The sequence below is a fragment of the Hypomesus transpacificus genome, chromosome 23 (genome assembly GCF_021917145.1).
Source record: "Hypomesus transpacificus isolate Combined female chromosome 23, fHypTra1, whole genome shotgun sequence".
Classification (NCBI taxonomy): Eukaryota; Metazoa; Chordata; class Actinopteri; order Osmeriformes; family Osmeridae; genus Hypomesus; species Hypomesus transpacificus.
In genome coordinates, this window is record NC_061082.1 from 19,361,447 (window position 1) to 19,432,760 (window position 71,314).

At 49.5% G+C, this 71,314-nt stretch overlaps 3 protein-coding genes across 3 annotated transcripts in view; all 3 read right to left on the reverse strand.

The window, feature by feature from the left end:
- Positions 1-419: 419 nt before the first annotated feature.
- Positions 420-38,018, reverse strand: myo3b (myosin IIIB). The gene is made up of 23 exons (XM_047046015.1): positions 38,011-38,018; positions 37,636-37,797; positions 35,201-35,285; positions 34,989-35,105; positions 34,741-34,845; positions 34,390-34,473; positions 34,082-34,284; positions 33,632-33,730; positions 33,415-33,529; positions 33,138-33,264; positions 32,700-32,910; positions 31,740-31,887; positions 30,412-30,565; positions 29,631-29,719; positions 29,304-29,450; positions 19,629-19,706; positions 18,729-18,934; positions 16,842-16,953; positions 16,407-16,569; positions 15,455-15,535; positions 1,418-1,518; positions 994-1,040; positions 420-552 (listed from the first exon to the last, which is right to left on the reverse strand). Exons 1-23 carry the CDS (start codon positions 38,016-38,018, stop codon positions 420-422), a joined length of 2,775 nt encoding a protein of 924 aa, XP_046901971.1.
- A 10,449-nt stretch (positions 38,019-48,467) lies between these two features.
- Positions 48,468-59,862, reverse strand: LOC124485378 (myosin-IIIb-like). The gene is made up of 8 exons (XM_047046961.1): positions 59,777-59,862; positions 59,520-59,556; positions 53,048-53,231; positions 51,419-51,553; positions 50,641-50,745; positions 50,278-50,377; positions 49,437-49,513; positions 48,468-48,617 (listed from the first exon to the last, which is right to left on the reverse strand). Exons 1-8 carry the CDS (start codon positions 59,781-59,783, stop codon positions 48,468-48,470), a joined length of 795 nt encoding a protein of 264 aa, XP_046902917.1. The 5' UTR covers positions 59,784-59,862.
- Positions 59,863-60,739: 877 nt separating this feature from the next.
- Positions 60,740-71,314, reverse strand: part of ubr3 (ubiquitin protein ligase E3 component n-recognin 3) — a 41,562-nt gene continuing 30,987 nt past the window's right edge. The window contains exons 33-40 of the mRNA XM_047046899.1: positions 69,620-69,720; positions 67,808-67,932; positions 66,666-66,773; positions 66,232-66,357; positions 65,618-65,797; positions 64,188-64,394; positions 63,481-63,623; positions 60,740-62,968 (exon numbers count right to left, since the gene is read on the reverse strand). Coding sequence (XP_046902855.1) covers positions 62,851-62,968; positions 63,481-63,623; positions 64,188-64,394; positions 65,618-65,797; positions 66,232-66,357; positions 66,666-66,773; positions 67,808-67,932; positions 69,620-69,720 — 1,108 coding nt within the window. The 3' untranslated portion in view covers positions 60,740-62,850. The remainder of the gene's footprint in view (positions 62,969-63,480; positions 63,624-64,187; positions 64,395-65,617; positions 65,798-66,231; positions 66,358-66,665; positions 66,774-67,807; positions 67,933-69,619; positions 69,721-71,314) is intronic.

Sequence of the window (71,314 nt, forward strand, 5' to 3'; positions counted from 1 at the left end):
AAATTCTAAGTAGGGTTTGGCTTTGAGTCAGTAAGGGTGTCAGAGTGTGTTGGAAGAGATTCAGGTGCTGGGATATCACCAAGCCTAACCAAGTGCAACAACTTCCTGTAAGCAATCTTTTAACAGTCTTGATTTTTGAGCATTTTTCTCTGTTTTGATAACCGTAAGTTTCTCTTGAGAAATATTTTCTGACAGGAAACTTAACCATGACTGAGCCAGTGCAGTGAATAAATGTGGCTATAGTTTTACAAAGAGGTTCAGCACAACCAAAACACACATTTTGGGAGAAATGAAAGATGTGCACCGCTATTCACTTGGGTTACACCACTACTATTTCCTCTGTGGACTGAGGATTTTCTTTGAGTGTCTGTCTAGTCCTGCTGGAGTCTTACCGGTTGACAGGGATGGAGGAGCAAGGCTCAGCTCTGACTGACAAGGGGGCCTCTAGACAGGGAGCGAGGGAGCCCAGGCGAGTAGTCTTCCTCAGGGATCGACTCCACCACCGACAGTAACGTGTAGTACTCGTCTTCCGCGTCCAGCACTTTGACGTGGCTGTGATGTGGAACAGAGGAAGACCGAACGAGTCAGTGGGAAAAGATAACGGTTGAGGTGGGCGGATGATTTTGAAGCCGATGCTAATGTCATGAGAATAACGTGTAATCTCAAAAGAAATACATAATTATAAATGTTTTAAAAGCAGTAATATCCACCATAGATGAGCATAAACAAGTTCAAACTCTTTGTTTGCATGCTGACCCCCTAGACTGAACCAGGAATTCACTTACAAATACAAGCCAGACCTCTGACAATTAACATTAGCATGCTGACAAAGCCTTAATGTGTAGCCTCGTCTTCATGACGCAGAGGAATTGCCTGTTATTTTCAGCGTTCCCATTTACATTATTTGAAAACAAAATCCATTTCTGGATTCTCCAATTCCACAAAGGGCCTGCTCTGTTTAGAGTTGCTGTAAGTAGGAAAGCAGTTATTTACCCAAGTTTCCTCGGCTTCCTCTTGCTCCCATGGTAATCCAGAGTTCTCTGAGGAAAGGGCCAAGAGCACACAGTCAAAAGATGAGCAGAGAGTCATTAATTTTTAATTCAAAGTGATTTTGTGTTGAATGCGAGCAGATGCTGATAATATCAGAAGTCACAGCATAATTTTTTTTGATCAAAGGGCTCAAGTGAGTCTGATGCAGCATGCATGTTGCTCAGCTTTGATAAACCACATCAATTATTCACCGTGAAGGCAGACATCCTGACATGAAAGCAACAGATAAAGAGCATAAGCACATGTTCAAGACAAGAGGCAGAGAAGCATGGGGGTGGGGCTGCAGGCCCTGGCACAGGTAGATTTAATTGTATTATCATCTGGAACCAAAGTCAGACAAAGGCCTTTATCGCCGCTTTGAACTCACATTGAGCTGGTTGTAGTAGAGGCTGTCTTCAGGGCTGTTTAGCAGCTTGGGCTGGTGGGGCCTGCGGCGAGGGGCTCTCTGCTGCAGCTTCAGCACTGGACCTGCAACACAGACACAGACACACAGACACACAAACATAGACAGACAGCACACAGACACACAGGCACACAGACAGACACCATGAGGCACGGCACTCGCCAGGCGGCCCCCGCAACAACAATAAACAACAACAACAACATCAACCGACAAGATCACAGCAGCCGTCCGCAGAACCGTCTCCCCTGCTCGAAGCCCTCAGAGACACCAAGTAAAGGACGGAAAAACGATCGCACACACATCACATGTACGTTTTAATATTAATATATGCCATTAAGTAGACCGTTTAATTCAAAGTTATTTGCTTTTGATGGATTGCATACATGCGAGTGCCGTCCCAGGGGCGGAGGAAGCCCAGTGCCAGTCTTCACTCTGACAGCAACACAGGACGGAGGAACGGCACAAAGACAGGGAGGCAGCGGAGACGTCGTCAATCTAGAGATGTGGAACTACCGCTACTGTTGGCCAGGGAGGAGGTGGTACCATTGAAGGGGTTCCCATGTTCAGACAGGGGCCATGAATATAGCCCAGCCTTCTTAATGTTCAACTCCACACAAATACCCAGGGAGCCTCTCGACTGGTCCATCCAGTTCCTCCAAGATACGTAGATGGGATGTTATAATGCAGTTCTGGGTCCCTTCAACCTTACCAAGCTCACGGTCTTCTACAGCACCAGTGTATCAACACATCCTAGCTCCCTGCTCATGGGGAACATGACTGTAGCACTGCCAATTCAGTGTTGTTTCCGCGTCACGTTCAAAGTAACATGACTGTTACTATTTATTATTCATAATACCACAGTGTGATATATCACAGTCGGTTTTCCTGTTAGGTAATGAGCTGTCTTATACGATCACTTGATTAAACAAACATGAGACCATTACCAAGGCATTGCAGATCTATTCTATAACTGTACATCCAATGTTAAGTTTTTATGAGATTTATGAGTTACAAAAATGCGTTTTAAAACTCAGACACCTTTACAACGAAGTATATATATTTAATGGTAGACGTTTCATCTTCTCCTGTTGGTTTTGGTTGAGACAGGACCTCCCTTCATCATCTCACGCTACCTCGGCATCCCAACCCTGACTAAAGCTGCACTTACTTTTTCCAGCTTAACACTACTTTGTACTCACTTTGAACAGACCTCATCGCATCTCAATCCTATAGATCAAAGCCCAGACATTTCGCCCCTTCTTCTTCACCCTCTGCTTTCTTGATGTTATTCAAACCAGCGTAAGTTTAGTGAATTCGCGCTTTGGAGATGCTCATGAAGATTCCTTTACCACATCTGAATCTGGGATATGAGGTATTATCGCACAGCACCTTTAGGGTCATCTCGTGTCCTTAAAATAAAAATAACGGTTTTTGGGGAGTCAGTTAACTACCTATTTTGTTGTGTATGCACATACTGTATTTAAATACCGCAAATATGTATAGTTATAGTTGTACTCTGCGTTGTCATGTTGTCATTTCAAGTTATAAGTCATGTGTGTGTACAGAAGGGCCGCTTGACAGTGACGTCCGCTGTCGAGCGCCTTGGAGGGGATTGTGTGGAGCCAGTCAAAAACACATGTGCAAACAGAGAAATGTAGTTTATCTGAACAGTCATTATCGACATGGGTGGGAGCCTGCTGCCATGAGCAAGAAGGCTGTGGGTGAAACCACTCCTGCTCTGAATACCAAACACATGTGAAACTACCACAGTGGATGAAATAATCAGATTCTTCCAAAACAAAGCGGGAATCTGTTAGACATGACTGAGTGTTTTTTCTTCTAATTTCGAATAAATCACCTATTTCAACAAAGATTTTGCATCGCAGGTTTTTCGAAAAGTATGTGGGACATTGTTCTGCTAATTATGTCTGAAAAGGGGTTTGATAAGCAAATTCTAAATTCTCCTGAAACCGCATCAAAGCCTCAATCACTTCTAATGAATCCTGACGGCCTTGAACAAAGTTTCATAATGCAATCATAGCGCATACTAATTGTACCAAATAGCAGCATGAACTGTTAATCATTCCAACAAAATATATGTCGTCAAATACATACATGAAATAATTATTTGTTGTGCTCTAGACTAGAAAACGAGTTAACTTAGTAAGCAAATGCGCTTGTTCCAAGTTGATTCACATCCAAACCATAATCACACTGTACTTAGTTAGGTAGACACCCAGGAACAACCTAAATCCAGCGGACTCTTAAGAGCATTACAGCACACAGATATGCAGGGGGCAGTCAGCGGAGCAGGTTCCTGCTGGGGGGAGGCAAGAGGAGACCCTCCATGGTGCCAGACTGAGGGGATCATGACTGCCCCAGCACCCAGCTGTCTGGCTGGGCTCCGTGGCAGCCCTGGGAAAGGAAGACACGGCTCCCACACAGCCAGCATCCCTGGGAGAGGAAGACACAGCTCCCACACAGCCAGCAGCCCGTTTATCCAGGCTCTGACCCGCAGCCATGACAGCGCCAAGCAGATCAGAGGGACGGGGGTCAGGCTTTCCCCATCTCCGCCTCTGTTTGGGAAATCACTGCCATTTGATCCAGGCCAGGCCCAGAGGAATGCTGCTCCTGCAGATAGGTTACAGGGACGGAGGGCTGCCAGACGCTGCTGGCATGGCAGGCTGGGCTCAGGCTGGTCTGGGAGGAGGTCAGACTGGCTCGCTGGGGCTAGGACATGAGGGGGGGGGGGGGGGGGGGGAGTTTGGTGCAGGGAGGAATAATGGCCAAAGGAGAATAGAGAAGGTGGGCGAGTCATACAATATTGATCCACTCCTATCTGAAGAAACCCTGGCAGAGTCGGGTGATCGGAGTTTGTCGTTTGCAGACACTTGCATATTTGTACGCGCTTGCTTCTCTTCTCGAGATAAAAAGGATGTTCTTTTAGAGATAGGTGTTGCTTTCATTTTCAAAGCTGCGCAGACGACTCGCAGCACACATCTCTAAATACCACTCGGTTAAATCCCTTGAAAATCAGAAACTCTCTGTCAGAAACCACATAAAAGAAGCTGCTAAAAGGGATTCTTCTGCGGAATAAATGAACGAGACGTATCGATTTACTTACTGGATCACGTGCCCGGATCACCTGACTTTTCCCAGACCACATTTAACCACTTGGGCTTTGTTTGTTCAGTTGGAGACAACCGAGGCACCAAAAGGCATGGATTATAAGGAAAAATCATCAGCAGAACTCTTTGATGTCGAAATGAGGCATGTGCAGCCCAGACCACTCTTTCCCCTCAGAAACCCCCTCACACACACACACACACGTATGCAAACACACACACACGGGGGTGCACACAAGTAAACTACCGCACACACACACACATGCGCACACACTTATTGCAAACAGAACGTCCCTGAATAGATACTGTAGCTCAAGTTGAATTCTTCAAGAAGAGTTCCAGAACTTTTCAGGACTCCTGTGATTTATTACCAATGTCTTCATTTGGGACATCGTAGTTAAATGGTAACCCATGTGCTTTGAATTATAAACCCCACTAGGAGAATCACAAGGTTCTACAGATTATCCTACAAAGGGCGGTTTCTGCATCTGTTTTCCACTAATGCAACGAGAGGATGTTGTTACTTACAACCAATTTTTCACACTGAAATCAATCATTTCCACTGACGGCGCATTTGGTACTTTGACTCCTGAAGACATCTTTGTGTGGAGGAAAAATCTCTCCAACCTTCTGGAAGTCAATCATTTAGACCAACATCTGTTTGATGTATCTGTCTGACCTACCAGCAGGAAGGCATGTTAGTTGACGGGAAGTTGCAGAGGCCAAGACCTGATCACAAAGTCATTAACAGGGTGACTACGGCCAGGGTTGTGCTACGGTTTGAGGACATCGTTAATGTTCCCTGCATTCAAAAGTTAGCAAACAACACTGGCCATTTCAGTTATGGCATCATCTCACACCGTGATTTTCACGTTTGAGGAGATTATTCAGAGGGAAATGGTGAAGGAGAGCCGTTTGGAAGTACATCCTGTTAGCTGCTCTCGCTGACATTAAGAGGATTACGTAGGTAGGAGCAGACAGAGGTAACCCCTTCCGTTTGCCGGGAGTCGTCCTATCTGCTCCAAATCTGCCGTGATGTGGCGTTGCGCCTGTAATTTGCCTAAAACGGCAGGAATGCGTCCTGGCATGGAGGATGAGAGACTCCGGCACACGCACACAGATCAATCAAGAGGCTGGAAGAGAAAGCGAGAGGGAGGGACAGTGGGACGGAGGGAGGATGTTTGTCTGAAGAACACGGAGAGGGGTGGATCATTTGTCTGGCAGATGTTTGGAGATGTGAGGCAGCTGATGGCGGTGGCTCTGGGGGGGGGGGGGGGGGGGGGGGTGAGCAGGCAGGGGTGGCTTCTGGCCCGGGGGAACGTGTTGCTGCGTCAGGGTGGTTGGGAAACGAGAGAGCTGGAGGAGTAGCGAGATGGATGGGCGAACGTGGGCTCCTCCTCACGCTGAGTAACGTCCTAGCATGGCGCTCGCTCCGGGCTTCTCCCCTCAGTGTCTCTCGCTCGGAGCTTCTCCCCTCTGTGTCTGAGCTTCTCCCCTCAGTGTCTGAGCATGAGCAAAACAGGCCGAGGAGAGAATCAATGGGCATTGATTCTCACAAAAGCACACACTGAAGGTACAGGAGAACCATAACCAATAAGTCAGTATTAGGAAACCTCAAAGGCACCGTTGCCTTTCAGTTTCCTGCTTTCTTCTCCACTATTCAAAGGAGCAGGTTAACCATCTTTGGAGACGTGGAGGTAATTGGTCTCTGTGTTGTGACTCCTCTTTATCACTCGCTCACGACTGACATGTATGTTTACCACAACTATAATCTTCAAAAAAGCCTGTTAACATAAGTAGCTCAGCCTTCATAAACCATAAAGTCAGCTCTGACTGATCCCCGGCCCCATCCTGTTTACCACGCTGAGACGTGTAGAAGCAGCTCTCTGATCATATCTGCCTTTCGCTGGCACAGGCGCTCTCTCTCTCTCTCTCTCTCTCTCTCTCTCTCTCTCTCTCTCTCTCTCTCTCTCTCTCTCTCTCTCTCTCTCTCTCTCTCTCTCTCTCTCTCTCTCTGTGTGACTCATCCTCAGAAATATTCGTTTCGTATTAATATTCAAGCTGCTAAGACAGGTAGAGAGGTATCGTACTGTAAGTGTTCTGTTTACATGACGGCACGGTGTACTGGCAACTTTTTTTTCATCAACATAAAAATCAAAGGTTGACACTTGAGAAACCTGAGTGTGTCTGTGAAGCGCTTTAATGCTGCCTTCCCCCCCCCAACAAAGGGGCTTCACCGCAGGAGAAGGCTAACCCTAGAGAATAGTCCCCTCAGACTTGTGTTCACGTACCCCCCCCCCTCGCACAGATATCTCCCCAGCTAGAGGTAATCTCCTTCAGTCGTGCTTTGTTTCATGGACAAAGGGGGCTGGCCTGATCCACCGCACAGCTGGACTCAGTCAAATTACTTAGAAAGGACTTAATGTCTATCAAATCCTGGCAGTGCTTCCGGGTCAAGCCACAAGGTTTCTGTTGTGAAACCTTGTGGGGGGGTTGTGAACCCCCCCCCGTTTCATCGTCAGGGCAGAGCACAGAGCGGACATCATATCCTGGGCTCATTTTCAGCTTTCTCCGTCGGTGTCCTGAAACACTCCAGGTTCCACCTCCGCCCCTGAGCCGAGGAGATCTCCAGGGGCGACAGCACAGGATGAGACACAGGAGGCAGCCTGCTCTCCAAACATCTGGCAGGGCCCAGGCTCGCACGACTCGCTCAACCCCGGGAGGGAGGAGAAAGAGAGGCCCCTCAGATGTGCAGGGATCAAAGCGTGCCCTGGGTGCCTGGGACAGTGTGGCCTCCCCCCCAACACATTCAAACAGGGTTTCCTGTAAAGGACCGGAGCTACGAGCGGAGCTCGCAACATAAACGGGGGGTTGGGGTGGGGGATGGGTCGGAGTGGATGGGGGAGGGTGGACAGAAGGTGGTGAATACCTGAATGTCTGTGTGTTCTCCACTCTAAACAGCGTAGAGTAGAGAGTAGAGTAGAGAGTAGAGTAGAGAGTAGAGTAGAGTAGAGAGTAGAGACATCAGTAGAGAGGCCTGTGGCTCATGGGGAGGAGCAGGTTCCTTATTCCAACATTCAGCATGTTGCCAAGAAGCTCTGCTCTCCCGAGAGAGAAGGGGATTTCAGACCTCATTAATGGGCCGAGTCATCAGGAGTTTTCCCCCCCATAAACTCTGTTCCATACTCATAACACCAGCACATTCTTAAGTCTAAATGAAGGAGTCTCATTATGCATTTGAAACAGAGGGCAAACTACATGTTATTTTCCATAAACAAAATTAAACCCAAAGCCTTTCATTTACCCCCCATATTCATAGTGACATTATACATTCATCAAACGAACCCCCCCCCCGGCTCCAATGATGGTTGGTAGTGGGGGTCACCTGTATCCAGCATTACAGAATTAGCCGCTATCTAACCCAGACCTGCTGTGACGTGCTGACACTAATCCCAGGCCCGCTGCAGAGCCCTGTCTGTGTTACATTATCACGTCTAATCCCCGTAATCTCCCGGCCGCGCTGCTAAACGCTATTCCACCTCGTTCTCGTACCCCACACTCCTGTAAGAACATTCATGAAGGGCCAGGCCCCTCTACACGGGCTGGGCTGGCGTTGGGCTGGTGTTGGGCTGGCGTTGGGCTGCTGGGGGACGGCAGTGATCAGGAGAGCCTCGCTCTGCCACCCGCTCTGCCCCCCCCCCCAGGCTGCCCGCATTAATGCAATTCATTGCCTGGGGCGGGAAGCAAACCAAACATATGTTGAACAAATCAGGGTTTGTGTATTTTCTTGTCATCGTTACTGCACCAGTCTATTCCAGCCGCTGATGAGATCTTTAGTGAAGGGCTGTGGGAGGAGGAAGAGCTTTGAAGTGCTGGTGCCACTTCTGAAAGGACCAGGGCGGCACAAGACAACGCCTAAGACGAGCTGACCCAGGTTATTAAAATACCACAGGCATGATCGCTCATAATGCTGCCTGCCTTTGTAGTCAACAAAGACAGGCAGGGGAGGATTGGTAGGGATGACAGGTTGAAAAGGGTCCCGTATTCAAAATGGCACTTTATCCATTAGAGCAGGATTCCTCCTGTCTCTCTGTGTAATTACCCGCACCCTCCAGCTCTGTGCCTGAGCTTTACCTTGTTTACCCTGCGTGTCTCTCAGGCTGCACGTCTCCCTGCGCGGCTTCACCAGCCTGTCTCCTGCCCAGCCTTCGCCTCTGCTGTCGTCTCTGCAGTCGCGGCCAACCTTGAAAGAGGAGGCAGGGGGAGACACAGGCAGGAGAGACAGTCAGTGGAGGCAGGGGGAACAGGCAAGAGAGACAGTCAGTGGAGGCAGGGGGAACACAGGCAGCAGAGACAGTCAGTGGAGGCAGGGGGAACACAGACAGGAGAGACAGTCAGAGGAGGCAGGGGGAACACAGACAGAAGAGACAGTCAGTGGAGGCAGGGGGGACAGGCAGGAGAGACAGTCAGAGGAGGCAGGGGGGACACAGGCAGGAGAGACAGTCAGTGGAGGCAGGGGGAACAGGCAGGAGAGACAGTCAGAGGAGGCAGGGGGGACACAGGCAGGAGAGACAGTCAGTGGAGGCAGGGGGAACAGGCAGGAGAGACAGTCAGTGGAGGCAGGGGGAACAGGCAGGAGAGACAGTCAGTGGAGGCAGGGGGAACCGACACAAGCTAAAGCAAGCCCCGCCGTCTCTTGTTTAGTCACGCACCGGTCATATTCATGTGATTTCAAACATGTATTTCTTTTTCAGGCACATAAGCATTAGTTTGCTAATGTTATCACATCGGTCCCCTTATTAGTCCTACCTCCAAACAGACACACACAGGCTTCATTGTGAAAGGGGAGAAAAATAACAGCATACACAGGCTTCCTTCCATATTTAATTTTTATCTTTGAATAAAAGAGCTATAGGAAAGTATTAATCTGCTTAACATTTCTAAGTACATCCTCCAAAGGATTTTGCTTTTTTAATCTTACATATGCTCAGCAGAGTTACTGGCAAAAACTGTACGTTTTCCTCATTTCATCCTTTCAACATCAAATGGTGAGCAGCAAAAATTGGATCAGACTTCAAAGCCTGCGATGTGCTCCAAGTCACGGAGTGGCTCTTCTATTTCACATATTGAATTCGAGCAGGATATCAAAGTGCTACCAAAGAACCTCAGGTCTTTACTAAAAAAGGGGTCTAACATCTGTAGAAAGAGAAGCGCAAAGACAAATCACCTCAGGGAACAGCCAGCATTTATTCTCAGCCGTGAATTTCCAGCCTTTTGATTCTCTCATTCCCGTCCCACCCTGTCTCCCCTCTGAGATGGAGTTTGGAGCGAGACAAGTCTTTTGTCTCAAGGACTCCAAAACCTCCCAGTGAATAATCTATGTTAGAGCAGCCTTGTAGTACTGTACAGTATTATGCATACAGTGCATCTCTGAAGCCTACTGCACATAAAGCAGGTTCATGTGACTGAGAGGAACTTACCTTCTCTCTCTGATCAACGCGAGCCTGGCTGTTGAGTGGGCCATTGGACCTGCGAAGGTTAACGAGAGATTTAAAAGGAACCATCCTGTAACTGCTACATTATACATACACATTCAATCTTTACAGGCTAGTTATTAATAATAATACACACAGTACAAAACACTAGTGCTTTTGTTCGTACTTTAGAGAACCTAGGACCAATGTAGATTTTGATACAGCACAAACCCCGGAAATCTGTTGGAAGCTGTTATGATGCAATGCAAGTCTTTGAAAGCAGACTCAAATAAAGATTGTTATGTACAGTAGGCGTTGAAGGGTTGAGGACAGGAGGTAGCAGGCAGGTGAGAACATCTTACAGGGGCCGAACGGCCCGATCATGTCAAAATAGATCTATATGGACAAATTCCAGCGCTGATTAAACAGAATTGTTAAGTGGAGGTTTGAAGTTTTTCTCACTGAGGAATACGATTGTAAACATGGAGAGATAAATCTCAGAAGCATCAGATCTCTGCTTGAGTACAAAACAAGCACAACATTTTAAGATGTGAACATTTCATCTCTGGGTCTAGAGAGATTAGTAACGTTGACCTGAAATAAGTCAAGATGAAATAAGTTAAGAATTCAGTTGATCTACTAGACTGGATCAAACAGATCTACTGGATCAAACAGATCTACTGGATCAAACAGATCTACTGGATCAAAAAGATCTACTGGATCAAACAGATCGGCATTGGTTGATCATATTTTGTCAATCGAATTCCAAGAACGCTCTTTATAGAGAATCTGATCTTATTCTAAACATCTAAAGTACAGAATTACAGATGCAGGTCAGACCACTTCCAGCGCTCATGTAAATCAGATTATACTACACAACTACTGAGTAGCAGAGTAAGAGCATTGTACGTTCTCTCTCTCTCTTTCTCTCTTTCTCTCTTTCTCTCGAGTGCTTAACCAGTCACTCATGATAATAACATACGTTCACAGCTGGAACTCAGTCATCTGGGCGCTCCATCAATAGAGAGAGAGAGACAGACAGACAAAATGAGAGACAGGCAAAATAAGAGAGAGACAAAGGGAGAGTGAGAGAGCCAGACAGACAGAGTGTAAGGGTATGAGAGTCTGAGAGAAAGAAAGAGAGAGGGGGAAAGAGAATGTGTGAGAATCAGAGAGAGAGAGATACAGAAAGAGAGAGTGACAGAGAGGGATAGAGTGACAAAGAGAGAGAGAGCTAGAGTGACAAAGAAGAAAGAGAGAGTGACAGAGAGAGAGAGAGCGAGAGAAAGAGTGACAGAGAGAGACAGAGTGACAGAGTGAGAAAGAGGGAGAGAGAGTCAGAGAGAGAGAAAGAGAGTGACAGAGAGAGAGAGAGAGAGAGAGAGAGAGAGAGAGAGAGGGAGATGGAGAGAGAGAGAGTCAGAGAGAGAGAGAGAGGGAGATGGAGAGAGAGAGTGACAGAAACAGAGAGAGAGAACGAGACCAAAAAAAGAAAGAGAGTGAGAGAGAGAGAGAGAGAGAGAGAGAGAGAGAGAGAGAGGGAGAGGGAGATGGAGAGAGAGAGTGACAGAGAAAGAGAGAGAGCGAGAACGAGACCAAAAAAAGAAAGAGAGAGTGAGAGAATGAGAGAGAGAGAGAGAGAGAGAGAGAGAGAGAGAGAGAGAGAGAGATGGAGAGAGAGAAAGAGAGTGACAGAGAGAGAGAGAGAGAGAGAGGGAGGTGGAGAGAGAGTGACAGAGAGAGAGAGTGACAGAGAGAGAGAGAGAAAGAGAGAGAGTGACAGAGAGAGAATGACAGAGAGTGACAGAGAGAGAGAGAGAAAGAGAGAGAGTGACAGAGAGAGAGAGAGGGAGGTGGAGAGAGAGTGACAGAAAGAGAGAGAGTGACAGAGAGTGACAGAGAGAGAGAAAGAGAGAGAGTGACAGAGAGAGAATGACAGAGAGTGACAGAGAGAGAGAGAGAGTTGGTAGTGTGTGTGTTGGAGCTTCCTGACTTCATGTGTTCAGCTGCTGCACTCCTGCGTGGTGCATACTTCCTTAATGACGGACCAGCCCATGTGCTGAGTAAACACAAACTCCCCCGCGCGGAACATGTGCATGGCAGCACACGGCCCGGCCCAGCCTGTGGCCAGACAAGTGTGCTATCTCGCTGGAAAGATATTTACTATATGTATAAACCGCCAGAGAGGTGGTGGAGGGGGAGGAGCCTGTTCCCCTGTGGTTAGAACAACAGAACATTCGAGTTTCCCTGGTGGAGCTCAGGTTGAGTGACAGGTATGCAGGCACCGCAGCTCAATAACTCTCTCTGTTGGTCTCTACTGGTGGTCTCTACTGGTGCTTCCTGTTTGAATACTGGAAGGATCTCACCTGACTCTCATTTACTGACCCTCGTAGGACACCGAAGACTAAAACGACAGTGTGCTTTGGGATGAAACGCTTCGCGTTCCTTTCACAAGCAGAGCTTGGGCAGGTTTACGGGAGCGTGAGGGGGGAGCGTGAGGGTGGAGCTGAGGGGGGAGCGTGAGGGAGGAGGGTGAGGGGGGAGCGTGAGGGGGGAGCGTGAGGGTGGAGCGTGAGGGTGGAGCGTGAGGGGGGAGCGTGAGGGGGGAGCGTGAGGGGGCAGGGTGAGGGGGGAGCGTGAGGGGGGAGCGTGAGGGGGGAGGGTGAGGGGGGAGCGTGAGGGGGGAGCGTGAGGGTGGAGCGTGAGGGTGGAGCGTGAGGGGGGAGCGTGAGGGGGGAGCGTGAGGGGGGAGCGTGAGGGGGCAGGGTGAGGGGGGGAGCGTGAGGGGGGAGCGTGAGGGGGGAGGGTGAGGGGGGAGGGTGAGGGAGGAGGGGGAGGGGGGAGGGTGAGGGGGGAGGGTGAGGGGGGGAGCGTGAGGGGGGAGCGTGAGGGGGGAGCGTGAGGGGGGAGGGTGAGGGGGGAGCGTGAGGGAGTAGGGTGAGGGTGGAGCGTGAGGGGGGAGGGTGAGGGTGGAGCGTGAGGGAGGAGGGTGAGGGTGGAGCTGAGGGGGGAGCGTGAGGGAGGAGGGTGAGGGTGGAGCTGAGGGGGGAGTTGAGCCAGGGCTCTTACCCGTACTGCTCCTCCTCCCAGGCTGTCCTCCCCGGGGCCCCTGGGAGGGAAGAGTGCCTCTGGGCCCCCTGGTCTCTCTGGGCCCCCTGGTCTCTCTGGGCCCCCTGGTCCCTCTGGGCCCCCTGGTCTCTCTGGGCCCCCTGGTCTCTCTGGACCCCCTGGTCTCTCTGGGCCCCCTGGTCTCTCTGGGCCCCCTGGTCTCTCTGGGCCCCCTGGTCCTTCCGGACACGATGGCCCCTGTAGGCTGCACGTGTAGATATCACAGTTAGACACAGTACTAGACCATAGAACAATCATATACAGTAATGCACATACACATACAGTATATACATATGTACATAAATACTGTATGCACACAGTACAGTTTATACACGCATACATACATCTGTATAAACGTATACGTATAACTATACACATGCCCATAGGCACTGAAAATCAGCTTTACTCCACATAGTTTGAATATTCACACATACAGAAAACAAACACACAAGCTCTTGCATAATTGCCATTTATTTAAAAAGTGCTTGTTCAATTAACTAGCCGCTAGTCACAAAAAAAACCTTTCTTTGCAAACGAGTGAGCAATGATGTTTCCACCCCCCAAACGGAACTATTAATTGGAACAAAGTTATTTCTGTGTTCCGCTCTGTTCAAAGTGGGGGGTGTTTCTCTGTGTCCACGTGACAGCGTGTGATTCAAAGAGGAGCGTGGGCTGTGGACGGCAGAGAGGCAGGGCAGGCAGAGAGGTAGAGAGGCAGGGCAGGCAGAGAGGTAGAGAGGCAGGGCAGGCAGAGAGGCAGGGCAGGCAGAGAGGTAGAGAGGCAGGGCAGGCAGAGAGGCAGGGCAGGCAGAGAGGTAGAGAGGCAGGGCAGGCAGAGAGGCAGGGCAGGCAGAGAGGTAGAGAGGCAGGGCAGGCAGAGAGGTAGAGAGGCAGGGCAGGCAGAGAGGCAGGGCAGGCAGAGAGGTAGAGAGGCAGGGCAGGCAGAGAGGCAGGGCAGGCAGAGAGGTAGAGAGGCAGGGCAGGCAGAGAGGCAGGGCAGGCAGAGAGGTAGAGAGGCAGGGCAGGCAGAGAGGCAGGGCAGGCAGAGAGGCAGGGCAGGCAGAGGTACTGTCTGAAGAGCCTTTGTGTTGCAGTTGTAGAATTACACACACGGGCGAAGAATGTTCAAGTACATTGTTGAGCCATAGCTGTGTTCTGTGCCGCCTAATCTGATCGATGGTGAGCATGCCCCTCCCCCCCCGACCCGCCCCCGACCCGCCCCCGGCCCCCCAAGACCCTGCTGGGATCTGACAAGCCACCGGGCTCATACATTTGAAAGGCATCTGTTTATTTTCAAAATGCAAATGCAGGCACACCTCAAAGGCTCTGAGCTGTGGAGAACACACAATGCGAGCGTGCTGGACTGTTCCTTCGGGGGGCTGAGCCCCCACTTATGTCAGGTTCACGTTCTCCACAACCCTCCCAGCCTGCCCACACACAAACACACTTCTACAAAGAGGCTGAAGGAGAGGGGGAAAGAGGGAGAGAGGGAGAGAGAGAGAGAGAGAGAGAGAGAAAGAGAGGGAGGGAGGGGGGCTACCTTCACACCAGACAACCCGTGTTTACCCATTCCACAGCACCGTTTACGAGGGCTTTAATGGAGGACGTGTACACAATGTGTGCAGGCGGCTGAGATGCTCCGTGTGCCAGATGAGGGGCAGCCCCGAGGACAGTCTCCTCCCCAGGCACCTCCTCTGCCCTGCCCCTCTTGGCTCCCTCGCTCGCCCTCCAGTGAGGGGCTCAGAGGAGGGGGAGTGGGGGGGGGGAGGGGCCCAGGAAGGTTAATGTGCCTACTTTGATCTTCGTCAAGGCACACTGAGTAAGAATTAATTTACATTTCAGATGAAAAGGTTGACAGTCTAAAAAGGCATCTTGTTTCTGGCATGTGAGAGCTGTGTAATAGACCAGGAAGTGGAGGGAGGAAGTGGAGAGGAAGCAGAAGGGATAAGCCCCTGTCTTGCCGTTACTGGGAAGGAGATGAAAGGAAGGAAAAAAAGATCTCAATATGCACTGTTCTTCTAAAACATGGGGACCAAATGCTGCCCGAACTTTCAAAAGCCTTTCTTCATACATTATTAATTAATTATTACTGTTTGGTGAAACCTTTTCGACATCACAAAAGGTTTTTCAAGGACCCAGAATAATTTTTGGCCTTACACATTTGTTTTGTGTGTGTATGGAATGCATACACAGACACAATGCATTAAGCTCACACATAGACCTATGGGAGAGTTCTAGAAGGTGCCATAACGTGCTTGGAAACAGTTGTCACGGCGACTGCAACAGTTTCTTACTGGACTGGATGCGTACGGCGGCTTCCTCCCTCTCGTTCCTGATCTGTCTGAGGTTCTGCCGAGCAGAATGGCCCCTCCAGGCTACAGGAGAAAGAGACAGAGAGAGACAGAGAAAGAGAGAGAGTAGAGCGAGAGAGAGACAGAGAAAGAGAGAGAGTAGAGACAGAGACAGAGACAGAGACAGAGACAGAGACAGAGACACAGAGACAGAGAGACAGAGAGACAGAGAGACAGAGAGACAGAGAGACAGAGAGACAGAGAGAGAGAGAGAGAGAGAGAGAGAGAGAGAGAGAGAGAGAGAGAGAGAGAGAGAGAGAGAGAGGTTTGTCATCAACCTGTGTGAAACCATCCAGGCCACACATTCAACACGAGATCCCACTTCAAAAAAAGAATGGCTAAACCAGGTGGCAACAAGACCGACCTCTGAACTCCCAACCCCACAGTCACGCCATAGTGAGAGAGCTCATCTGCTTTCCCAGGACTAGCTAGGTTATTAGACACATGCTCATTAAGGGACCAGAGGTCAAAGTCACTAAGCATTTGCACCTGTTTTGTCTACAAAACAATAAAAAAAACAATAAAGCTTAAAATTAAATGTTTACATAGTGTCATTAGTAACCATTCACTCTGTGTTTGTCTTGGACTTCCTGTTGGTTCATGTAAGTATAAGAAGGAAATGGGACTGAACGTTGCAGCTGGTCCACATTTCCCCCCAGCGCACCGGTGGCCCAGTCAGAAGGTGGCCAAGTCAGAAGGTGCCCCAGTCAGAAGGTGCCCCAGTCAGAAGGTGCCCCAGTCAGAAGGTGGCCCAGTCAGAAGGTGGCCCAGTCAGAAGGTGGCCCAGTCAGAAGGTGCCCCAGTCAGAAGGTGCCCCAGTCAGAAGGTGCCCCAGTCAGAAGGTGGCCCAGTCAGAAGGTGGCCCAGTGAGAAGGTGCCCCAGCACCCCGTCTACCTGACTGGATGACGATGGCCCCGTTGTTCCTCCTCTCCTTCTCCCTGCGGTAGCGTCGAGCGCCCAGCCAGCCCTTGGTGTAGGCCTGCAGCACCACCACGCGTGCTATCACTTCCCTCAGCAGCAGGTTCAGCTGCTCCACGTGGTAGTACTTCAGAAACACCTGATGCACAAGCACACCCGCACAGGCCCTGATAACCCTCTCAACACACCTCAACGCACAGGAAGCATTCCCCTGGACTTAGAAGCAAGCCAAATACACAATCAACCTTATGGTATTAGAATTCTCCTCGATTTGGTCAACACTATTTTAGTCGGGCAATCGATCCCTAAATGACTTTAGTATCTCATGTCTGAGACACGTGGAGACACATAAGATGTGTTTGATCCTCAGTCGGTGAGACATGCTCTCTGAAACTGCTTGAGGGTCACTACCTTGGTCTTGCCCACGACCCAGTTCTCCAGCTTGGCCTGCTCCAGGATGACCACAGCGTTCTCCATGCTCGTGTCGGGCATCTGGTGGGCGCGGAAGGCCAGATAGTAATACCTGACACAGAGGAGGAGGAGGAACACTTGACCTCTGTCATTCCATCACAACACCCACTTTTCCCAGTACCAAAACATAAAAAATATAAATAAATAAGTGGGGGGTTTTTTCTCCAGCGATTGCATTTCCACCCTGATTTCCTTCCCTCCATGTAACAGAAAAAAAACTATGTTGAAAGCTGAGAACAAGAGCCCAGAGGCTCAGAGAGACATGAGTCCCAGACAGAGGCCTATTGTCTGCAGCTCTTTCCAGTGGCCCCTGCTCTCTTATTTCAATGGGCTCGCTCAGCCCACTAGCCAGGGCCTCTCCGCGGGCATCAGCTCCACGGCATGTTTACACCCAGTCTGGAGGGCCCTTCAGTTCCCCTCCTGCAGCCGTTTACCAAATACCCGCATAACAGGACAAAGCTGATCTAACTGTTTGTTCAGGGACATCAAGGCACACCAGACTGCTGGTTCATCCCCCATGTTCTGCTGCTGGTCAAAGAGAAGAAGAACAACAAGATGGAGAGGAGAAGGAGGGAGAAAAAAAAGTTCTTTGAACCTCCATCCACTCCAGTCTACAGTCCTTCATTCTAATTCCTGTTGATACCTGTTATTTCTTTGATGGTAAATACAAAGCTCGCTCCTTGGCAACATCAGACAAGCCTTTGATATGAGAGCACACATTCAAATCAGTTTCCACTAAAGGTGCAGTTTAACCATGGAGTCTGTCTGTATTAGTTCTGCCTGGCTTAGGTGGGATGAGAAGGTTTCAATGGCAAGGTTGCTATCCAGACCGACAGGACGATCTCAGACATGCACACACTCATATATGGAACTATGGGAGGGTTAACGGTGACTGTTTCAGGTGATCAACTATTATATTTAACACCGAACAAAACATTTACACAACCTTGCGTACACTACAAACTGTGGCCGCAGAAAACTGTCGAGCGGTCCTTCACCGAAATTAAACACACAATCTTTTAACACTCCCCTAGAGCAGAGAAACCAACCAGCTGTCTCACAGGTTTTTACACAGGCCACAAGCCTGAGCTAATTAAATTTTATATCATCTTAAAGCCTCCCCATTGGAGGTGCCTGGAATATTTATCAAAGGATAATTGATCAAACATAGGTTTCCTGCGTTTTCCCAAGGATCTTGTCTGAGTGTGTGTGTTGTTCATGACAGCACTAAGGAGGGTTTAAATGCCAGTTTTGAAAATTGCTGGGCTAAAAATATATTTTAAAGTGTTTGAACAGGTGAATGAATTAGACTATTAACACTTTAAAATAGTAACACCACAACATTTCAAAACCCTGTAAGTAAGGCACCTAATTATAGAGTCACAAATTCTGTCGCACGTAATTATCGCCCGGGGTGAAAGGGGACTGATTTTGTCCAGAACATTGAAAATAAGAACAAACCCTTCATGAATAGTAAAGAAAAGTCATTAAAATGTACACTCTCAGCATCCTCTCTTCCTTCCTATTTGAACTTTGTCCTCATGGTTCAGCCCGGCAGAATCCACCCAGTTACAGTGAGTACTGTAGGACGTAGTGTTCTGCCGTCGCTAATGACTACCAATTAGTCAGTCTCCTGCTCTGCTCAAGTTTGACTCCTAACTCATTAAGGTACCCGTGTTTTCCTGTGATGTTGCACATAGTGTGCTCGTCCTGGTCTATCTCTGGGGTTGTGTCGGCGTACGGCACCAGCGCACTCCGCCAGGCCACGGCAGCCAATCAGGAGAGGGAGGAGAGGAGGAGGGGTAGGTCACAGAGCGCCATGGTTACCTGTTAACAAACTCCTGGAACAGGATGCGGTGGGAGTAGCCTTGCCGGCGGATGGCTACGGTCTCCAGGATGCCGGTGTAACGCAGCTGCAGCAGCACCCTCTCCTTGCAGAAGCGCAGCGCCTGCCTGTCGTCGTTGGGCTTGATGCAGCGCACAAAGTGGGGCTGTCCCACCACCATCTTGGAGAGGAGATCCATCAGGGAGTACTGAGGGAGGAGAGGAGATCCATCAGGGAGTACTGGGGGAGGAGAGGAGATCCATCAGGGAGTACTGGGGGAGGAGAGGAGATCCATCAGGGAGTACTGGGGGAGGAGAGGAGATCCATCAGGGAGTACTGGGGGAGGAGGGGAGATCCATCAGGGAGTACTGGGGGAGGAGAGATCCATCAGGGAGTACTGGGGGAGGAGAGGAGATCCATCAGGGAGTACTGGGGGAGGAGCAGGATGGACACGGGGGGGGGGGGGGCCGTGGGGGTAGATATTGTTTGAATATCTATCATTGTTCCTCGTGTCTCCACCTAACCTTCACCTCTGACGTGGTCATCATTGCTGTGGCAGTCCCACTGGTGCAGTATTTACAGTTGGGTTTACTGTGGCCTCAAACAAGCCGTTCTCTAGGAATTCAGTCTAACAGGTGAATGATTGGTTCTGACTTGTCTACAATTACAAGTGATGATAATAATATAATCATAATATCAAGGATACAAAAGGTAGTATTAAGGCAGTAATAAGCATACATAAGGTAGTATTAAAGTGGTAATAAGCATACATAAGGTAGTATTAAAGTGGTAATAAGCATACATAAGGTAGTATTACGGCAGTAATAAGCATACATAAGGTAGTATTAAAGTGGTAATAAGCATACATAAGGTAGTATTAAGGCAGTAATAAGCATACATACACGGAAGTAGGAGGCCACAGTCTGCCTCCTCATGTTGGTGGTCTCTTCCGGGTGGCGCATCATCTCCATGGTGTCCACCTGGGCAGACGAAGACACAGGCCACATTAGCCTCCCTCCTTCTGCCCAAGCAACTCTGTCTCCTAATCAAGTGAGTGCAGCTAGTCCAGACCAGACAGCTTCAATGAGAATGAGGGATATTAATGCCGATAGCTTTAAATGGGCTGGGCCAGAATGACTTGCTTTAACTGTGTAGTCTTGAGCTGGGATGCCCCATAAACACTTAAAGCCAACTGACAGTGGCTCCCCCACAGCTGTGGGGCATGGGAAAATAGCAGAGCATTGGGAATAATGAGACTAGCTATCCTGAAGGAGGTAGTTATTCTGACAAGGTATTAATGAGGACACAATATAAGCATTCTAATGGTTCCTGCACTTCATGGCTTCATCAAAATTAATGAAGCAATACATATTTTATAGTAAGTCTACACAGCAAAGTGCATATCTTAATACTATATTTCATCTTCGGCACAGAAGGAAAGGTATGTCAAACATTTTCTGAATAACTTCAGGGAGTAATTGGACGCCTTGACAGTTTACTATGCGGAATGCTGTTCAGTTGGAAGCCCAATCTGTCATGCAAGGTTCCATTTCTAAGGGCCCACTAGATGTCTGCTTTAATCTGATTGCACTGATGACTTTTGTAAGCTTCTCATCTGCTAACAGTAACAAACTTTCCTCCAACTTAGACTTGAGCACAAGATGACACACATTTTACATCAATCATGTCTTGAAATGTTAAGTCCTCAGAAAGTACAGTAGTGGAGTTCAGCACTTTGGCCTGGACTTTTGAAAACTAACACAAAGTTGAAAGTACTAGTACACATTTTTGTGCGACTATGACACATGATCATTAGAAATATAAAAAAGTCTATATATTCAATACTAACTATCACAAGACTCATTGTAAGTTTTCAAGAGTAACTGCTGACTACTGTTAAACACTACTGGTTGTCCTTACCTTCAACAGGTACCTGGGAGACTGACAACAGGACATGCAGGTGAAATGAATAGATATGAGGTGACAGAGAAGCAGTAAAGGATCTGAAATGTTACACACCTAGCATCATAGTGCTGAGTTACCTCAGAACAAACCACATCAACTGTCAAACGTGCCAGGCAAGTCGACAGATTCATTCAGCAAATTCAACAAAGACATCCGGCAGTATATGTATTTTTTTAAAACATTTACATTATGATCTTTGTATAATTATGATGGTAGTGAATGTCGCCCCATAAATGAGATTAATTTCAAAAGGAGGGACAAACCGAAAAAACTGATGATGCACATACTGTACACAAGTACTCTGTCAAAGCTCTCCTACCAATCAGCCAGGTGAGAAGGTGAGGACAGCTGAGTGAAAGGTCAAGGTGAAGCTAGGTTGGATTGCTGACATGCGTGGTTCCTGAACTACAGAGCTGGCTGTTAGCTGGAGCACCTTGTTGCGTCCTGAGTTGAGCTGTGGAGGCAGGGATCTGGAGGCTGCGGCTGTGACTCTGGCTCTTGATGTGGCTAGGTTACCTGTCGTCATACAAAACAACCCAAAGATCAATACATCGCATACATATATCATCGACATACGTATACAGTTTACAGTATCATTTTATTATTACAATGTGTACAACAAAGTTCAACACGTGGTTCGTTGTAGAGGGTTGGGGGACTGTATACGGTAGTACATTTCAAGCTAATACTATAACTGTGCTGAAATGGGTACTGGTGTCAAAGAGTAAGCCTACGACTGCAGAACTGGAGTTACTGTACAGGCTGGAAACATGAAGGCTGGCATCTGCTTCCTCTCCCAGTAAGACAGGGAGCCAGCCATGGTGTATGAGGACTTGCACAGTACTGTATGTTAGGTAATCTTAGCAGATGGAAAAAAAGGCAGTTTTAGGACCCTGAGTTGGTCTGTGATGGATCCTGTGGATCCAGCAGTGCAGCTGTCTGCCCAGCAGTGCTACAGTCCTAAACACACACACACACACACGCACGCACACACACACACACACACACACACACACACAGGAGAGGATATGAACCTAGCATATGCAAGACAGTCTGAACATTTCAAAGTTTCTGCACAAGATGTCCAAATGTTTTCTCTGGCGATATCTTCAGAGGCTAAACTGTGATTAATAGCACTGAAAGAACCCTTTGAAGCCGGATTGGTGACATCAAAGTCCTAATCCATGGGTGGCAGGATTTTTATAATGAGTGGGAAGTATCTTAACACATTTCAAAGGGTTTACTCCATGAATAAACAATAGCCGCACAGATGTGCCACACACACCTTTAGAAAAATATGCCTGTGCATGCAGGAGGCAGCCTGCGCCAAGCAGGAGCGAATAGCAAGCAGGAGAACCTTTGTTTTCATATTAGCTCAAGTTGAATTGACAGGCCACCGATTGTGCCGGGTTTTCATACAAAGGAGTAAACGAACACACAAAAACTAGGATGAGGTCATTCGTTTGATACCTTACTGCCACGCTTTATAGGTCAGTTGGCTGTGAGCGACTATTTCATGTATCAGTTTATAATGAAAAGCATGACTGGTACATTTCATAATCTCTGAGGAGATTGAAATCAATTTGTGGAGGATTAATTAAAAGTCACATCACATCTAAGTTTAGATGAAGAACGCCCTGCTCGAGCCAAAGGAATGTGTCACATCACAACACACGCACCCACACCCACACACACACAGCTGTAGTCAAAATAACCCACAGACATAACAGGAACATGGAAGTACAGTTCTTATGCACGTGGAAAAAAATAGTGCTAAAAACGATGCAAAACTGAGACCTGATCCGAAGAATAAATGTGTTTGAAAAACCACCCAAACACAACACACGGACGGCGAGCGCGTTTTCCGAGCGGCGCTACCTTAACTGTGTCAGGTACCTCACCACACCACAACCAGGGCTTCGCTCCAATTAGCCCTGAGTAAAGCTGGCTGGATTAATTGGAGTGGGTCTTGTGCAAGCGAACAGCCCTCTCCCCACTCCCCATTAGCGCTGCTGGGCCAGATCATCTGAGAACATTTGTCATGAAGAATTAGCTGCTGGGAGTGGAACGGGCCCGCGCAGTGCCACTGGGCTGTCACGCCTCTCAGCAGCATGACACCATCAAGGGGAGATGAAGGGGCTGCCGGCAGACGAGGGCGGCTATGACAGTAGCACCTAAGCCCTGCTAACGGACACTCAAAGCTTCCTACATGTATTCCTCGACGGGTCGAATTAATTCATTCTCTTCCGTGATTTCGTATCCCCCCCCCCCCCCGCCCCCCACGACCGGGTGATTAGAGCAGGGGTTAATCGTCAGACTCCTGGAGGACGGGTCCTTCTGAAAGGTGTCACCCAGCACCTGTGATGTCCCTCTCAGAAGCCAGGCTGAAGACAGAACAGCTGGATGGTGACGAGGGGCCTGTCAGAGCTGCATGGGCAGTAACCAGGGGATTCGCGGCAGGTTGCAAGATGCAAAAGATTGCATTTTCCAAGCGGGGCACAGCTTCCTCTTTAAGGCAGTCCCCTTATATAGTAGTGTCATGCCAGCGTCTTTAAACCCTCGATAAACTCAAACCACTTTGCTCTCATCTTCTGCATCCCTTTTCTTGGGTTGTCATTTCCATATGTTAATATAAAACCTATTTAAGTTGCACTATACCGTATGTTATGTAATATTATGTTCAAGGGCTTGTGTAATATGCTTGTTATCATCACTTTGCACTTTGTATGTTGTGTGAATGAATATGTAGAGTTTAGCCGTATGGAAGTGCTGCATGCAACCATTTTCTGTATCGATTGGTGTTGATGGTTTTGTTACTGCAGCATGGAGCCCAAGACAGACGTACCTTTGGGGACAATAAAGATTGATCTTATCTTTCTTCTCTCATATCAGCCGATAGCTGTGGTTTGTTCTGGCAGAGAGGAGAAGCAGGGTGGATGGAGAGGGGAGAGGAACCGACTGGTTCCTCTTCCCATCAGGTCACCCTGTCATCAGAAACAGGCGGTGTCGGGGCATCCGACTGATCAATTCTGCTTCATGCCTGCTGCTCATGGCACAGGCTGCCAGAACAGACACAGGGAGGAAGAGAGGGAGACAGGGAGAGAGAGGGAGAGAGAGGGAGAGACAGGGAAGGAGGGAAAGGGAGAGAGGGAGGGACAGGGAGGGAGAGGGAGAGACAGGGAGGGAGGGAAAGGGAGAGAGGGAGAGACAGGGAGAGAGGGAGAAACAGGGAGGGAGAGGGAGAGACAGGGAGGGAGGGAAAGGGAGAGAGGGAGAGACAGGGAGAGAGGGAGAAACAGGGAGGGAGAGGGAGAGACAGGGAGGGAGGGAAAGGGAGAGAGGGAGAGACAGGGAGAGAGGGAGAAACAGGGAAGGAGAGAGACAGAGAGAGGGAGACAGGGAGGGAGAGAGACAGAGAGAGGGAAAAAGGGAGGGAGAGAGAGGGAGACAGGGAGGGAGAGAGAGGGAGACAGGGAGGGAGAGAGAGGGAGACAGGGAGGGAGAGGCAGAGAGAGGGAGACAGGGAGGGAGAGAGAGGGAGACAGGGAGGGAGAGAGAAGGAAGAAAGAGAAAAAAAAGCCTTCCCTGGCATCTGTGCGTTCACTTTGAAAATTAAGCCCAGCAAGAATCCTATAGAAAAAAAAATCTCAAGCTGGCAGTTGTATTGGGTTTCTATTGACAAGAATAGTCAATGTGCCCAGGATTAAAAAGCAATCCCACGTTCAATATGACACCTCCCTACACGCTTTTATGAGTGCCAGCGAGCTGCCTTGTACTTCAGAAGCGGTGGATCGAGCTGTCGACGCGGGGGACAATCTAACTCGTAAGAGAAGGCTGCCTTCAGCGAGCTGAGTTAGCAGAGGATATCTCTCCGACTCTCCTCTCGTGCACTCGCTTTGAATACATGTGATCTGGAAATTCAACTCAGCAACCAGGCAAATGAGATTACGGCAGCCATAACCTCCGCCACCCAAACGCTCTCCGCGAGCAGCAGCGTTTAGGCCCACAGCTCACTCCGGGGCTCGGCTGATTGCAATGGCATCCTCCCCTGTCGGGGCCCATCCATCATAAAAAGCACGGTGTAATTGGCTTTCCGTGACACAACATAGTGTTTGCGTTTATCAAAGGGTGTTCAAGCATGTGCTTTCTGAGAAGGGCCCTGCTCCCCAGCCATTGAAGAGGGGCAGCAGATCGCAGTGCTGACTCCAAATGTTCTCTCCACTACGATGATTAGATTTCTTTTTGTGGGGAGGGTGGAGGTGTGAGAAGAAGATGAACAAAAGTATTACTTAGTAAGTGTCTCTGCATTGACAGAGAGTGTATGGGAGTGCAGTCTGGCACCCTGGTGAAGCAGCGTGGAATGTGCCCACTGGGATGAAAGACATTCTACTGGGAGAGAACAAAGAGCTAAATGTGTCATAACGCTGGGTGAAGGATGTCATTTCTTCACAGGGGCAGAGAGAGAGGGAGAGAGAGAGAGAGAGAGAGAGAGGGAGAGAGAGGCACTCTGCACTGTCTTAGAAATCGAAAAATAGAAAATGTTGAAACCAATATCATGTAGCTTTCACTTCAGATACTCTTACATTAAAGAAACGTTCAATATGACAAACGAAAAGCACAGGAATGTGAAGGGTAGTAAAACAGGCGATGGAGACTAACACTGTTTTACATAGCGGGCTTCAGTAATGTAATGACAAGTCTTGATAGAGCATACGAACATCATATCTGTGCTACTAAGAATACCGGTGTACTCTAGATAGCATCTAACTACTTTAACCGCTGAGATATAGATAGAGTATGTTAATTGTGCTTTAGTAGCCCTGCCCATCTATACACTAGAGAGTAGCATTCGGAGCAGGAAGAATCTGCAAGCTTACACATTATAAACAGAACATACATTGGTTTGCAAGTGCATAAGTTACAACATATGAATATTTCAACACACTCAGCCCACTCTTTTGCCCTCCTGTTTGCACCAATAAGCTGTGTTTGCCTTATAGTTCACCACCAGTACAGAATACTGCATACTCCCATTAGCAAGGCCAATATTACAGTTCTGTTTTCCTATACATAACTGGATTTTTGTACACTGCGAAGACACTCAAAGAGAAACAGAATGTATTGCTTCACCAGTGAAAATGCAGGAAGTTGCTAGTACTGTGTCTGAAGGGTGGCTGTTTGCACGGTTCGAAGCCAACACTGAAAGCATCCAAACTGCTGATTCCAAATGAAGCCATGTATGGACTATACTGGAAGTGTGCACGGATTCTTGCAGTGTTATCTGAAAGAGGGCTGGCTGTATCCAGGACTAGGGACTAGCCCACCAGGCCCAGGGATGGGGTCTGCTACAGGGTGACCACGGGCCGGCCAGCCCCTCCTGCACCAGGCCCAGGGATGGGGTCTGCTACAGGGTGACCACGGGCCGGCCAGCCCCTCCTGCACCAGGCCCAGGGATGGGGTCTGCTACAGGGTGACCACGGGCCGGCCAGCCCCTCCTGCACCAGGCCCAGGGATGGGGTCTGCTACAGGGTGACCACGGGCCGGCCAGCCCCTCCTGCACCAGGCCCAGGGATGTGGTCTGCTACAGGGTGACCACGGGCCGGCCAGCCCCTCCTGCACCAGGCCCAGGGATGGGGTCTGCTACAGGGTGACCACGGGCCGGCCAGCCCCTCCTGCACCAGGCCCAGGGATGGGGTCTGCTACAGGGTGACCACCGGCCGGCCAGCCCCTCCTGCACCAGGCCCAGGGATGGGGTCTGCTACAGGGTGACCACGGGCCGGCCAGCCCCTCCTGCACCAGGCCCAGGGATGGGGTCTGCTACAGGGTGACCACGGGCCGGCCAGCCCCTCCTGCACCAGGCCCAGGGATGGGGTCTGCTACAGGGTGACCACGGGCCGGCCAGCCCCTCCTGCACCAGGCCCAGGGATGGGGTCTGCTACAGGGTGACCACGGGCCGGCCAGCCCCTCCTGCACCAGGCCCAGGGATGTGGTCTGCTACAGGGTGACCACGGGCCGGCCAGCCCCTCCTGGCATCCACCACTCAGCCCTGCCAGTTCAAACATCGGGGTCTGACTGATCTGGGAAAGACCCTGGCTTGGACGAATTTGTCCATGCAAATACATGCCATTTCCTCTGACAAAACAGCACCACATGTCCAAGCCTGCAGGCCCAAGACTCTGCAAGGCTCAAGCACCCCTTTCCTCACGACTTGGGGGGCTGGGAGGCTGGGGAGGCGAGGGAGGCAAGGGAGGCTGGGAGGCTGGGGGGTTAGGGAGGCTGGGGGGTTAGGGAGGCTGGGGAGGCGAGGGAGGCTGGGAGGCTGGGGGGTTAGGGAGGCTGGGGAGGCGAGGGAGGCTGGGAGGCTGGGGGGTTAGGGAGGCTGGGGAGGCGAGGGAGGCTGGGGGGTTAGGGAGGCTGGGGAGGCGAGGGAGGCTGGGGGGTTAGGGAGGCTGGGGAGGCGAGGGAGGCTGGGGGGTTAGGGAGGCTGGGGAGGCGAGGGAGGCTGGGGGGTTAAGGAGGCTGGGAGGCTTGGGAGCTGGAAGGTTGGGGGGATTCTCAGCCTAACACTGATCTCAAGACGACGCAGCGTGAAGGAAACCTTACTCCCTCTGTTCATAATAAATACTACAACGGACACATAATACAACTTAGCTCAGTGGGATTTCCAAGCAGTTGCTGTCCAATGGTTGGAATCTACTGTACACCTTGAATCTTGAGACTGTTCAGTTGAAGCTTTTCACAGTATGGGGTGGAGGGCAGTACGGGGTGGAGGGCAGTATCGACTCAGTCTCTGACTGTATGTTCATACAAACATTTCAAAACACCGATAGAAAGTATCTGAACCGTGCTAGTGATGTTTGGTCTCAGATCCAACATCAGGCTCCCACACCACAACACTGTGCATCTGCAAGGGGGACCCCTAGTGGTGACATGAAGTCACATCACTCTGCAGGATGAAACCACCAGAGTGCAAAAGATTCAGATCAGATCCAGTAGATAGTTGTAATTTCACAGATAACGGGGAATGTATAATATGAACTAAAATGCAAATTAAATTCCCCCGGATTTTACCCCGAAGAATAGAATTATAATTCTCATATGCTACTTCTCACTTAAAAGAGAACTCAAGCTTTTCCAACTTGATAAGGAACAGCAGTGTTTCAGAGGCGCTATCTGGTTTGATTATCTCTATTTCCATGGACTGTCAGAGGAAGATGGGACCTCTGGCTCTGGAGGATGATGGAGGTTGACTGAGAGGACCCTGAAGACACAACCTCAACTCAGAGAGACAGAGAGAACAAGAGAAAGAGAAGAAAAAAGAAAGAAAAGAGGGGCGAATCGATTACTACGCGCTCCACATTGAGGAGAGTCCCTGTGACCGGAGTCTTACACTGCTGAGGACAACATTACACTTTCACTCACGGAAAAAAGCCCCCAAATAAAAAATAGTAATCGCAATCCCAACCTAGTGCACAGGACCAGAAGGAACTGGTCTGCAAGTGAGTTTACGTACTCGACTAGGATGCAACACAAGCAGAATTTGAGGAGCTTTTAGGCCTTAATTGACACGACAGTAAATGGGAGATCACATTTCTGTCCCTGTTCAATTATCTGGGCACCAAAGTGCAGTTCATTTTACACCTCTGCACATAGCATGGATTTGGCTATTAAACCTGCTGGATTCCTCTGCTGCCCAGAAGGTGTTGAACAGCTCACCTCCCAGCTTCTCTCTAAGCTACGCAGACACAAGGATATCTACTACAGACTAAACCCAGGTGTGGTTTTTTTCTATTTTATAAATCAGAGCTGCAATTAATTCCACCACAACTTAAATCAGCCATTTAACCAAAAGCAAAGAAAAATGGAAGTCAGAAGAACATAATACAGCTTTGCTGGGGGGGGGATATGAAGTTGTGGGCTCACAACTGAACCCATGCATTAGCACTCCAGCTAAATCAAGTGACCAAGAGTCTTCAGCCCAGGCTGATGACGAGAACATCCCCCTCTTCCCCTACTGTACCCAGCCGGGAAGAGACGGAGGAACACTTGCTATTGTGATCTCTAAATAGCATCTATTCATCCCCTGGGTATTTAGAAACCTTATCACAGAAATATCCCGCCGCACCCCCAATCTGGAGATAGCGCAGAGCAGCGGGAAACCAAGGGGGACAGCTTAGTGCAAATAAAAACAGAGCCGTGCGCTGAGAGCTGAGCCTCGGAGGAGATAACGGGAGACTGCAGACTGATCCCCCAGAGAGAGAGAGGAGAGGCTCCGTGTGGAGGGGGAGCGCACCAGCCCCTTCGGAGGAGTCTTTAAGAAACCCACTTACCTGAACATTCATGGAGCAGTGAACAACAGCAGGCACAAACACCCACTCTCAGACCGCCATGCAGCACTGTGGCCTGGGAGGCTGCTCCTCAGTGTATAGAAATAATGCAAGTTTCCAGTGAACTGCATTCTAGTTTAGGAATGATGGCAGTGCTGAAATAGCACTCCTTAATACTCGTTTAGAGTAGATACGTTGTTACTTTAGACACATATTCTATATTTTGGGGGGTATTTTTATGAATACATTTGCATAACGACGTCTAACAAGCATACAGAAGATGACCTGGGGAACGTTCTCACCGGTTTTGGTCAGGGGGCTGGAGAACAGCTGCTGCAGAAGCTTGTTCTCTGAGGTTCTCAGGAGCACCACGATGTCTGCCGGGAGCGTGTCCCGGTTCTTCTCCAGGAAGCCGTTGACGTTGTACAAGACCTGCACACACACACAGTCATTTAGCCACTGCTGCGAATCCTGCTGGACTTCTGCTCAAAAAAAATTAAAATGCATCACTGATTTATCACAAAAATGTATTATCGATGGCCATTCGGTTCGATCTCTTCACGGGTGATTTATCTTATGAATAAAAAACCTATTAGCGCTACGATACTGTACCTTTCCTGCGTAGTGCTGAATGCCAAAGCAAAGCTCCAGACGCTTCGGTCTCCAGAAGTACTTGTAGCGCAGATTGTCCTCAAATTTATCTGGGCAGAAGAGAGGACACATTTGGAGGTTTTAACTGTGCCGCTTGTAAGGCCCTTCATACTTTAAACAACACGTTAAAGAGGATGTAAAGACCTGTTCCTGACGAGGAGGAAACTTCTAGTTTAGCAGGAGTTTGGGGAGGGGTTTTCTGCTTCCTTGATAATGACAGTTTGAGAGAGACAGGGAGTGCAGGCAGAGAGAGGAGGAGATGACATGCAGCAAAGGCCCGGGGTAGAATCGAACCCGGGCCTCTGCGGTAAAACCTTGTCCTAGTCCTCTATCTGCTGAGCCACAGGGGCGTCCCAAGTACAGCAGGGAGGGAGTCAGGTGGCTGAGCGGTTAGGGAATCGGGCTAGTAATCAGAAGGTTCCCGGATCGATTCCTCAGCAGAATACGTGTGGATGCATTATAACACACCCCAAGTTCACAACTCAGACATTGACAGGTGTAAATACATCCATCCTGGTAGGAAGAGGATCATGGGTTCCCTCTTACCCACTAAGGTCTGGTCGGTGACTCTTACCCACTAAGGTCTGGTCGGTGACTCTTACCCACTAAGGTCTGGTCGGTGACTCTTACCCACTAAGGTCTGGTCGGTGACTCTTACCCACTAAGGTCTGGTCGGTGACTCTTACCCACTAAGGTCTGGTCGGTGACTCTTACCCACTAAGGTCTGGTCGGTGACTCTTACCCACTAAGGTCTGGTCGGTGGCCTGGGGGAAACGGCTCTCCTCGTCCAGCAGAGACAGCAAACCCATGGGCTTCTGGAGGAACATGTCCAGGATGGGTCTGTTGTCCTCGTACTCCACCAGGCTGGCATCCACCCCCTCGCTCTGGTACTCCATCTAATTAGAGCCGGCGAATATAGAACAACCTTCAGTTAATGATTTCACTAAATAACCCACTTAAACAGTGTGGGCTGAATGTGATGTATGAGAGTTTGGGAGGCACCAGCACTGGTGCCACAGCTGCACGTGCAGAGAGTTCCGATTCTGTGACTGAGGTTTATAATAAGAGGCTGTCGCTGTATGTATTATACAGAGCCTTTTCGGAAATAACAAATAGAGCCACTTACTAATCTATAATTTATTTCAATTTGCAAATAACCCAGAGTCATATCAAATTATTGCATCTGCTTAATTCAGATCAAAAAGTTCTTTTAAATATATATTTTACTAATAAAGTGGAACCAATGGATCTAAACCAGGCTCATGTTTAAGTCATTAACTTGGAATAATAAGCTTCTGTGTACCACTGGATGGAAGCCATATTCCTTTTGCAAAAAAAATCCCTTTCCCGCTAAGCAGTAACCCTTTATCGAAGGCAGCTAATATGTCTGTATCACGAGAACCCATAGAGGCACGAATACTGTGGTTCCAGAGAGACACACTGTAACATGAAGAGGACTTGATATATTTGGTGCTATAGCATGGCCTAAAGATATTCTTGGATACATAGACGACAAAAGACATCGGTCACGTTCTTAGTTATTTGATATGAGGAAGCTAATGAAGACCAGCTCATAATAAAAACGGATCCTGAGAAGACTGGAAGGCACATTAAGACAAAAACACATTACAGCAAAAACTGCTTTGATTAATGTCTGTAACATGACGTCAAGCAAAATGAAGAGCTTCTTCAGGGTAAACAACTTCATTAAATCAATTAAGAAAATCCTTTCCAGAGTGTGGAAGGCAGAATCATTTAAATGTCAATGTGCAGCTAGAGCAGAAGGAAGATATCGTGAATTATAGTATTTTAGCCACCAGAAATGTGATTGATTAGCAAGGCTTAGAATATTTAGACGCTTTTAGTAAACAATGATTGAAAATTAACACGGCTTAGAATATCAAGGGGCTTTTTTGTAAACAATGGTAGAGGAGAAGAGAGCCCCATTATGCAGTGCAACACAAGGCTATTGTTGTGTAAATGTGTTCATCGCGATGTAATGGACTGCCCTCCTACTCTGAGTTCAAGAGGCAATTCATCTTCAATAACCCAGCTCTTCTAAACACCCACCTGCTCAAGGGCAAAGATATGCTGGTTGAAGTAAAACTGAATCTGTTCGTTGGCAATGTTGATGCACAGCTGCTCAAAGGAGTTTTTCTTGAAGTTCTCAAATCCAAAGATGTCCAAGATTCCCACGTTCATTCCACTTTCCACGGCACTTCAAAGGAGGAAAAAGGGGACACACACACTTATTTTTCTGTGTAACTATGTGAGCAAATCCCAAGCAACCACATGAGCTGATCAAATTTTCATGATAAACCAAGTTCAACCCAAATAGAATATCTGGTTTATAATGGCCTATTCTACTTTAGTAAAGAAATGCACTTTTAATAAAACTTATTTTGGATCCAGAAAATACATCAACAAATGCCACTCGTGTTGTAACAGTTATGTCAACGAAACAACTGTCTGCAGAGTTTGGACCCCAGCGCTACAGCATCACCACTTCTCTGTTATGTGCCAGTTCCACAGTCAGAACACAGAGCAGCACGTCTTAGAGGTCACCTTCAGACTGGGTTAACAGGTTATTAATGGCAATAAGAGAGAGGAGAGAGATGATTGTAGTTTAGACAGGCACAGTGGGCCGCACGCAGCTCCGATAGAGACAGTCAGACAATTCTCTGACAGTCTACGCTCGCATTTATCAGGGAATTCTCACGGATCAATGAACAACCCTTTACAGTCTCTCTGAAGTCTTTTTAATCATCTGAATATTATTTTCTTGGCACGCAACTCGGTATCAAAAATTTATTAAAACTTCTTTTGCGGTTCTTTTCTCTCCTTGTGCTTGTCCATTAATATTCCACACCCAGGGTCCGCTGCTCTACACAGACTTGAGGTAAAGGTCACACGAAGCTTCACAGATCGTACAAAACTAGTGAGGGGAGCTCTGCGTTCCAAGGACAGAGACACTGGGCGGGGGGCGGGCGGGGGCCGGGCGGGACGGGGCGGGGGGGCGTGCGTGCTCACCAGATGTTGGTGTCAGGCTGGAGGAGGGCGTTGATGCGGTTGACTATCCAGCTGAACAGCCGTCCGTACAGGGCCTTGGACATGGCGTCCCGCACGTCCGTGGCCTTGTCCACCGTGTTGGTGCGGATGATGGTCTCGCCCCGGGTCACCACGCAGTGCGAGGTCAGAGCCTCCTGCAGCTCCTCAGGGCCGATACTCAGGAGAGACGCAGCTGAGGCACACGGTGATGGATGAATCTCATTTCGCTCATAACAGCTAATCCACTAAATCTGTACTGCGGTGAAACACCCTGTTTCACTCAGATCAGAGATTTATTCTTCTGATACTATATTCTCTGACTGAACTAGCATATATGGGGGATTTGGACTTTTCAATGACAATTCTCCCATTCCAGTTTGGAGACACTAGAAAGGTTTGCCAGCTGAACAGGGAACTGACCGTTCTCCAGGGGCTCAGGGTTCGGCACTTCGCTCTTATCTGTCTGGTGTTGGGAAGTGATGGCAGCGAATTCAATGTTTCCTGTATTTAAAATGGCACAGAGAATCCTGTACACCGAGTTCACCTCCTATAACAACCCCCAAAAAAGGAGAAAAAAAAAATGTAAAGACAAGGATCGACATTCAAAAGTCTGTGGAAAATTCCAGTTTAATTGGTTGGATTCGTGAAATGTAAGGAGGGCAGTGTTTTAGATGAGCCGGAAGCTTCTGTGACGTACCTCGTCTGTGAAACCGATGATGCGGAAGCAGTCCTGAATGGCGTCAAACTGCTCCTGGTACAGCTTGCTGGACACGATGTCCTGCATCGCCCGGCCATGCTCGTTATTGATGTACCTGGGACACACAGAGACCCTCACTGAGACCTGCGACCCTTTAGGTCGAGCAGGTGTCAAGAGCCCTCAGGGCAGCAGGGGGCGCCCTCTCAGGCGTGCTCACCTGGGGGGCTTCCTGTCAGGCAGTCTGTAGTGCTTCAGTTTGCCTTGGTGGTACAGCCCAGCATAGATGTAGTAAAAGATGTGGAAGTTTTTCTCCCCGCTTCGGGTCAAACAAAAGAAGAACTGTAAGTTTGAGTACAGTCAAAGAGTAAGTGTGCTGGGCAAGACCACGTGGCCTGCTGGGGCTAGCCTCACTAGCGTAGACTGCTGGAGCTAGCCTCACTAGCATAGACTGCTGGAGCTAGCCTCACTAGCGTAGCCTGCTGGAGCTAGCCTCACTAGCGTAGCCTGCTGGAGCTAGCCTCACTAGCGTAGCCTGCTGGAGCTAGCCTCACTAGCGTAGCCTGCTGGAGCTAGCCTCACTAGCGTAGCCTGCTGGAGCTAGCCTCACTAGCGTAGCCTGCTGGAGCTAGCCTCACTAGTGTAGCCTGCTGGAGCTAGCCTCACTCACGTGGCCTGTTTGATGACTCGGGACTTCTCCAGGAGGTACTCGGAGATCTTGGCCCCCATGACGGCTCCGGAGGGGGTGAACTTCATCTCCAGGTACTTGCCAAAGCGGCTGGAGTTGTCGTTAATGGCAGTGCACGCGTTCCCGAAAGCCTCCACCAGGGGATTCACCTGCAGGATCTTCTCTCTCAGCGTCCGGTTGTTAGCCTGCAATCACAGGTCATCTGTCAGATGGCCTGTCCAGCCACGTAGCTGTAGACAAACCTCTGAGAGGGACTGTGAAGCTGGGCCTGTCTGTGAGCAGGGCAGTACCTTCCCCAGGAAGGTGAGATGCTGGACAATCAAGTGGGCGCTCTCTGTCTTCCCCGCTCCACTCTCCCCACTGATGATGATACACTAAACCATAAGGGAGTAGAGCAGAGTAGAAGAGAGCCGATTGGAGTAGAGCAGGGTAGATCGTCTACCCTGTACCATGATCATTAGATGTACAACAGTCTGTACTACTACAACATACAAAACGTCATCAAGTCACACTTTAAATTGAACTTGACATTAACTACATAGCAGTTCCCATGTCTGACACGTTTTTACCAGGTAACCTGAATGTATAATGTAAAAAAACCTGCCAGGTAGCCTCCACATAGTAACGTTCTCCCTCCCCACCTGGTCCTTGCTGAAGGTCACCATGCCCTGGTATGCAGCGTCGGCCGAGGCGAAGATGTGTGGAGGGTGGTCGGCGCGCTTGGCCCCGTGGTACAGCTTGGAGAACTGAGGACACAAAGAGAAACCTGCTACCGTGATGCTTCACCCGTCACAACACCGTCACAGCGTCGCCGTAACGATGACCGGACGGGTGTTCACCACGGGGAGGTGGTGGTGGTGGGGGGGGGGGGGGGGTCGGACAAACAAACCTGCGGGGAGTAGATGCTGAGGTTCTGGAAAGGGTTGAGGGCGATGAGGATGTCTCCAACGTAGGTGTATATCTGGAGCTCGCCATACCTCCTGTGGAGGTGCGTGATGATGGTCTCCTAGCGATGGGGGGGTCAGAGACAGCGGCTGTACTGTACACCTGCTGACACGTTGTGCACCGGGTGAAACTACAGAGTGACTGAACGTGCGCTACCTCGTCTAGAACCTCCAGGTTGACAAGGTCATCGTCGGGGGAACTCTCTATGATGAGGGTCTTACGAGTATTGATCCTTTCATGCCTGCGTGAAGCCAAGCAGAAACGGAAGACTTGGGAAGCATCCAGATGAACGGTGGATGCAGACAAATGGGGGGGAGGGGGGGGGTGATAATGTGTCGTTTCCATGGTGAGCCCTTCGGGGGAGGCCCGTCATGATCGCAGGCTGTGATCGCACTTCATCTGGGCGTGACCTCTCACTCTGCAGGGCCCCGCTGGGAGAGGGGGTCACACGCTGGCAGCTGCCTCCCTGGGGCCGCGCTAACTCCCAGGGGAGCCCTACAGACAAAGTGTGTGTGTGTGTGACTGTGTGTGTGTGTGTGTGTGTGTGTGTGTGCGTGTCAACAGACTAGACTATTGAGTAACAACAATTTTAGTCAGTTCGAGAGAACTCTGCTGTCCTTACCACAGAAACACATTCAAGATCACAGAGACTTCCCGTGACCTAACTAAGCCTCACATTCACAAGCAACAGCGGCAGTATCGGATTCTCAAAGTCTATCTATATTCCATGCCGATAAATAATCGATCATATGAGAGGAAGAACACAAGACCAGATTCACCTTGGGCCACGTGCATTTTTAACCTCGTCTGTGTTCCCCTTCATTTCCTATTCTGAGCAGCAACCCAACAGTCCTCAAGGGACCATCTTCAGAGTCGTCCCTGTCACCGCTCGTCACCGGAGGCTGCACGACAGGAAATCCTCGACACTTCACTCTCTTACACACGTCCCATATAGCCTTCTCACATACAATTTGATCCAGATCATACCCAAGAATGCAGGATTTCTAGCAAGACTGACATTTTGCATTTGTCGTCACAGTAGCATACCGTTTTTCTGAAAACTTCCCTCTGTGAATGACCTCCCTGATCTGTCTTTTTCCCTCTGCTGTGATGAAACCTGCCTTTTATCACTTTGAAATTTGGCTCCATTAAACACATTGTGCTGTGGCTGCATGCCTCTCTCCAGGTCGACCACTTCCTGAAGCCTCCCTGTTCCATTGCCATGGATCAATCTCTCTTTTATTTGTGGTTTCAAAATGACAATGCAAATTATAGCCTATTCTTTGAAAACTGAGATTGTCTCATGGTACATAACTCAGGGGCTTCTCTGACACTTGGAACTCAGAATTCAGTCTCCCTCTCTCTTTAAATTGTCGGGCTTTCCTTCTTTGTGTCGTTCTGTTGGATAGCTTGCAGGTTTGCAGCTGTTTGGCTCGGTGTCGCTCTGCAGACCACAGCTAGGTTAGCTACAACTTCGAGGGGCAAAATGTGAAAAGAACCTAAATTGATATGCAGGCCAGATACAAATGTGCAATGGGCCGTATTTGGCCGACGGACCTCGAGTTTGACACACATGCTGTAAACCCTCCTGGTCCTGGTTGGGGTGAGACCAGAACTCTAAGATCACCTTCTGTCTCCTCAAGCTCCTAATCTAGTTATACACTTTCACTGTGAACGGGGGACAAGGGACTACAATCACTGGCATGCCACACACACACAAGAGGGAGGAAGGGGGGGGTGGCTGGCAGGGGGCTGGCGGGGGGCAGGGCTGGTGTTCTGGAGCAAGTTTTCAGATAGCAGGGAAAGTAGTCCCATAGAAGCCAGAGGAAAGGCTTAAAGAAAAATCTCACTAATCTCACTACAATGTGGAATAGAACTCACATAGCCTTGAGATATTGTTTTCTTTTATATTATTATTTATTATGATCTTCTTTATATTTTAATTGACTTTAAATATAAATCCATCCATATATAGGTCCATTAAGACTAATTCCTAGCTAGTGCATTTAAGAATGTCCAGTGCTGAGCGGTGATTTGGACTGTCATTAGGACACCATCCCGGAATAACTGCCAAACGTTCCGCCATTTAGCATTTGACTACGGCTTTCCACAAGTTGATCAATCTTCCACAGCGTTTTCCCCCCCTCACTGCTTCACCCCGCGCAGCAGAGATCAGTGTTACTCTGCTCATCAGGATGGTTAGTGGATCCACGGGCACCAAGCACAAAGCTTCTATTCATCTAAAGGTTAGTCAGCACAATTCTGGAACAATCTCTCCTCCCAAATTAGTCTCACTCCCCTAACCTCCCTTAATCACACACTCTCCATCACGACACTACTCAGGCCAGGCCTCATGTTTGCTGTTGGGAGCGACGCTACTGTTTTAAGAGATTAGACTCTGCCCCCTACTGGTGAAAAATCTCATTTGATCGGTTCATTCAATCACTCCCCTGGCTTACTACTTCACCCTACTCTTTGCCAACCAAAAACAACCTGACAAAAACATCATTTATTTTTCAACCATAGCAGTTCAACAACACAAGCAGACCGGAATATCGGTCAGATCTCAGCATGGGAGCCGACGGTCTTACTTGGTTTTGGTTTTGCTGCTCTTCTGCGCTTCCTGCTGCTGGTGCACGAGGCTGGCGAGCTGCTGGCCCAGGGGGAGCTCCTTGCCATGGGCCTGCTTGATGAAGGGATGCTCCAGCAGGTGGGTCACGGACGGCCGCGTCTCAAAGTCCTTTATCAAGCACCTGGGGGGGGAGATAACACACACACACACGGTCACCACAAATTCATACACCCTCACACAGACGGAGACAGCAAAGCCAGTGCCGGTGCCGTAACCTCCTCTGCACGGAGCTGGCGCCTGATGGTGACGGATCATGTCCATCCAGCTGATCTTTTCCTCCAGTCTCTGTGGACGTCTACAGCATAAGACGGCGGGACAAACGACAAACAGTCACCTGAGCATTTTGCAAAGCTGCTTCCTCCAGGGATCGTCTGGGTACAGGGAGGATGCCAAGGCAGGGATCCGCTCCAGAGTGTCTGAGTCTGGGGCACTGATCGCCTCTCTCCTCCCCCCCCCTCCCTCCTCTGGACCACATGGTCACCATCACCATGGCCCCCGTGTTTGGGAGGGCAGTCCCTGCCCCCTATCTGCACCGTGCAGTGTTTACCCCCAGCCCGTGGTCTGTCATCCTGACACACATGCAGTCACATCGGGGACTGATTTAACTCCCAAACAACACTGTTGTTCTCGTGACATCGTAGGGACGTAAAGTAGCAATATCAGTGTAAAGTAGAACCAACATGTCCAAAATTTCTAAAATGCTAATAAAGATAAACACAATACGTTTCACGTAATTTGACGCGAAAGGCATTTCGCATCCTGGTCAGACAATACGTGACTGGTCTCATTGTACAATTCCTTTAAACTCCCAAGTGCCTGGTCATGTTTGTCTGTTTGAGAGCACTGCAAAACAAAACTGCAAGCAGCCCTGAGATAAGATAGCCAAACAGCTCTAACATAGCTAGCCTTTTCCGCGCTCTAATAAAACGCTCTGGCCACGCTCCCTATTTGCTTTGTTCTGTTGTGAAAATTCATTCTCAGAATTCATTAGTGTCAGAACATTAAGCAGAGGTTGCAGCCATTAGCGGGGCTGTGTGGGTGCTATGCTAAGCATCGGGCCACTTCGTCACAAAAGGCAGCAAGCTCTCTGGCTGCCTGAGACACTGGTGATGCTTTCATTACCCACGACCGTCGACCCCTGTTCACACACACACACACACACACATGCATCTTGATGCACACACACACACACACACACACGTTCACAAACGCATTCCTCACACACACACACAGACACACACACACACGTTCACAAACGCATTCCTCACACACACACACACAGACACACACACAGGTCTGGCAGAGAACTGAAGAGGCGTCACATACAGCCTGCATTGCCTGATAACATTGTCCACACTCCCTGCATTGTACCCTTGTGGGCTTTGTTTGAGGAGATTATTTCTGATCTCTTATCACACAATCCATTACCTCACACACAGTGGGCAAAATCCAAATCAAATCCAATGAAAAGCACTACAATCTTACAGTATAGGGGGCATTAATAAAATGTATCTTTAATCAAATATAGCAGTTTTAACATCTATAGTAGCCCTATTATGATGTGTGTTTGCAGAGAGTAGAAAAGTGCGGTGGTAATGGATGTGTGATTTAAAGAAAATGTATTTTAGCATTCATCAAAAGACTCAGAAAAGGCTTAGAAAATGATTAAGAAACCACAACCAATGGGATTAAATAAACCCAATCCAATACCTAACAGTTTGTACGTTTATGACAGAGAACGCACTCCGAGATAACTAGAAGATATAAGTGCTGTTTTTGATTCATCAACGACAGACCCTGGTGCTTTGACAAACGCACGACGAGTCACACAAATAAACAAGAAGATTCAACCCCTTCCTGGTTCTGCTTCATATGCATTTTTATTGTTCTCATACTCAAAAATGAATTAATAATCATTCCTATTCCATTTACTCTTCTTTTTTTTTACAACTGAAATAATAATACAAAAAGGAAAACAGAAATCCACGACCCACAAATAACCTTCCAGATAAATTGAATTCTGGCTCCCATTTACACCTTGCCTCAACTCCATCACAGCATCTCTTCAGGTTAGATATTAAGGTTGTATATTAGGAGACTGCATTAAGGGCAAACGTTGACATTATTTGTCTTTCTGCACACCCAAGGATGTGAAGACTAAACTAGGACACAGATAGAACTGACCATTCAGTAGAATTAATTCTCCCTCTGGCAGATTTACACAAATAGAAAGAGGGTGTAGACTGTGAAAACATACTGATATCATCTAGTTTTGACATAACATCAATTCCCTGATTCCCAATCATCATAGGTTACCAGGTAACAAATGCTTAAGCGATTCTCATGTCAATAGGGTCTCCTCTGAGCTACATTAATCAAAAGCAGAACTGAAAACAGCTGGTTTATGATCACTATCATATTTTCCAATAGATTATTACAAATTATGATATACATCAGGTGAATGGAACCATGCCCCAATATGGTGTTAAACAACAGTCACACTAGTCATTATCAGTATGGTGTTAAACAACAGTCACACTAGTCATTATCAGTATGGTGTTAAACAACAGTCACACTAGTCATTATTAATATGGTGTTAAACAACAGTCACACTAATCATTATCAATATGGTGTTAAACAACAGTCACACTAGTCATTCTACCCATTTAAAGCCAGTGAGCGGTGTGATGTGCTGTAGTGTGGTGTGGTGTGGGGAGGTGAGGTGTTGTGGTTATGTTTTGTGAGGTGTGGGGAGGTGTGTTGTGGTGAGATGTGGTGAGGAGAGGTGTGGGGAGGAGAGGTGTGGCGAGGAGAGGTGTGGCGAGGAGAGGTGTGGTGAGGAGAGGTGTGGTGAGGAGAGGTGAGGTGTGGTGTGGGGAGGTGAGGTGTGGGGAGGTGAGGTGAGGTGAGGAGAGGAGAGGTGTGGTGAGGAGAGGTGTGGTGAGGTGTGGTGAGGTGTGGGGAGGTGTGGTGAGGAGAGGTGTGGTGAGGAGAGGTGTGGTGAGGAGAGGTGTGGTGAGGTGTGGGGAGGTGAGGTGTGGGGAGGTGAGGTGTGCGGAGGTGTGGTGAGGAGAGGTGTGGGGAGGTGTGGTGAGGAGAGGTGTGGTGTGGTGAGGTGTGGTGAGGAGAGGTGTGGTGAGGTGTGGTGAGGAGAGGTGTGGTGTGGTGAGGTGAGGTGTGGTGAGGAGAGGTGTGGTGAGGAGAGGTGTGGTGAGGAGAGGTGTGGTGAGATGTGGTGTGGGGAGGTGAGGAGAGGTGTGGGAAGGTGCGGTGAGGAGAGGTGTGGTGTGGTTATGTTTTGTGAGGTGTGGTGTGGTGATGTTTGGGTAAGTGTGATGAGGTGAAGTGAAGTGTGGTGAGGTGAGGTGTGGGGAGGTGTGGTGTGGCGAGGTGTGGTGTGGTGTGGGGAGGTGTGGTGTGCTGAGATGTGATGTGCTGTAGTGTTGTGAGGTGTGGGGAGGTGAGGAGAAGTGTGGTGAGGTGGGGGGAGGTGTGGTGAGGAGAGGTGTGGTGAGGAGAGGTGTGGTGAGGTGTGGGGAGGTGAGGTGCGATGAGGTGTGGGGAGGTGTGGTGAGGAGAGGTGTGGTGTGGTGAAGTGCGGTGAGGTGTGGGGAGGAGAGGTGTGGTGAGGTGTGGGGAGGTGTGGTGAGGTGAGGTGTGATGAGGGGAGGTGTGGTGAGGAGAGGTGTGGTGAGGTGAGGTGTGGTGAGGAGAGGTGTGGTGAGGTGTGGTGAGGAGAGGTGTGGTGAGATGTGGTGAGGTGTGGTGAGGTGTGGTGTGGGGAGGTGTGGTGAGGTGAGGTGTGGTGAGGTTTAGTGAGGAGAGGTGTGGAGAGGTGTGGGGAGGAGAGGTGTGGTGAGGTGTGGGGAGGAGAGGTGTGGGGAGGAGAGGTGTGGGGAGGAGAGGTGTGGTGAGGAGAGGTGAGGTGTGGTGTGGTGATGTGTGGTGATGTGTGGTGTTCAGGTAGAGAAAGCAGGAGAAGCAGACAGGGTGAATGCTTCACTTACTGAGCGATGAAGTGGCAGAAACTCCGGCACCATTGATCCGGCTTGCGTAATGTCGGGGAGGGGTTTCTGAAACACACAGGACAAAAAACACCAATGACATGTTGTTCTTACTGTGCTTAACCTAACCATCATTAGTGTACTGTGTACTTTACAACCCTAATGTCGTGATCCGTCCATGACTGCCTGCAATGGCCCATTGCCCATGGCTACCTGACCATGAGATTGTATTAGCTACAGGTGTCCTAAGACTCCAGTGAGAGTTATACAAGTTTACTAGGGACCAGGCTGGAGGGATGCCAGGTTTGTGGCAGGCAGGGAGAAGTGACAAACGATAAGAGCTTCATCGCTGTCAGGCAGGAAGCATCTGCTAGGAGGAGAGGGAAGTTATGAAAGCCGGTTATACCTCTGTCAGCAGCGTTTATGGAGCCCATCTACAATGAGGCAAGTACCTTTAAAAGAAGCTCTGTGTGTGGTGTCATGTCTGGACACCAAGGCTGAACTGCTGGGAGGTCAAACTGGAGGTCTGGTGTTCAACAATCCTAATATTCTCCATTAAATCATTAATGGGAAGTTCACTAATTGGGAAAACTGGTAACAGCTACTTGGGAGGAATAAAAGTAATTATCGAATTAATGTGAAACTATTCCAAACAAATGGGCTCATTTTGATTATCACAAAACACATCAAGAACAAAGAGATGAGCGTCACTCATAAACAAGACCCTATTAAACCTCTCTATTTTTCAGTAAGAAATCTGTCATTCTCTCCAGCACTAAGTCACTCGCTGCTTTGATAAAGATTCAGACAGACAGTCCTTTCTGAAGTGCAGATCAAAGCCAAGTAACTGACTGCTTCAATGCAAAATATAATATAAGCCCGAAGCCATGCTCTACCCTTGATGTTGTTCTGCACTGCTTATATTATAAAGTCAATACACCAGCACACTGGAGATAACACAGTCAAGTACCCTCATTGTGCTCAGGAAATTCAGGCATCTTTTTTTTATTATGGTTATTCCAGTATTTGTGAAAGCAGTGACTCACATTGTAAACACAATTGGCTTATTCAAATCTACGTCCAGGCACACATAGTATTGTCAAACGTTTGTCAGAGTGGATCCAGGCTAATCGGGGGGGGGGGGGGGCTGTCATTGCTGCCAGCGATGAACCCTGGGTCTTATTACTAAAACAGGAAGAGAAATGAAAAAATCTGTTGGCTTAAAGAAGCTGACTTCAATGCAAAAATCGTTCTCAACCCAATACAAGACACACACAGCCTGACATCATTCCTCCATTCTTAAGGCTAACTTTATGACGACATCATCAGCCCAGATGAACGCGACGGCGGAGCGAGGCAGCAGGGAGGTCTCTGGGGGCAGTGGAGTGAAACCCGGACGGCCCGACAGCGAGATGGCCTTTTAAAGGCTAAAAGAGTCGAAGAGGGAGGAGAAAATAAAGACTCGTTCAGGGGAAGGACCACCCGCTCCAAACCCAGCTCATCTATCACCCCCCCTTCTCCTCCCCCCACCCCCGTTCTGCCGGGCACACATGAGCGCACACAGAGAAGAGTCGCTACATTTGTCTTTGCCCAGCAGCACAGGCTGGGGTTCTGGGGCCCCAGCATGCAGCAGCACGGTGGGGGTGACTGCATCAAACACACGGGCGGCTCTAAGCTCTCCTCACTGTTCATGATTGAAATGTCACCCAAACAGTAGACTATCCCGCGTCAGGGTGTCGCTACGGCTGCCGTGTCAGATGTATTATGTCGTCTTAGAGCTACGAGATGTTGAAAAAACAGGAAGTGGATGAACAGTCGGATGAGTACTATAAATTGCTTTCTTGGATAGGTTTTATCTGGTCAGAAATCGATGAGATTTAAAAAGGGAAGAGAGATAATTAGGTTGTAAAACTTGTCAAATGGTGCTATATGGCTCGTTCATTTTTCAAAACAACCCATGAAAATAAATTCCACAGTATCGTGGAAAGAAATGACGGCGATCAAACAGCATTTTGTTTATTTGCTGTGGCTCAACTCTAAATCAGGACAACCAAGTCGAAAAACAACTGTGTGTGGTTTGTGTATCCACAGAGAGACATATAAACATGGGTCACACAGAGTGCCAAATCTCACATTTTTCTTGGAGACAATCTACGATGGATCGACCAGTTGACATGTGGTCAATAGTAATCTGCCACATACAAAAGGTTCCACAATCGTTCTGTAAATGTAAGGTCTTCAGACAGGCCTCTCTGAGTCAGAAACTAACGCAGATAACACTACCATTTACTCATCAAAATGTAAAGAGACAGCATTGTGGTTTAGAGAAGACACAAAATGTAATTTTGTAAAATTTAAAATCTGTAAAATACATGTTTCTTTAGTTGAAAGGAAAGGGTTAGAACAAAGTGTTGGAAAGGGTTAAAACACAGTTTAAAATGTTTATGCACATACGGTTCAGCACTGGAGTCAATTCCAAATCTAGTCTCTCAGGGGTGAGAAATATTGGTTTGAAGAAAACAGCAAAAGAAAAAGCCATCTTTCCCCCCTGACTGTTCTGCTCCGCAGATTTCGAATCCCCCCTGGATCCTGCAAGGGGCACGGCCCCTCGCCACAACACGGCCCCTCACCACAACACGGCCCCTCCCCACAACACGGCCCCTCCCCACAACACGGCCCCTCACCACAACACGGCCCCTCACCACAACACGGCCCCTCACCACAACACGGCCCCTCACCACAACACGGCCCCTCACCACAACACGGCCCCTCACCACAACACGGCCCCTCACCACAACACGGCCCCTCCCCACAACACGGCCCCTCCCCACAACACGGCCCCTCACCACAACACGGCCCCTCACCACAACACGGCCCCTCACCACAACACGGCCCCTCACCACAACACGGCCCCTCACCACAACACGGCCCCTCACCACAACACGGCCCCTCACCACAACACGGCCCCTCACCACAACACGGCCCCTCACCACAACACGGCCCCTCCCCACAACACGGCCCCTCCCCACAACACGGCCCCTCCCCACAACACGGCCCCTCACCACAACACGGCCCCTCACCACAACACGGCCCCTCCCCACAACACGGCCCCTCCCCACAACACGGCCCCTCACCACAACACGGCCCCTCACCACAACACGGCCCCTCCCCACAACACGGCCCCTCCCCACAACACGGCCCCTCCCCACAACACGGCCCCTCACCACAACACGGCCCCTCACCACAACACGGCCCCTCACCACAACACTGCCCCTCACCACAACACGGCCCCTCACCACAACACGGCCCCTCACCACAACACGGCCCCTCACCACAACACGGCCCCTCACCACAACACGGCCCCTCACCACAACACGGCCCCTCCCCACAACACGGCCCCTCACCACAACACGGCCCCTCACCACAACACGGCCCCTCACCACAACACGGCCCCTCACCACAACACGGCCCCTCACCACAACACGGCCCCTCACCACAACACGGCCCCTCCCCACAACACGGCCCCTCACCACAACACGGCCCCTCACCACAACACGGCCCCTCACCACAACACGGCCCCTCACCACAACACGGCCCCTCACCACAACACGGCCCCTCCCCACAACACGGCCCCTCACCACAACACGGCCCCTCACCACAACACGGCCCCTCACCACAACACTGCCCCTCACCACAACACGGCCCCTCACCACAACACGGCCCCTCACCACAACACGGCCCCTCACCACAACACGGCCCCTCACCACAACACGGCCCCTCCCCACAACACGGCCCCTCACCACAACACGGCCCCTCATCACAACACGGCCCCTCACCACAACACGGCCCCTCACCACAACACGGCCCCTCACCACAACACGGCCCCTCACCACAACACGGCCCCTCACCACAACACGGCCCCTCACCACAACACGGCCCCTCACCACAACACGGCCCCTCACCACAACACGGCCCCTCACCACAACACGGCCCCTCACCACAACACGGCCCCTCACCACAACACGGCCCCTCCCCACAACACGGCCCCTCACCACAACACGGCCCCTCACCACAACACGGCCCCTCACCACAACACGGCCCCTCACCACAACACGGCCCCTCACCACAACACGGCCCCTCACCACAACACGGCCCCTCACCACAACACGGCCCCTCCCCACAACACGGCCCCTCACCACAACACGGCCCCTCCCCACAACACGGCCCCTCACCACAACACGGCTTTTGGATCCCACTCACAAGCCTCATGATTTCATTAGCCTGAGTTGCCTGGGACAAGACATCCTTTCCTCCAACCACTTCCCTCACTTCTGTTTTCCAGCTCAGACATATACAAGCCTGGTTATATATATGTCTAATATCCACTTGGATCCGGGCAAATACACCCAGCCTTGCTCTTCTTTATCTACTACCTGTGACCTTCACAGCCTTTCAGCACACTCACGTCCTGATGACTTTACCCAGGGACTTTCATGGTATGGCAAACTTTGCAGCGAGAATATTGGCCCAAGTAATTAACCTTCCCACATATTGAACAGCATCGTCTTAAGTTTCCATAATTAATTCGGCAGCTTACACTTTTACAGCTTTCCTCTTTTACACGCCCCATTACCCACATCTCTGGTAACCATGGTCCCCACATATATGTCAAATCGCCGGCAAAATTACAGCCGGCCGTCTCATCATAACACAGGGCATATAATCCTGAAGGTTCCAGCATCTTGGAGGGAACAGAAACAAAGATGAGGGGAGCATCCACAACACCACAAAACACTGAACATCCACAACACTACAAAACACTGAACATCCACAACACTACAAAACACTGAACATCCACGACACTACAAAACACAACATACACAACGAGTCAGTCCCAAAATAAAACCCCTGTACTGCGTTGAAACCATCTCCAACCAACCAACGTGAACCTGCAACCTCTTGATCATCAGTCAAATGCTCTAACCACTGAGCTATACCCCTCAGCAGTGCTGTGCTGGAGAACAAGGAACACAGAAATACTTGGACAACTTTGGAATTTAAACTCTTATGTTGGTCTGGATGTTCAGGAATAGAAATAATCTGATTTCAGGAAGATGAGTGTCTTTGTTGCGTGTGCAAACCCTAACATGTGCAGGCACGTTAAGAACTGCAGAAAAGGCACACTTCCCAAGGACAGTCCTTCATCAGCACCGGCTCCTCTGATCAAAGCTCGTAAGATAGTCAATTGAAAAGGGTGCTCAAGCATGGGAAGCTCTTTTCCAGGAAGATACTTCCGTAAAATGACATCCAGCTCTTCAATACGGGGATATATAGTGTCCCAGTGCTCATCAGAGGGACGCTCCAGAGCATCACTAGCATCGTGTTGGAAGGCGTTTCCCCTGTTAGGATCACAGTCCTGACACGACAGGCAGGACGCACACGCGTCTCCCCTTGATTCTGACTACCTTCCTGCATTGATGGGAGAATATATTTGAGATAGATGACATGTTAACAGAATCATTTTACGGTTCAGTGCCCCCCCACTGTGATTTATCGTGGAGTCGCCCAGCCAAAGGTCCCAATTCACACGATTTATGGACCCGGGCCAAATATCTATTTTGATTCGAAAGAGAGACCCCAGCCTCAATAGTGTTAGCTTGTAACACGTATCTAATTCTATTCAAACCTTTAAGCCGGTCAAAGAGAAGAAAAGGTGATAAAAGATACAGCTAACGTTATGTAGATGCATTTTCGCCTTGCTATCATGGCCTGGGCTAGATGTCAGCCGAGGATCCTTGCATTTGCATCTCTGGAGCAGTTTCATTTACGGAACTGTACTCAATACACTTTTTAAGGGTTGTTTTGTATCCAACAGTCTATCAGAAGTGGTCATGACTGCCTCGGAATTAACCTTTGCAGACTTTGAAAGTCCATCTTGTTCTTTTACAACCCACTGGTATTGTTGAGCCCTTTCAGAAAAACTCTCTCTCTCCCTCTCTCTCTCCCTCCCTCTCTCTCTCCCTCTCCACAAAGAGAATAATGTTGGCGTCCTCTCTGTGATTTGGGAGCCCCTCAGGTTGACCCGGACAGCCACTGAGAATCCTTCCTCAGATACAATCCATGCCACCGGTCCTAAATTCACATCAGAAGGGAGTTGTGACCAAAAGCTGCGATGACACCCATAGATTCCTGCAAGACAAGGCTTGCCTGTGTCCCAGCTGGCTCAGGGGGGGGGGGGGGGGTAACATTGTGACGGGAGGCAGCTGACACGCTCATCTCAATCTGAATGGAGTCAGGAATCAGGGGGGGGCCACATCCTCACCTAGCAGTTAGATAATTGCACGATTGTGCTGATAACCAAAGGTCAGCCACTTGCACCATCAAGGCGTTCAAATAATCTTTAATCACATATGACGTCTGCATTGGAGGATATTGTTCGATTAAATACGTGTAAAATCAAGACAGCGTTGTTCTTAATGACATGGAGTTCTGTGGTAAGGATTTTCAAGATAAAGAACAAGGGAACCACTATATATGTATATACTATATAAACTGTAGAACTGTTTTATACATTTACATGTATATATGTGTGTGATTCTACATAAAAAAAAAACGTGGGGGCATTTCGTAAAGATGTTCAGTGTAGCCTTCTCAGACACAGAGAGAGACAAGGAAAGAGAGACCTGGAGAGATTGACACCTAAGGATTCCCTCTGTGTCGTCCCATCTGAAACTAGGGCCTCAGGGAGAGCCCAGTCAGCCGTGTGCAGAGGGCGCCCCCTGGTGCCTCACCGTGGGATCTTGAAGAGGGCTTTGACGGGGTGCATCTCCGACAGCGGGGGGTCTCCGTCGGCCAGCTCGATGGCCGTGATGCCCAGCGACCACACGTCGCAGCGGGCATCGTACGAGTAGTCGTACTGCTGCTCGCAGGCGATGACCTGGAACAGAGAGAGCGCGGACGTGAGGCGAGCAGGTGGCACGACGCTCTGACCACTCAGAGGAGGGGAGGGAGGGAGGGCTGCCCTGCTCCAGTGTTTGTAACCTACTGTTTTTGTACATCTCTCAGTGAAGGTGGGGAGCTGGGAAAGAATAAGCCCTCTGCAATGCAACACAAGACAGTTTCTTCTCTGCTCCAGCTTTGCTTCCCCCCCCACAAAGGGAACATAAATACTTGAATGAAACGAAACACAACGGCTACACTGACCAAAGGACAGGAAGGGAAAGAGGAGAGAGGAGAGAGAGACAGAGGACGCCTTGCTGGAGCAGGGAACGGCGGGTCAGAGAAGTTGTCTTTGGTGCGCTTGTCCTCCCCTCACCGTCAGTAACCATTACCCACACCACAGTTTACAGCTGGCTTTATTCTAATTGGCCCTGAGGACCCCCTCCTACCAGCACAATTATCGCGCCTCATTTCTGCCAAACAGTAATCTGGGGCCGGCCCAGACTCCCAGCTATTAACCTTGAGGAGACCTCCAGAGCAGGGCGTGCACAATGGAACAATAAGAGGAGGAGGAGGGGAGGAGGAGAGGAGGGGGTAGAGAGAACAGCACAGCCACAAACCTAGACCAGTCTGTCTTTCAGCAGCTCATAAAACACATCTACTGATGCTCGTATAACCCAACGGCCATGTCAATGAACATTAACATGTTGAAGAGTCTTTCATATTACCATTTGGCGGGGAGGGGGGGAGGATGGGAGGGATAAGGGGGGGGGGGGGGGGGGGAGTTTAGAGGGACGCAGCAGGCTAGCAGACTGACCTCGGGGGCCATCCAGAACGGCGTGCCCACGGACGTGTTCCTCCGCAGGCGTGCACTGGTCAGCTGAGCGGACACACCTGGGCAGAGTTTAGCATCGTTAACACACCTGGACAGAGTTTAGGATCATTAACACACCTGGACAGAGTTTAGGATCGTTAACACAAACCCTTGCATTCAAATGAGCATCCGGGCTTGTTAGGAACATCAATGCAGTATATCACATTGATGGGAAATTACAACTGCACGTTTGTAATTACATACTAAGCAGAGTTGGGTTTGTGTGAATATGGTAATCAATCAATAAAAAAACTGCCACTTCCATTTCCTGTGGCAACCTGCCATACCGTGATAACTATTGGCAATAATAGTCTCAAATTAAGTGGGACAGATTTGTATCAGCAGGTGTCTGTTTCATCTGTAACACAGAGGACCGCAACATGCCCGAGGGAGATGGGAAGCTATTTACTAGAACAGCTTTCTTTTTTATATGCAAAGGATCAAATAATGCAATTCAAATGAGCAATAATAGCCTTAGGTTAAGGCTCTGGTCCATGAATTACACAGATGCTACACAGAGCGAGGAACTATGATCGTCTGAATCAAAAAGGTGATTGTCCGTGTGTTTGGGTTTATCCGATGCTTTGTCCATGATGCCACAGGATTTTCTGCGGGTAAATAAAATGTGTTGAACTGTTCCCAACAACAGATGAGTCAACTGTCAAACAAAAACCTGCACAAAACAGACAACGCTAAAGATACTGTCAATGAGCTCCCTTTGGCATATTTCTGGGACCTATAATTGGGCTAAATTGCCCCTCAAGAGCAAAACAAAGGCTGTTACCAAAGTCAACGAGTTTGACTCCTCCCCTGTTTGTCAGAAGGATGTTGTTTCCTTTGACGTCACGATGGATGATCCTGTTGTTGTGTAAATGCTGCAGGCCCTGTCAGGGAGGGGGGGGGGAGCACAGGGGGGCTTGATAAACACCAGCAGCCCCTCTTCAACAAGAGTGATCAATATCATTTAAATGCACTTCAAATAAATCAGATCACTGTCATGCATATCAAAGGACGCCCCCTGCCCTGGTCGTAGCTGGGTAAACCCCCCCCCCACAGACCGCTCTGGAAGAACCACACCCCTCCACTACTACCCCATCCCCCCCTCCCCCCCACCCCACATTAGCAGCGTTGCGGAAGTCCGTCTTACGGAGAGGGCGCCGAATAAGATGTACGCGATAACGGGCTCCTGCAGTCTCTGGTCTCGCATGAGCAGGCCTTTGATGAGCTCGGTGACAGAGCCACCGTTGCACAGCTGGGACAGAGAGAGAGAGAGAGACAGAGCGATGGAGAGACAGAGACAGGGAGAGAGGGAGGCAGAGAGATGGAGGGAGGGAAACAGGGAGAGAGAGACAGAGAGAGAGGGAGAGAGAGAGAGGAGGAAACAACAGTAAGTCGTCCATTACTCACTGTATGGATTATGATTCATGACCTGAGGCATGTCGGCTTCCCCTCCAGTCAGGCCTCTCTCTCCTCTCCCTCGCCAGGCTCATGTTTCCATGATGGGATTGAGATATCTGCAGGGAACCTTCCAGACCCTCGCAGTTCAATGCTGGTTCTTGATCAGAGTCATCTACAGTAAATCTGTTGTTTCTGTGATCCAGAGGCTACTCCGACATCACGCAGTAACAGTCGTAACCGAGGCTGGATCTGGTGTGTTTAGACTGTATCTGAGTGTGTGTGCAGGAGTGTGTGAGGGGACGCGGACTGGGTGGGAGGAGATAAGGTCCTGCAGCACGTTCCAGCTTCAACACGTTTGACAAACACATTTTATAGACTAAGTTATGCCTTTAACAGCAGCCACATCTAGTATATAAACCCTTGTATGATAAATTGCTGTACATGTGTTTACCATGCTACTTAACTGTGGGGCCTTGTGACATGTCTTAAACAGTTCTGTCCAATGAAAGACCTTCAGACGAGCTCACCTCCAGAACCAACCAGAGCTGCCCTCCGGAGATGTTGTCGGACTTGTAGAACATTCCGTAGAACTTGACCACGTTGGGGTGGTTGGACAGAGAGCGCAGGATGTTGTACTCCGCCTCGATCTCTTCGTCCACATCCTTCGACAAAGGAAACCCCAGTCAGCCCACATCCCGTTCTGTACAACGCTGCGCTACAGCACCATCACACAGACTCTCTAGGAAGCCTAGCTTCACACGGACTACCCCTCTGGGGTCTCCTGGATCTCTAAGCGGAGCAGGTTGATCTGGAGGTGAATAAACTGCAACATGGGGCCCTTTGATCAGGGCAGAGACCTAATAAACACAGAGAGAGGCTCTGGCTCTGACTCCGGCTCTGAAAGACTCCGGGAGCTTCTCTTTATCAGTTTAAATCTCAGGGGAGGTGAAGAGAAACAGTCAGAGAGGCAGAATTCTTCTTCCTGGATGTGTGAGCGATAGTGTCAGCAGTCTAATCAAGGAGAGGGATGAGGGAGGAGGCAGCTACATCTTCATGGGCAGGCAGGGAGGGAGGGAGGCAGGCGGGGAGGCAGGGAGAGAGGGAGGGAGGTAGGGAGGGGGGGAGGCAGGGAGGCAGGGAGGCAGGGAGAGGGAGACAGGGAGAGAGGGAGGGAGGCAGGGGGGGAGGCAGAGAGGGAGGGAGGCTGGCAGTCAGGCAGGGAGGGAAGGAGGGAGAGAGGAGGCAGTCAGGCAGGGAGGGAGGCGGGAGAGAAGAGGCAGTCAGGCAGGGAGGGAGTCGGCCAGGTAGACAGGCTGGGAGGGAAGCAGAGAAGCAGACCATCAGCCAGGCAGGCAGACAGTTAGACAGACAGGCAGGTAAGTAGGCAGGCAGACAGTTAGACAGACAGGCAGGCAGTTAGACAGACAGGCAGGTAAGTACGCAGGCAGGCAGTTAGACAGACAGGCAGGTAAGTAGGCAGGCAGGCAGTTAGACAGACAGGCAGGTAAGTAGGCAGGCAGGCAGTTAGACAGGCAGGCAGTAGCAGAGCCAGGAGGAAGATTTCACACACAGATGAAACACTCCTCTTCAGCCTCCAAACACAACATGGCCCCTCAGCAGGGGCCGTCTGGGCGCCCAGCACAGACCGGGAGGCGGAGCCAAGCGAAGGGAGGCGGAGCCAAGCGGAAGGAAACAGAGGTCTCTGGCAGCTAGCTGCACATCTCTGGGCTGACGTGACAGGAAATAGGAGGAAAGGAGGGTGCACTGACTGGTAAGGATGAGCGGGGGCAATGCGAGAGGATGACATTGAAATAAACTTGACGACAGGAGGGAGACAGCTGAGAAACGTAGGCCACCGTATACCAGAAACAGGAAACTCATAAGCTTTTAAAACAGTAAAGAAGGAAGGAGATGGGAGGTGAAAGTCAGATGACCACTTACTCTGTTTGTATGGCTGGAATACTGAGACAAGCCAAACATTGGTAAAGAAAAACAAAAATGATTTCCTTTATTCATACGTTTGATTCTGACCTTTTTATCACAGATCTGCGATGACATTTCGGCACGGAAAAAGGAAATGTCACGTGACAGATCCACAGAAATCATGCACTCAGGGTCAGCATGATTCCTCATAGTTGTATTTCCCCCACACTTACGTTGATCGGGTCCAGGACTTTGACAGCGGCCTGACTGCCATCCTTCTTGTTGGTCACCCGGTAGACCTTTCCATAGGTCCCCTTCCCGATGGTCTCCACGATATCCCAGGCTCCAGACGGATCGGCTAGCTTCTCCAGACCGATCATGCTGGCCTTGTAAGGATACAGTCCATACAGCGACCGCCTAGGCAGTCCACAACCAACATGAACACCTCAGCTGAGATGAGCCCACAAGGAAGTGCACAGCAACCAGGGCTAACCTCCCCAGACTGAACGCTGCACCCAACAGTCCAACAACATGATTAAACACAAACATCACGCGTTCAAATGATACCTTCCATCCACTGTTTGTGAGATGGGTTTTAAACGATTTCAGCATTTGCAACCAGCGCAATCTTTTGTAATCTGAGTGCAAAGTTTACAGAAACTAAGTTAAATGTTAATCCCTCCCAATGTTTCTCCCCTCTGAGGAAATCTTTTCTAATCAAGGAGCACAACCTGGCTTCCCCACCGCACACAGGTCTTACCTCATGACAGCCAGCAACACTGTTAGCCTGTTACGACCCCAGGGTTACAGCCAACCACCCACTGATGTTACACGCATACTGTTACAGCCTGTCCCAGCCAACCACAGGATCACAGCCAACCACAGTGTTGAAGCCAACCACAAACAAAAACACATTCTCTACCTACGGAGAATATTATACAGCCACACACATACCGCCCATACATCCTCTGCTCGTGCTCGCCGGCACTGCATGTGCCAAGGGAGCCACTTAACAGGTTTAACACGCTGGAAGAGAGAGCTAACACCCAGCCGGGTGACTGGACGCCTCTTACTTACACTGAGACTGTTATTTTGTCCCGACTCATCAAAGCATCGGAGGAAACACTCTAATGAGCGAAGACCAGCATCACAAGAGCACAGACACTCGCTTCAAACCTGCCGACAGACAACAAGGAGAACCCCCCCCCCGCGTGCGCTGAGTTAGTCCTCTCAGCGGGGCCCACAGTGCGCTCAGAACATCACAATCTCCTCAGGATCAGATGGATTTACCTGGGATTAACTCGACAAGCGCTGCCCTCCAACCACTGAACCGGAACCACCCTCACGCAACCACCAACATCCTGACTGCAGTGCTCTGATCCCACATGCAGCGTACACAAGTCAGCGTAAGTGAAACCATGACCATGAGGATTAGTGCTACACCTAACGCCACGCATCAATCACAACAGGCGCTATAAAGTCATGTGTCTTCTATAGATCACTGATTCAAACAGGTGACCGCTTATATGTACGAGTGGCATAACATGATGTATTAAGAAATCATATTTACATGCTCTGACTAAATGTATGTTTTGGGCCGTCCGAGTGATGGATTTGCGCTTGGACGCGCGCGTATGTGTGTCGACGTTTTTTAAACGGTTTGTCATCGAAGTGTCACGCCTCACGTCGTGTGACCCTGAAGGAGAGCACTGGAGAGGGGGGCGGAGGCGTTTATCTTGGAGCGCAGGTTGATGTGAAAAATGTAAACCGCGTTTAAACCACGGTGGCCGTCTGTCCCTGCAGGTGCGTGTGGGTGTATTGATGAGCTGCAGGTTGAGGGATGACGTGACACCTTGGACGGACGCCATAATGACCGCTCGGAGACTTGTGAACACACAGCAGCACAACACTGATGACGGATGTCCTTCACTGCGTCCTTCGTCAAAAAGCAAGGGGACTTAGAAGCTTTGCGGGGGACGACTGAGGGTGCCACACTGGGAGAGGACGTCTGAGGGTGCAACACAGGGAGAGGACGTCTGAGGGTGCGACACAGGGAGAGGACGTCTGAGGGTGCGACACAGGGAGAGGACGTCTGAGGGTGCGACACAGGGAGAGGACGTCTGAGGGTGCGACACAGGGAGAGGACGTCTGAGGGTGCGACACAGGGAGAGGACGTCTGAGGGTGCGACACAGGGAGAGGACGTCTGAGGGTGCGACACAGGGAGAGGACGTCTGAGGGTGCAACACAGGGAGAGGACGTCTGAGGGTGCGACACAGGGAGAGGACGTCTGAGGGTGCGACACAAGGAGAGGACGTCTGAGGGTGCGACACAGGGAGAGGACGTCTGAGGGTGCGACACAGGGAGGACGTCTGAGGGTGCGACACAGGCAGAGGACGTCTGAGGGTGCGACACAGGGAGAGGACGTCTGAGGGTGCGACACAGGGAGAGGACGTCTGAGGGTGCAACACAGGGAGAGGACCTCTGAGGGTGCGACACAGGGAGAGGACGTCTGAGCGTGCAACACAGGGAGAGGACGTCTGAGGGTGCGACACAGGGAGAGGACGTCTGAGGGTGCAACACAAGGAGAGGACGTCTGAGGGTGCGACACAGGGAGAGGACGTCTGAGGGTGCGACACAGGGAGAGGACGTCTGAGGGTGCGACACAGGGAGAGGACGTCTGAGGGTGCGACACAGGGAGAGGACGTCTGAGGGTGCGACACAGGGAGAGGACGGCTGAGGGTGCGACACAGGGAGAGGACGGCTGAGGGTGCGACACAGGGAGAGGACGTCTGAGGGTGCGACACAGGGAGAGGACGTCTGAGGGTGCAACACAGGGAGAGTACGTCGCAACACAGGGAGAGGACATCTGAGGGTGCGACACAGGAAGAAGACGTCCTCAGATCTCACTCGCAGTCCGTCTTCACACAAACACAATGTGATCGCTGATCAACCGGCCTGGTGCCATTCCAACACCACGGTGAATAGCGCATGCCTTGCGCATACAAGATTAAAAAGGCTGCTTTAATAGCATCCATTACAGTCACTGCCGTTTCCATTGTACACACGGTGCATTGAACGTGTTGCTATGAGGCTTGTTGCCCGGGCGTCTGAGACGAGCTAGTGGCTCAGATTCCACAGAAGCAGCTGTGCCCCAACACAAGCTGCCAGCATCATGCCCCATTCAGCAATATCAACTTGCTCCCCAACAGCATCTAACAAGCGCAAGAGTTCACTAGCACGGCTTAAAATAGCATCTTGCTGATGGCAAAAACAATGATTTTTACAAACCATTTAATGAGCTTTATGAAAGTAAAATGTGCCATTTAAAGTTCAGAGTACAACGAACAAAACAGTACATGGATAATCAGGTTGCCTGGCAACATTTTCTTGTCTTCATGATTGTCAAGAAATACATAAAGGTCTGCTAATACGGTCCTGTAACATAAGAAGCTCTGCTATAAAACAGTTATAAAGTCAGTGAGCTACATTAAAAAAAATTGTAACAAAGGTAGTTATTTGCATGTGCATATTCAGTGAAGAGACAAAAATTCCAGAGCATTATAAAATGTCATAAAACTTAAAAACGTATGCATACCTGTGTCTGATTAATGATGTTGAGTCAAGTTCTGCTGAAAGCGTGTGTGTGTGTCCTTGTGTCTCTGTCTGTGGCTTGTGCCCACTAACATATCCCTGGCTAAATCATGCAAATCAGCCACAATTAATTATTAATTCAGTAGTAATCTGCAATGCGATCTAGTGTTAAATATTCAGGGGCCAGATGCATCCAGTCATAATGGTGGAAGTTATGAAGACTCGTGTTACATGCTGGTAACCAGGAAGTCCAGGATAGTGACAGGGTCACATGACCCCTGCACGCCCCCTCTTTGTAAATAATCTGCACCCTGACCAGATGTTAGATTCTCCACCTCGCCATCTACATCCTGACACAATCATGCAGCAGGTCAGGTTTACACTGCATTAAGAAACTGAGAGAGAGAGAGAGAGAGAGAGAGAGAGGAGGGGAAAGAGAAAAGGAGAAGCCGAGGGAGCGAGAGAGAGAGAGGAGTAAAGAAGGCGAGAGAGCGAGAGCGAGCGAGAGACAGAGAGAGCGAGTGAAAGAAAGACAGAGAGAGCGAGATCCCTAAGAACTGGACACCGGTGTAGCTTGATGAGCAGGCTCAGGTTCTTCATTGTCTGCTGCAACACTGTGTCAACATGCCACACACGATCCTGTGACCTCACTGCTATGTGTACACACAAACCCATCAGGACTTGAGTTATTCAGTGCAATTGTAGAAAATGTGTACACAGACACACGGTATGTATTATCAACATGAATGTCTTATATATGTGCATTGTGAGGTCTAAAGAATGATCCCCATCGCATGGTCCAGAAGCTACACCTCACAGAGTAGATACAGCAACCGTGTCAGAGCAGAAATAGGAGCCATGGTTTCTCAGAGGAGACCTTGACTCTTGTTAGTACGATGTGCATTATTCTGCACAGTCATCATGCCTGCGTAGGTCCAGCCAGTGAGTCTGGGAGAGCACCATGACACTTTCCAGACCCTGAGGCATACTGCCCTCAGACCCCGAGCCTTACTGCCCTCAGACCCCGAGGCATACTGCCCTTATACCACCAGGCATACTGCCCTCAGTCCACCAGGCATACTGCCCTCAGACCACCAGGCATACTGCCCTCAGACCACCAGGCATACTGCCCTCAGACCCCGAGCCTTACTGCCCTCAGACCACCAGGCATACTGCCCTCAGTCCACCAGGCATACTGCCCTCAGACCACCAGGCATACTGCCCTCAGACCACCAGGCATACTGCCCTCAGTCCACCAGGCATACTGCCCTCAGACCACCAGGCATACTGCCCTCAGACCCCGAGCCTTACTGCCCTCAGACCACCAGGCATACTGCCCTCAGTCCACCAGGCATACTGCCCTCAGACCACCAGGCATACTGCCCTCAGACCACCAGGCATACTGCCCTCAGTCCACCAGGCATACTGCCCTCAGACCACCAGGCATACTGCCCTCAGACCACCAGGCATACTGCCCTCAGACCCCGAGCCTTACTGCCCTCAGACCACCAGGCATACTGCCCTCAGACCCCGAGCCTTACTGCCCTCAGACCACCAGGCATACTGCCCTCAGACCACCAGGCATACTGCCCTCAGACCCTGAGGCATACTGCCCTCAGACCACCAGGCATACTGCCCTCAGACCCTGAGGCATACTGCCCTCAGTCCACCAGGCACACTGCCCTCATACCACCAGGCATACTGCCCTCAGACCACCAGGCATACTGCCCTCAGACCACCAGGCATACTGCCCTCAGACCACCAGGCATACTGCCTTCAGACCACCAGGCATACTGCCCTCAGACCACCAGGCATACTGCCCTCAGACCATCAGGCATACTGCCCTCAGTCCACCAGGCATACTGCCCTCAGACCACGAAAGACATACTGTCCTGCAACAGGTCGTTAGCATCTAACACCAGAACCAGTGTTGCAAAAGGTAAAAGTGGTTAATCTCATTTTCTGCTTCCGTCTAACTCTCACTCTCTCTCTCCCTCTCTCACACCACACACTTGATAGATCTTAGTAACTACCAAGCCACCACACTTTACTGTGGTAAAAAAACAAACTCTGTTCCTTAGCTATAATCCCTGTTAAGGGGATACGAGGAGGCTTTACAGTAAATCCTTCATCCTCAAAGTCAAATCATAAGACCACATACAGAAGATGTCCTCTATCTCAGCCTCAATGGTGGAGAGAGAGAGGGAGAGAAAGAAAGAAAGAGGAGAGAGAGAGACGAGAAAGAGAGATACAGGGATCTCACACACTTAGGAGCAAAGGGAAGGATGATCTTTAGGTGTATTTAGAAATTAAGACCAACAGCCCATTTTTCATGCAATTTGCGTTGTACTACTTGGGGGGATTATGAGGATAATTTGGCCCTGATACCATATGTACAAAACATCTATGTGATATGTACAGGCGAATGCTACAGATAGTAGGATTCACGGTATCTGGTCCTATCTCTCACCAGATCCTGCCATGGAGGTGGAAAAACTCTTTAGCCTTGAGGTGATTTTCGTCTGTGTTTCCAAGACCCCTGAGTATTGGGTAAAAACAGCGCACCTAATTATTGGCGATACAAATAAATAAATAATTACATTCAAAAGAATGAGAGAAGAAACCTGTCAAACACTGACGCAGTTTTAGCAATCCTTTCACTCAGTGTCAGTCTCTATTTATGGCGACCGCGTTACGTAAAAAAATGCAGGTAAATTAAAAACTTAAAATACAAACAAGTTTAGAGCTACTTGAGACATGCACAGCTATAGTTATTATGTTAGGCCTATGTTTAATCCACAGGGATATGGGAAGGCCTCATCCAAGATCTAGATTATAGGCCTGGGTGATTTAAGATAATTGGTCATGCATCTCAGGTGAAATAAAAACATATTCAGGGTACTTTAGCTCAGTCTAGCTAACTTTGGCCTGTAGGCAACACCTACAATGATTTTTATAACTGTCACTTCATCGTAGAGAATTTAAAACACAATCTGAAGGAACACGGGTTTAACTGGATGACTTTCGATGCCACAAAATAATACTTTTTAAGAAACATCTCGGAGGCACAAGAAAAATGAGGAATGACAGTCGACTAGATTGGATGTGCCTACCCTGCCGTTGCTGCACCTGTGTTTCCATTAGTGATTCCTGCAAACAAAGCAAAGACACACATGATAACTTTGACGACTTTTCTGTTGACATTTCCACAACTGTAGCCCATGCATCACTGGCCATCACAAGTTGGTGACTCAACCTGCGGCGCAGTTCTCAGATTGCTGTACCTCTAAACCCACACACTTTCAAGGTGCTCAGTGTAATATACAGTCAAATGATGTCAGTCAATATAAATGTATTTTGTGTAACCTACCTTCCATGGCGACATATCCGAACAGATTTTCTCTCTTTCCTCACTTAATGCTAGAGGGTAAGTGAGGATTAATTATTAACAGAAACTTGAGCACCTCTTGCAGGAAACCAAGCTACCGCACCTGAACATCAGACCGTATCCGTATTACTGGTTACCAAACAACAACAAAGTAAATGTTTCAAATGTTCGAAGGCAATTCTTTGTCTGCAATTGATGGCAATATGCCATTGAAAATCGACGTTTCATATAGAATTTTACCGAGACTTGGGATAACTAAACTGCTAAAGTATAATGTTGGAATTGCTGCGGATATAAAACCCAGTGAAAGCGCCTCCATCTCTAACGTAGCATTACTCTGTAAACTGCATAGCTGGCATCAGCTGGATGTCTCGCATTTTCTCCCAATTAGACAAGATTCCACAAAACAGGCTTTGTAGGCCCTTGTTCATTAGGTTAGAGCCTCTATTGTTTGTGAAACTTCAACCCACTTTCCCCCTCAGTGCACAAACAAGTTCGTTTTGATTAGCGTTTATGGCTGTACTGCAACAGACGAGTATTGCAATGTCCTCTGATGAGATGACGAAAAGGCGAAGTGTTTCTTGAGACACATCTTGTGTTGGTTAACACGACGGACTGCCCAATTTATATCTACAAGACCCACACTATGGCTTTAAAATCTGGAGTGGAGGGAACAATGAAACCAGATTTTGCTTTCTGGTTTATGCTGCACTTCCCAGTTGGGAGTAAAAGCAGGATGAGCACGTGGCAACGAGAGCACATCAATTACAGGGCTTCCATGAAGAGTGCATTAAGGTTGACATGCAACCAAAACACATTATATGTAATTGCCAAAGTGGGTACAGGAAATAAATTGTTACAGACACGTTTTTAAATTCTATGTGGTGACATCAGCCCCTGAAACACAATATTTGCTATAATTAGACACAAAAAGCACAGCAGGAATCAGTGTGTTTATATTTTATTCACATATGTTACATTTTGCATTAAATGTCTAAGTCACACTTCCTGATCCAACTCAGAAAGCACCTACAGTAATGTACTGTATTCTTTCTTTTCATCCATACAGGAGAACACGCAAAGAGCTTTCAGTTAGTGTCCAGGCGTTACCCCTTGGCCACTCTGTTGCGGTCATGTACAGACTGGGGCTTGTAAAATAAGAAGCTTAGGGAACATCAGAGGAAACAGTTAAGCAGCATGCGTGAATTCAAGAGAAAATCATTCAAGTGTTTGCCTAAAAAAAAACAGATCCTATTTCCAGCACAATGTGGACCAGCAAAACGTACTAACACCAGCATTAATCAACCAGGGATCCCACAGTACAATGTTTTCTTTCCAATATCAAAAGTAACATGAATCTTACAGGCACAGCTGGATAAGTGTCTACTCATTCGGAGGGGGAAATGGTGATTGAAACTAAGCATTTGAAACAGTTAACTCAAAGGAGTGGCTGAAAACATTTGTGTATGATGGGTACTGAAGACGCACAACTGAATGCATCCATGACTTGTCGGTCAGTGATTACAATTTGGAGTAACTTGTATGGGATTGTCTACTGTATGCTTAGCTATTTTGGATATACATTTTGGCAACCAAAAACATACAGACGAAGGTAGGTGACAGTGCGGAAAATATGATCTCCTGTTATTGTGATACAGCACTAATAGATGGTTGACACGTCTCAATAGTTTCACACTAGGTAACACAATGAATACACAAACAGACCAAATGTTATCCTTCAGATCTCCCCCCCCCCTCCCGTAATCTCCTTTTAATCCAAAAGAAAGAGTTGTTTGATATGCCCACAACATTTCACAACATTTACTGCATCTTCACAGAAAGGGCCCACTGAAAGCATGTGAAGACATTTGAACATTCGCCCAATGCACAATGACTAAAAACCTTCAAACTGCTAAATTCCTCACCAGCACAAAATTATAAAGGTTACCCCTCATGTACTTGGAGTATTCCACATCAGTATAAATCTAAACGTGTTCAACTTTAAAGGAAGAAAATAACTATCGAATTTGTGAAAAATGTAATACTAAGAAATATAAATCAAATGGGGAAACATGTAAACTGAAGTGGACAGATGTACTTTGATCCACACAGGTCTGTCTGTATTTCAGTCTACTGGATTTGGTCTGGGAAACGGCTGTTGTTTCACTCAGAACCAGCGAGGCATCGTAGAAGGGAGGACTGGGTGTTGGATCCAGAGATGACCACACATCTCAACACTGCAGTGAGCTTCAGTCAACAGACTGTCTCCATCTCAACACTGCAGTGAGCTTCAGTCAACAGACTGTCTCCATCTCCCGTAAACTCAAAACCTTCACCATTTTTTTTTTTTTTTTATAGAAAAAGAAAAATAATCTTTACAAAGGTAAAATTACTTAAATCGAACAATGAGCAGCAGCATTTTATTTAAATATTAAAAACGTAGTTTTTTAAACTACAGCAAAAAAATTCCTGAGGATGAATTGCAACTTGACCCCCCAAAAAACGAACCTTTGTTTGTTTGCAATAAACTGTGTTGATGGGTAACTTCTCCTGCCTTCCACTATGTTCCATCCAACACTCATTTAGCAACAACATCGCTACCTTCACCAGGAATTTGAAACCCATGCTAGCAACGAGATGTTGCTTAGATGAGGGATATGCATCAACTCATACATGGAGACAAATGAACGTTACTCCAACCAAGGGAATCTATATTTTTAGCAGAAAACAAACTATATGTTGGGCTTGAAAAGCCTTCTAACCCTATCTTTTTCTCTGGGCAAGGTTGTGCTTTCACTTATCCAGCTTGTCAAATTTTGTTTCTCCCTGTTGAAAACCACACGGTAAATCACTTAAATAAACACACACACTTGTTAGTCTTTAGGCATGATTGTACACCAAACTTCACATAAACCAAGGCTGTAGCAGCACCACTCTCACTGCATGTTTGTTTATATCACATCATAAGGTTCCCAGTTTCACAGGGGCAGACACATTAAACCATGGAGATTCTTTTCCACCTGGAGTTGCGGGGCTGTCGTGTATGCAGGGCGTCTTCACAGGCCGTTGTAGTGGGGCCCCCATCGCTTGTTGATGTGGTCGAAGGTGTGCGAGACCCACTGCTGCTCCAGCACGCGGTACCTCTCTTCACAGAGGAACAGGGGCTTGCCACGGCTGGAGGAACAAGGATTGAGATATTATTATGGTTGTTATTATTATTCTTGTTCCCCGTGCCTGGTAGCCTTTCGATGTGGTTACTCTGCACTGTGCCTGATGAAAAAAGTCATTCCTTGACCGCCAAAATACAGTCAGAACTATCTAATCCTTGATCATCAACAGTACTCTCTACAGCAGGGGTGTCCAATCCTGGTCCTCGAGGGCCACTGTCCTGCATGTTTTAGATGTTTCCCTGCTCCAACACACCTGATTCAAATGAATGGTCATTACCTGGCTTCCACAGAGCTTGATAACGACCCATTCATTTGAAACAGGTGTGCTGGAGCAGGGAAACAGCTAAAACATGCAGGACAGTGGCCCTCGAGGACCAGGATTGGACACCCCTGCTCTACAGAATATGCACTGTGTGTGGATCAAACTAGCGAGCCCCCTGACCAGGCGTGGACCCGAGAGGGGGTGATATGCTACGAGGCTGGAGTCCCCTGACCGGACGGTCCGGTCTCTCTTACCGGAGGTCTCGGTCCTCCTCTCCGTGGGCGTCCAGGTACACGGACCCCCACAGGCAGAAGCGATGCCCCCGGATGATGATGATGACGGAGGCGTTGATCAGCAGGAAGATGCCCGTCGCCGCCCCACAGTGTTGGGAGTGCTGAAGAGAGAGACCACAGTTACCATCAAACCTGGAGACCAGATTCTTAGGATGCGCATTCCGCTCATTGCGAGTCAAGCGCACCTCCAAGGACGCATTTCAGAGGTATATGGCAAGTTTTAATCGTTTTTAAATACCCTGTCTTCTACCATTATATATTTTTTATATCTCTGATATTACAGAAGAAACATCAAAAGTAAACCGTAAAATATATATTTTTAATAAAACCAGATATCAAGATATCACTGGTGGTCCCTCGGGTTGGGGATGAGAGACTTGTGGCTTGATAGGAGGCAGTGACTCACCAAAACACATTCACAGCCCTTAGAGACAGTGACTCACCAGAACACATTCACAGCCCTTAGAGGCAGTGACTCACCAGAACACATTCACAGCCCTTAGAGACAGTGACTCACCAAAACACATTCACAGCCCTTAGAGACAGTGACTCACCAAAACACATTCACAGCCCTTAGAGACAGTGACTCACCAAAACACATTCACAGCCCTTAGAGACAGTGACTCACCAGAACACATTCACAGCCCTTAGAGGCAGTGACTCACCAAAACACATTCACAGATGCCCTGCTGCTTGCAGCACAGGCCCTTGAGGCAGACGAAGGCCCCGCAGACGAGGCACAGGGCGGGGTCCTTTGGCACCTTCTTGCAGGCGGAGCAGGCCTTCCTGTGGTAGTGTTGGAAGATGGTGTTGTAGTTGTCAGGGAGCTGCAGGAGATGGGGGGGTGCCCATTGAGGGTCCTGGACTAGCAGGGTCTAGGAGAGACCAGTCACAAAAACAGATTTATTATTATTATTATGGCAAAGCACAAATATTGTATGTCGTACTGTAAATGTAATGATGTCTTGAGTAACCTTTGACTGCTGTACACAGTGGTTATGGTTAGTCTGAGGTAGGAGAGACCCATCACAACAGGATTTATTATTCTGTATAACAACGTCAATATATATATTTTTTGAGTAACCTTTAACAGACGTACACAGAGCCGTTCTGGTTTGGGTTAGCATGGTTGAAGCATTGGAGACACTGGCGAACTGGACCCGGGTGTAACCTACAACACCCCTAGCCCGGAGGAGCACAGTGTCTACTACAGGATCTGTCAATCACTGAACATCAGCGCTAAATCCCACCAGACGTCCTCTTTATTACCCATGATGCCTCAGTGTGCTTGGGCTCCTCTCTGCTCTGCTTTAATGAGGCCTGAGTCACCACTAATCAGGCTGACCACTGCTCAGATCTCCACTGCCACTAGAAGCAGGGGACGTCTACGGATTTCACTGCAGGACGTCACTGCAACATATCAACGCTTTTGCATCATCTACTTACCACAAAACACAAATAGAAATAGATAAGCTAGCTACTAGCTATAAAAAAAAAAAAGAAAAGATAAAATCGCGACTTTTATTTCGCCTTGAATTGAATGAATCTTCCTGTTATCTGCTGCTGTGCTGCGCCTTCTCCTGTCATTCAGCTCGTCTCTGGGATCATAAATAACAAGTGACCGTCCAGGAGGAGTGTGGAAACAATCCAAACGGACGATCAAAACACAGAGTTCTCATCGAGTGATGTACGGCATTCAAAGGTCAACGCTGAATGACAAAGCAGGCCGAGGAACGCCTGACTTGTACCGCCATAACTCTCCAAGGCTCAGCTTCCAGCCCAGCCCAGGCTGAAAACCAGGAGCGTCTTCTACACGAGGCTAAAATGCTGATCGACATCCCAGTGGGAGCTCTGGAGGCATCTGGGTGCCTGGTTGCCGTGGTGAGCGTAAACTTGGTTGCCGTGGTGAGGCTGAACCTGGTTGTCGTGGTGAAGCTGAACTTGGTTGCCGTGGTGTGGGTGAACCTGGTTGCCGTGGTGAGGCTGAACCTGGTTGTCGTGGTGAAGCTGAACTTGGTTGCCGTGGTGTGGGTGAACTTGGTTGCCGTGGTGTGGGTGAACCTGGTTGCCGTGGTGTGGGTGAAGTGCACAAGCTCACCAAGGACTGCTCGGCCTGGGTGTCGGACAGCCCGGTGACCTCGGAGCACCACTGGGTCATCAGGGGGAAGGCTCCCACCGCCCACTCCAGACAGGAGGCACTGGTGATGGGGTTGGAGGCCTGGGGGCCGGGGGCTAGGAGCCCCAGACACACGGCCAGGGAGGAGAACTCCTTATCCTCCTGAGGACACACACAGACAGACCAGGAGGAAATCAACATCACCTCCATCTGGTTAGGGTTTCTTAGAGGGAATGGAACACCTGTGGTGTTTATTTGACTTGCAGAGCGTTTATATACAAGTCCACTCTCATGAGCTGAACGTATATAAAACGCTCCAGGTGTTAGATGACCTCTGTTAAACTGATTTCATCGGTGGGTTTGGAACACATCGACATTTAAAAGCAGAACAGTCGTTGTGTTAGGAGGTGGGGCCTGGGGAGCTTGTGGGACAGGCCTCCCAGGTGACCCTGCCAGGGCAGGAGCAGACAGGGCCGGAGCAGACAGGGCCGGAGCAGACAGGGCCGGAGCAGACAGGGCCGGAGCAGACAGGGCCGGAGCAGACAGGGCAGGAGCAGACAGGGCCGGAGCAGACAGGGCCGGCCGTGGAGACGTACCGGGCAGCCGGACAGGTGGTCCCCGTACAGGTGGTGCTGCAGCAGGCAGGAGAGACGCAGGAAGGGCAGACAGAACTGCTGGAGGCTGTACTCCATGGACTGGGGCGACCACACGCTGGAGCTCAGCTGGGGAAGGCAAGCGCAGTGACGCCTCATCAATAACCTGGGAACAGCTGGCTGATAATGGGGTGATGTATATCTCTCTCCTGGAGGACTGGGGATATCTAACCATTGTGGCTCTAGGTAATGGACAATTCATCATGCAAGAGAAAATAGGAAGACAGGGGGGGGGGGGGGGGATGTACAGACTAGTGGATTAGCCACCAGGAGAGATGCAGTGATAGAGGAGGCCTAGTTCTGTGTTTGCGGGTTACTGGATCAGAATATCTCCAAGCAGTTCTTAAAATGGTTTGTTCGAACTGCGAGAGACTTACCATGGACGGTTCCTCCAGGTTGACGTCATACACACTCCTCTCGCTGGACAGCTCAGCGATGACGTGGCCGAGAAGGGCTTCGCTGCACTGCTCAGCGTTGGCTGCATTCTGGAGGTGTAAGGTAACCATATGAAACAGTTTAGGACTAAATGAAGATTAGCTGCTCAGGGATCGTACAGATTTCCAACCAAAGCAACACCCCAGTGAGTTTTAGATGATCCATTGTAAAGTTCTGGAAATAGTGTGAGAATTGTGTCCCGGTGTCTCCCTAAGCACTCAGTCTATCTGACAACAATGGGCTGCGCTGTATAATATGATAATTTATGCAGAGTGAGCCTGGTGCGCAATAATTCTTTTCATGCAATAAAATATCTGACCGTCGATAAGCACAGAGACATTACCGAATGCGTGTCCTGATAAAAAATTCAACTGGTTTGACTAATATTTGATATGGGGAAAAGCTGCTGGCATTCATCAAGTTGACGGTGCTGGAATTTAGAACAGCAGCCTCTTATCTAGCCTGGCGTCCTCTGTCAAAGATTTATAGAAGAGGAATTTAATGTCTCTGGATTTCCTTCCTCTGGGCTCTGATCTAGGCTCTGAAACTTGCCGCCTTCTTTTATCTCGCGCAATTTAAATACGACGACATCCTTCCAAATATGGACGGTGTTAACAATAAGGATTTGACGTGTGTCTTAATGACAGCGAGGGCTGCATTGTTGAGGCCCTGGCAAGGGGGGATATTCAGTCGTGCCTGGATAATAGATGGCAACATCCTTAAGGCAGAGATTTTGCTATTTGTCCACTGACATTCAAACCAGCCACTCACTAATACAGATTTAATAGGCTGAAGACGAATAGCCAATTAATGGTGCGCTGGCCGGCAATCACACGTTCACTGATAATGAAGATCGATACTCTCTGCCTCACATACAACATAAAGAAAGACTGTAATAGCTTATTCGATCTCCAAGCAGAAATCAAATACAGCAATTTAATATGGTTGTGCATTGAGAGAAGGGAGAAGCAACAAAGGCAGAAACACACACACACACGTGAGTGTGACAGGGAAGTGTGAGGCCTGGGGAGAGGCAGAGGGAGGCAGGGGGTGGGGTGAGGCAGAGGGAGGCGCTCTGTGGTACCTTCTTGAGGGCTCCAGCCGTGCTCCAGGCCTGCCTCTCCTCGGGGCTGAACCTGCCTGACAGGGCAGCCAGGGCCTGGGCATACAGCAGGTTATACAGCATCCTCACCACACACAGGAAGTGTTCTACATGAGGAACAACACACGTTACACACTCAACACTGACATTTAGCAAGGAGCCTCAAAGTCCATACAGTGCATTATGCGTTTACTGTTTACATACAATAAAAGTACATTTCTCGGGATATAGAGAACCAATTGGAGTTTAAGGGACCCTTTTAAAAGGAGAGCCCCTTAAACAGGTGGATAAGCTTGTCTTGGGTGGAGCCCACTAAGTCAGGTCTATTTGCCAGGGACATGTGTATTTCCCTGCTCCGTGTTTGAAAAGGTTCATCAAACACAGGGAGGTGATTAGCGGAGTCTTCCAGGTGGGAGGTGTGATGAGGGACAGTTCCTGGTTTAGAACGGACAGTGACACAATGAGCTCCATTATCACACACACACCACCCCCCCCCCCCCCCCCCCCCTTTCCCAAGAGAACCCTAGTGACAGGTCCACTGCAACAGCTCATTGTCTCGTGTGACAGCGTTGCATTAAAAGCACACACAAACACCTTTACTGCCGTGAAGGACGAGGTGTAGGGTCATTATAGGGCCTGGCCACGCCTCCACCCTGCTGTCCTTGCCCAATCCCAGGCCTGGCCACGCCTCCACCCTGCTGTCCTCGCCCAATCCCAGGCCTGGCCACGCCTCCGCTCCCCATGCCCGGAACGTTAATGAAACACTGTTCACACCCGTCTCTCATACCAATGTCGATCAAAAAAAATCAATCCTTGATCTCACAATGAGTGCTGTAATGATGCTTATTTTTGGCTTTAATCAATTTGGAATGGAAAAAGATACAAAGTCTATTTAAAGGCTAATGAGACATTGAGTGCGGTTTTCCCTGGCAGCCTCTGAAGAGGTGTGTGTGTGTGGGAGGGGGGTTGTCTGTCGATAGAGGACAGTCTTAGCTGCAGAGAAACGACATCACAGGCACAGCCTCTCCCTGAAACTGCTCTGCTGTCGTCCTACTCTGTGATGATACTAGTGAGTTCCACCACAGCAGCTTTGAGGCCCTGAGCTTCCTGAGCCTCCGTCACGTCCTCCGCTGTGGAGGGTCTTCCATGACTGCCTCGGCTGATTTCATGTTCACATCTTCAGGCACCAGGGTTTCTCCTGGGTTCAACCGGTTCAGTCATCACGGAAATGATCAGCTTTGTACGACCCCGTCCCCCATTAAACGTGTTTGCTGCCGTTTGGGCATCGGCAAGTGTGGCCCTCCCTGCCTCCACCCCTCCCTCCACCCAGCCCTGGCCTCCTACCAACCCCCTCCCTACACCCACCGCTCCCTCTTGCCCTCCACCCCCTCCCTTCTCCTCCTCTTCCCTCAAACTCCACCCACCACCACCCCCACCCCCGTGAGGGGGGCCTGAGCAGCAGGAGATCCTAACAGCCACTGCCTGTCTGGAGATGAAGGGCACGTGAAGGAGACACCAGGGCCAAGTCACCCTGCTCCTCACCCCCGGCCACCCAGGATAAGGCTGAGGAACCTGGCCCGCGCTGTGCTCGCTCATGATTAGGTCTGGTAATGGCTCTGTCACCGTGGGCCTGGCCCCTGACAGACCTACCCCCCACCTCCCTCCCTACCTCACTCCTTCCTTCCTCCCTCCCTCCCTCTCCCCCCAACCCCTCAGGCCTGAAGAACAGAACGAGAGAGAGAGAGAGAGAGAGAGAGAGAGAGAGAGAGAGAGAGAGAGAGAGAGAGAGAGAACCTTTGCGTAGCGGCTGGGGCATGGTCAACACGAAGATGATCAGGAGGGAGGGGACGTCTCGGAACAGCATGGGAACCTCCGGACGCTCTTCATCCAGGCCGCTGTGGAGGACACACACACACACACAAAGTCATCAATACACACACACACACCAATACACACACACAGTCATCATAACATGTCATCATATAACATGTTATACCCTTGGAAACTAGGTGCAGTGAGACTTAAATACGTTTATTGGGGCATTGGGGGTACACACGCCAGGTTACGTCCACAACATGAAAGAATGTAGACCGTGTTTATTCATAGGAGCAAAATGCAAAGGCCTCCATGACGGTAGGGCACAATTAAAGTGGCCTAAACAAAGATCGACTCCCAGGTCTCCACTAGGACTCTCCACTTCAGCCCTTCATGCAGCTGTAGACAGGCACAGCACAGCCCTCTCATACGTCTGACCTACTTCCTTAATGCCGCAGCAGATACCCTACACAGTGTTGTCGACTGCCAACTCCGTTTACATGGCTTTCCCCCTCCTTTTTCTGACTTCCCTCAGAGAGCTTGCGCTCGCTAGCCAGGGTTCCATAGGAGGTGAAAGGCACTTAGAGGATAATACCTTCCATTCTGAAGGCACTCTCTGGTTACATTTGCAGCACGGGGACGAAAACCGCTCCTCCACGGCACCATCACCATCCCACCAGACAAATGTACTGGCACCGTTCAGCTATTCAATTATCCCAGACAAACTGAAATGACTCATGAATTAGTCAGCTTTGAAAAAACACTATCGCTCCATGAAACTATGTATTCAACATTTACACATCCTTTAAAATGAATGAAATAAAAGTGTGTCTAGGTCACAGGCCCCTCCCTCCCCTCTCCCTCCCTCCCCCTCCCTATTTAAATAGAGCACCCAGACTGCCCGAGGACACCAATGACTGCAGATCCTTCTAATATCCCTAACAAGGTATTTTTACCAGCAGAGTGCTCCAGTGAGAGCCCTGCCTGGCTGCAGGTGTTTCAGCAGTAACAGGTACGAGCGCTGTCTTCCACCGCTAACAGGAACAGGAGAGCTCGTTAGCCCGCCTAACAGCGCTGAGAGTTATACGAGCGGTTCGCTGGCAACACTTCAGAATGTGAATCTTGACAATAGAACGGTATTGACCGCTAAAAGCACATTTGACACACACAAAAATAAATCCCCCTCACAGTTAGTGAGGCAGGGAGGGGTGAGGCAGGGAGGGGTGAGACAGGGGGGGATGAGGCAGGGAGGGATGAGGGCAGGGAGGGGTGAGGCAGGGAGGGGTGAGACAGGGGGGGGATGAGGCAGGGAGGGGTGAGGCAGGGAGGGGTGAGACAGGGGGGGGATGAGGCAGGGAGGGATGAGGCAGGGAGGGGTGAGGCAGGGAGGGGTGAGGCAGGGAGGGGTGAGGCAGGGAGGGGTGAGGGCATGGAGGGGTGAGGGCATGGAGGGGTGAAGCAGGGAGGGGTGAGGGCAGGGAGGGGTGAGGGCAGGGAGGGGTGTGGGCATGGAGGGGTGAGGCAGGGAGGGGTGAGGGCAGGGAGGGGTGAGGGCAGGGAGGGGTGTGGGCATGGAGGGGTGAGGCAGGGAGGGATGAGGCAGGGAGGGGTGAGGGCAGGGAGGGGTGAGGGCAGGGAGGGGTGAGGGCAGGGAGGGGTGAGGGCAGGGAGGGG

What these genes read in the sequence shown, in the direction of transcription:
- LOC124485378 (XM_047046961.1), bottom strand. An exon ending in ACAGGTGCAGCAACGGCAGG is followed by an intron (nt 53,232 to 59,519) that starts GTAGGCACATCC and finishes TGGACTGCCTAG; the next exon opens with GCGGTCGCTGTATGGACTGT. An exon ending in TCTTATTCGGCGCCCTCTCC is followed by an intron (nt 50,378 to 50,640) that starts GTAAGACGGACT and finishes CCTCCCTGACAG; the next exon opens with GGCCTGCAGCATTTACACAA.
- myo3b (XM_047046015.1), bottom strand. An exon ending in TCATCGGTTTCACAGACGAG is followed by an intron (nt 33,265 to 33,414) that starts GTACGTCACAGA and finishes GGGTTGTTATAG; the next exon opens with GAGGTGAACTCGGTGTACAG. An exon ending in GGGTCGTGGGCAAGACCAAG is followed by an intron (nt 16,570 to 16,841) that starts GTAGTGACCCTC and finishes CTTGTGCATCAG; the next exon opens with GTGTTTCTGAAGTACTACCA.